Here is a 70,652-nt window from a genome sequence, read left to right as displayed (position 1 = left end):
AACTTGACCAAGGCCAATGCGGCGAAGGTCAAGAGGCTCAGGTGGAGTGTTCAGGAGGAGGACTGGTTCCCCGTGACCCATGACAGCAGGGTCGACCGTAGGTTCTGGACGCTTCTTCAGGCCAGTTTCTACGAGACCTACCAGAGGCGGGGCCACAGGATCTTCCCACACAAAGTGCTTGACTGGGTGTCAATGAGGACAGCCGCAGGGGGAGCAGACGTCAGAGAGCACTTCGCTCACTTCAGGGGCCTACCCAGGTTACTCCAGATAGAGCAGAACAGATATATCGAGGACTGGGTCAGAGTTTTCTATGCCACTGCCTGGATAGCTCCCGAGCATAGATCCGTACACTTTGTTTTTGGAGGCCAGGTCTTTGGTCTGTCGAGGGCGACGATTGCAGGGATACTTGGAGTTGACTTGGTTGACGTCTCCCTGCACGAGATGGTTTACGGAGACGCAGATCCTTCGCGCAGAGCGATGATTGGCGGGATTGCGCCTTCTCACGAGGCGATCTCTCAGTGCTTCCGCCAGCCGTTTCCAGCTTCGTATGCCAGAGTGCCCAGCTTGCTGACCCCGGAGGCGTACGTAGTTCACATGGCCCTCCGGAGGACATTGTTGCCGAGGAGTGGCTACCCAGAGGGGTTTACAGGCTTGCAGCAGCTGCTACTACTTCACATCCTCACTCACGAGCCGTTCGATATTGTTGACTTTATTCTGGCTGAGATAGAGGATGTGATCACAGACGGGATGGGTGTGGTGCGACAGTTTCCCTATGCACACTAGATCAGCTATATATGTTCTATGATTGTGCCAGCAGAGTCACCCATCAGCGCTCCCTACCGTCACGACGAGGCTCCCCGATTCCCAGTTTATCGACCGACAGCACCACAAGACCGAAGGAGGGGCAGACAGGCAGAGAGAGCTGCCATGGCACAGTTGTCACCAGAGGCACAGGCCTGTGTGGCACAGGAGGATGAGGCACTGCTAGCTGTCGAGGCCCAGCTTCCCAGAGGAGATGATGAGATACACTAGTCTGAGCTTGAGTCAGACTCCTCCGAGGACGTCGAGTACTTCCCTGCAGCAGCCCCAGCTAGTCACGACCACGAGGCAGGGGGGTCCAGAGAGCCAGCCCCAGAGTCAGCCGCTGCTGCTACAGTCGCTGAGTCCCAAGTGTCTCAGCCGTCCGAGCTCACCGCACTTCTACAGCAGCTCGTGACTCAGCAGAGAGAGGACCGGCTTGCACAGGAGGAGGCCAGGAGAGCCCATGAGGCTCAGCTTGCTGCTATACAGAGGGAGGCCGCCCGAGAGCGGGCTGCGACCGAGGAGCATTTTGTCGGGCTTATTGATAGAGTCTCTCAGAGGACAGACGCTCAGTTCCAGCAGATGCAGCAGGGTATGATGGCGATGTTCGGGATGATCTCACAGCTTTACTCTCATACCGGACTCGCCCCGCAGCAGCCACGACTTCAGGGTGTTGCAGCACCTCAGCTTGCGGTCACACCAGCTCCTCCTCCAGTTACTACTGCAGCTCCTGCTCTCTCGACGACACCGGAGACCACGTTCTTGATGTCCGCACTACTTGGGTCTGCCGGTCGTCCACTCTTCGGCAGTCCAGTCAGTCGCCCTCCCCGTTGTACCACAGACACTACCTTCAGGGGGAGGAGGAGAGGGTTCTTTGCTTCAGCAGTCGACACAGCCGGCAGCCTCAGCACTTACTTCAGATGTTGACACATCTTCTGCTGAGCCGGTTACCACTTCTACGGACCCTCTTCCAGGCAGTGCCAGCACGAGAGCCTCGACGACAGCTACACCCCCAGTCAGTTCAGATCCAGCAGGCAGTTCTGACCAGCAGCTCCCGTCTGTCACCGAGGGTACACCGTCCGACGACGACGACGACGATGACCCGGACCGCTTCCTCGCCGTGCCGCGACAGCCGGATCAGTAGCTCGCCTTTTTGGTGCTTTGTCGCCAAAGGGGGAGAGAGTCAGGGGGAGTTGGAGTCAGGGGGAGGGTAGAGTTAGAGAGAGCTCGTAGTTTCAGGACTTTGATGCTTTGTATCACATTTGGTGTTAGTTCATGGATATGTACTTTTGTCGCTTGTGTATGCTGTGGTTTGAGACATATCTTTGGATTTCGTTTGAGCCGTTGAGCTCTTTGGTACTTTTTCGAGTTTGCTTGTGTTTATCTTGTTTTATCTTTCTCGCTCTCTCGTTTTTTTATGTTTGTGTTGTCATCAATCACCAAAAAGGGGGAGATTGTAAGCATCTAGGCCCTCAAGGTATGTTTCGGTGATTAATGACAACCATTATTGTGACTAATGAGTTTGTGCAGCTTAATAGATCATTATCGCTCATTTGGTCATATGTCAAAAGAGGCCCCTCAATTTCATTATTCAAAAAGGCGATCTTGGTTTTCAACTCAATTATATGTCAAGACTAAGGATCTTTCTAGTCCTAAGTGTCACAAGGTTGAGAAGGACACTTAGGTTAGTATAGGTTTTATAGTTTTGTAGTGATCGCACTATTAAGAGGGGTTAAGGCCAAGTAACTTGAGCATGGACATGGTCAATCAAAAATGGATGCACACTATGGTCATTCAGGTTTCAAGAAGTTCAAATAAGTGGTTTTCAACTTATATCTCAAGAATATTTGGATTTCAATCAAGACTCAAATCAGAAAAGGCAAAAACAGGAAAAAGTCTATACACCGGTTTAACCGACGCTTTCATTTTTCTATACGTCGGTTAAACGAAGTCAGCAGAGTCTGGACAAGTCAATACACCGGTTAAACCGATGTGTTTGAATTTAACGTCGGTGCATTAGTCCAGAGTTGGTTTTTCCAGGGTGTTCCAAGGTTCTATACACCGGTTAAACCGACGATGTTTGAATTGGGACGTCGGTGCAATTGGCCAGTGAGATGGTTTTTCCAGGGATTTCTAAAGTTGTTCTCACCGGTTAAACCGACGATGGTTTTGAGTTAACGTCGGTGCAGTTGTCCAGAGACTTGGTTTTTCAGTTGATCAGTGGACAACTACACTCACCGGTTAAACCGATGATACGTCGGTTAATCTGCCCAAGTTGTAACGGCTAGTTTTCAGAATGGGCAGTTTACATTCATCGGTTAAACCGACGATGACTATTGGAGGTACGTCGGATTAACCGGCGCTACGCAGTTTTCTGGCAGCTTTTTCTCCAATGGCTCTATCCGTGTGAGCTGCCTATATATACCCCTCCAATGGGTCATTTTGCTACTCTTGACACCAGGCAACATCCATACACTCATACTATAGTCAAGAGCCACCTTGAGCTTCATCTTCCATTTAAGTGATTATTCAATCAATCAAGAAGCAAGACTAAGGACTTGAGTAGAGAGAAGCTTGTGTGCATCCGTTCTTGGTGATCGGTTCTTGCTCAAGTGAAGGCCCTAGCTTGTTACTCTTGGTGATTGGCATCACCTAGGCGATCTTGGTGATCGAGGTGTTTCTCGCGGAGCTTGCCAAGGATTGTGGGAGCCCGGAGAAGAAGATTGTACGTGGCTTGATCTCAACCACGCCGGGATGGTGAACGGAGACTCTTAGTGAGCGCCCTCGTCTCGGTGACTTGGGAGGTGACAAGACACTTTGTGAGTGTCACAATGTGGATTAGGGGTGTGTGCCAACACATCGATACCACGGGAAAAAATCCGGTCGTCTCTTGTCCACTCTCTTTATTCAAGCATTTTCTTTCATGCAATTTGTTCATGTGCTTGACTTAGAGATCATAACTTAGCTCTACCTTGCTAGGCTTTACTCTTCTTTATATCTCTCTTATCTTGTGTAGGTAGCTTAGTTATCCGGTTGGTGAATTGGTGCCTTACTAGCTTTGCATAGGTTAAGGTTGCTTTATTTTGTTTTAGGAATTGAAAAAGGCCCAATTCACCCCCCCTCTTGGTCCATCGATCCTTTCACATGTAGAAACCGAAATATGAAACATAAACTAATCTGTGTAGTCCGGTATCTGTGGCCCCGGTACCATCTCTGGATACGGTCCACCAACTGGTGGTGTCCCTCTAAACATTCCATTATGGCCGAACGCAGTAGCTGGAACGTATCCTGTTTGTGATATTAGTAAATATATAGCAACACTTGATATAATTTTAAAGAGATATCTACGTTACCTGTAGTTGTGTAGTACTGAAGCGTCGGCTGGTGCGCGGTCGCCGGACACGGGAATGACGACGAGGCCCGGGACGACCCGTGGCTGTCTTCATACTGCACACGGCTTCCCAAGTTGTGCAGTACTGAATGAAACTGGTTACGCTGCCTCGACCATACCTCTATCTGCTCAAACTGGGTCATTGGGGATCCGGCACGTACCCTCGTTAGGTAAGTCGAGCAGTCAGTCTCCATCATGTTCCAAAGACGAAACTGCATCCATTGAGTAAAGGAACAGCTAGTAACACATGAATTATCTTATGTATATTAATATATATGCAAATATGATCAAGAGACTCACCGCGCCAACTAGTGCCTCCACGTGGTGCCGGGCATAGCCATCCTGAGGCCTCGTCTGGTGTGCCTGCGGGTGAGTGTCAACATAAACCAGACGAGCCCGAGTCCGAGGTAAGTACCACGTGAGGTAAGCCCTAAAGTAGCTGTCTGTGTGTGGTCCTGTTGGATGGACCAAGTGCTCGTCTGCCTGTTCCCATTGGTCCACCCACGACTGAATCTTGGTGAGCCAATCAGCTGAACACGGCAAGCCACTCCTTGACAACCTACAAAAGTGGACGACGAAGAATCGTTAGATTCGACACGAATGTATGAGCCAAGTTCATTCATAATTACCTGTGGTCCTGGCGACTGACACGCTCCAACGCGGTGGGCACCGGAAACTCCTAGCGCTGCCCAAACAGTCTCATGACTCTCCAGGGGCAATATGCCTCAACCGCGATGTCGTAAACCAGGACGGCTGTAGTAAGCCACAGGTTCGCATTCGCGGAGCAGTGCGAAGATAGGAATGCTGGTGCACGGGTAGCCACAGCCTCTGGGCTGTAAGGCTCATAGACAACGTTCTCGAGCGTCAGCATGTCGAGCTCCGAAACAAACTCAGGATATGCGCGTCTAACCTGCGCATGCGCCCAGGACCTCAGCAGTCCGAATAAGTAAAATTAAAAGTGCGCTAATGCATCGTGTAAGAATGAATAACAAAATTAGATTTGTTGCGAATGTACCTGACGCTAGTTCCAGAGAGTTCCCATAGTGGGCCAGATGTCCTCCTCGTCGCCGTACATGGCCTCGTGGTAAGGCTTGTGGCTGACGATGGTCCGACCAACGGCTAGCCTCTCGTACGACCAAAGTTGCAACAGTAGTGGGCACCCCGCCAGGATAGCATTCCCATGTGTCTTCGTGCAGCCGTCGCAGAGTCCACGGTAAGTGACTGCAAGTACCGCCTCACCCCAGCTGTAGAGAGGTACGTCCTCGTCCCCATCCGCAATCTCCTGTGCATACGGAAGGAGAATCCTATCGACCGAATTGCCATGAGTGTTGTTGAACATGATGTAACTAAACAACCAAAGCAGGTACGTCTCCAGCGATCTAGTCACACTGTACTCGTCGGCATCCGCAGGCAACAGGGTAGGCTGCATAAACAATTAAGATTAATGATTTCAACTGACAATGCAACATGTGAATTGTAACAATTAAACTTAAATATGCAATGAATACGTACTGTAAACTATAGGAACCAGGTCTTCGAAGGACGTGCTGCTCGCGGGTGCGGGTTGATCGGACCTGCTTCTTCCACACGGTGAACCAGGGCAAAACGGGCCTCCAGGTCATCCTTCCATGAGGCCGCCACCACACGCGGACCTACAGCCTCCCGACGATAGGGAGGCCGAGGAGGTAGACCACGTCCTGCAGGTAGGAGTCATCTCCCCACACGGGAGGTGGAACGTGTGTGTCTCCAGCCTCCATCTGTCAACGAGCACCGTCAGGAGAGATCGGTTGAGCTGAACAAGCCCAGAGTCAGTAGACCGGACTCACGTAACCTGCAATAAACAAAATTGTCAAAACAAAGGAATACCAATGAATACATAAGTGATAAACAATAATATTTCATTACATACATGTCAACCCAATCGGGTGTATAGAGATATGCTCCCCAGGTGGACGAGGACGTAGCACCTCTAGGGCTCGGTGCTCAACTGCTGCAAAGAAAATAAGGTGAAACAAATACTCATGTCTGCAACCCAGACTCTGCACATGCCGCAATGAGATGCGAGCATGGCAAATGCAATAACTTAGGCTTCATGCAGGAGCAGAAGGCTTTGCCATCTACTATAATCAAACTCTCCTGTACCACCCTATCTCTACGGATATCATGACCAGTTCTATCCTTGCATAGAACCTCAAATCTATGTTCCATTGTACCTGTCGATATGACGCGATCTAAGTTCTCATTCTCAACAAATGCAAATGCAAGCGGAACTATTTGGTTGTTGCAATCTACCCCGATTGCGGTGAGTATCTGACAGTTATACCTTCCAGTCAGAAATATGCCATCAATTCAGATCACCGGAAGACAACACTGAAATGCCCTAACACAGACACCTAGGCAAAAGAAAGCTCGTTGCAGAATGCTTTGCCCCCTAGTCACGGCCGGTACGAGGTATGTGTCATAAAAACTTCCAGGATTTCTAGCAGCAACCTGGGATAACATACGAGGTAGGTTATCATATGATGTCTCGTATGTGCCGAACCGCATCTCGAACACTTTTTGTTTAGCCCGCCATGCCTTCAAATAACTAATGGTGTACTGGTAAGTCTGCTCAATGTGTCGAACAATCATTTTTGGCTCATAATTTAGGTTGTTCATAATCTACCCATATATTTGCTTTGCAACAAAGTCGCATGATATATTGCGATGCGAGGGCTGAACTTCTGACAGCAAACAAATGTGTTCTGTCACAATGGAACATTTCCAGTTCGACTTCCATTTTCCCTTGAATGCATGTACTCGTCATTGACATCCATCATTCACACACTTCACCTCATATTCTTTACTGCCAGACTTCACAACTCTAAATTCTCGCTTCAATGATATTGCCCATACTCTCACAGCATCTTTTACGGCTTCAATGTTTGGATATGTTGCACCTTGCACTACCTCATTTCCTCTGTACTCCCACTCCTGATTTCGTACGTCTTCTATGACATGATTGCCAAAACCATGCTCCTTCCACTCTTTTGGCAATGAGTACTGCTTGTCATCAGATGAGCCCTCATATTCTTCCATCTCCATTGCGGCTTGGTCTTCTGCCTCCATCTCGTCCACGATGCTATGTATCCTCTCTCCCTCATCAGCAAGGCCCTGTGGTCCGATGTTTTGGTTCTCTATCTCTTCTGACTCATCTTGCTCAATATAGTTGGTCTCTCTTCGAATACTCGGAGTTGCTTGATCTGCACCATGTTGGATTTCATTTTGTGTCTTCTCCCGAGTTTGAACAAGAATGGCCAGATGCCACCCACGCTCTAGAGCTACTTGCATGTACTTCTTCCAGTCATCAGTGCTGTGTATCATCATCAATTCCCATAAATCACTTTCTACTTCCCAATTAACAAGAGAATGGATGGTCATCACATGTGTCTCCGGATCAACACGGAATCCCCGCTACAGCCATTTACATATGGAACTAAAACTCCTCTCTAGAGGTTTATCTATGGCGCTAGATGTGCACTTAAAGACAGAAATGTCTACTCCATTTGGTCTATACAAAACATTGTAGTCACAAAAAAATACTTGAAACTGCATCTTGCTCGACATATCTGTATATCACAGAATACTTATCGAGTTATACTCTTTACTTCACTACCTTATTCAATAATCCGTAAAAACTAAGTATGGATTTCAACTACAATATTTAAGTATTCATAACTACGTGATGACACTCAAATTCTATACTGCATATGCGAAATTCTATTCTAAATCGTAATTAATTTATAAACACGTCTCTAATAGTACTGCAATTGTAATAATAAACCTGTAGTCCTAATTTACTAAACTAATAATAAACACATATCCTTAAACTCCTACTTAAATTGGTTCTACTATAGCACTAATTAAATTTAATTACTCTACAATATCAATGGAAAAATACATAAGTTAAATATAAATACCTGCAGATCACAAGTGCGGAATCCGGTAGGGTTTCGCCGCTTCCCTTGTCCTCACCCTTTTTTTTAGATTTTTGGTGGAATTTTTGGGCTCAAATGAGGAGGAAATAGGGGTGGAGGGCTTATATAGGGGGGACCCTGTCGCCCGTTGGGGTGGCGACCCCCCGAGCCCCCGCGCCGCGCTGATCGAGGACCAGTTTGTAAATTTTTTTTTATAAAAAAGGCCTGTCGCCCCCTGACTGTGCGACAGGGGCCTGTCGCCCTCCCCATGTGCGACAGGGGCCTATTTTTAAAATTTCTTGGAACGGCCATATATTTTTAAAATTTTAATTTTTTTAAATATAAAAATGAAAAAAGGCTAGCCGTTGCCCCCTGTTGGCGGTTGCCCTGTTGATGTGTATGACACGAATTCGCGAGGCCCAAGATATACTGAGCTTCACTCTTGGGCCTGAACATGGGCCTTGTGAAGCGGCACGGGCCACTACGTGCACTGCCAGCCCAATATACGACTCCTTTCGGCTTCTTCACGAGGCCCGGTCACGCACGCGACCTCCATTTTGCGGGCCATTTCCCACTTGTGTGCAGGGTCCAGCCCATTACGGGCTGCCATGAAGCCCAGAAATGCCAGAACACTGGCCCAAATCTAGTTCTCTGGTCCTGTCTCCGTACCGCAAGCCCATCACCATTTGTTTCCTCCGCTCTTCGCTCTGAGCAAGCAGACAGAGAGAGAGAGAGAGAGAGCGAACGGGTGATTTTGGCATGCCACGCTGAAAATGGGAGCCATGCATATCTTTGTCCCACACGGATGGGGATTTGCTAATAATCCCTCCCATCAAAACTATTGAGCATCTCTTTTTCTCGTTAGTGCCTACTATTTTTTGTTCATTATTTATCTAAAAAACGAAAAGGGATTGGTGTATTAATTATGACATCTTACTATTACTAATCAAGCCTCATTCATCCACATGAGAAGATCTAGAAAATAGATAGAAAATAAAATGTTCTCACAAAAATCAGAAACATCTGACATCAATCTGGTATACTCTCATCATCGTAGCCATTGAATATATCTTATTTTTTAAGCAAATACCAAACTCTGTCATTATAGGAATAGTGTTCGGGTTGAATGTGTATGGCACAGGAGGGATCACAATGTACACCCAACAGCACATAACTCAATTGGGCATGAAGAATTAGCCGGTCGTCAGTTAGAAATTTGACCTCCAGTATTGCACTCCTCATCGTAATACGTTCCTCAGTGAAGTGTAAAAAAGGAAGACTCATCGTACCTTGATTTAAATTCGCTCTAAATATATGCATGTGAGATTGTGAGTTCTGGTAGACTCTGGAGATAACGTTATGTGAATGTTCCATCTGCGTCCTATCTTACAACAAAATCCCTATATCTGCCGTTTGCAATGAGGTAAGAAACAAACTGAAGAAACAAATCACCTTGGAAAATCTTTACCAACACAAATGTGAGGCCGTTCAAACAATACATTCACAAAGATTCCCCCATCCCAGCCCAATTTTTAGCAGGGCTGTACCGGCAAATTCGAGGGCCCTGTGCGAAACAATGGACTGGGCCCTAGTGGCCTAGTGCAGGATCGTGAATACCAAGTGATAGCAGTCGGCAAGCGCGATAAGCGCGATGTGCTGTGTGAAAGCACAAATGTTAGAAGTCACACGTGTGACTGACAGTTAAATCATCACAAAAGGTCTAATAACTATTTTTTTTTCTGGAATAATTTCTTTTATTGCTGTAACAATTGTTATTGCTTGAGCAAAAAAAAAATTTCCAAAAAAAGTTTGTTTTAGCAACAAAGCATTGAGGGGCCTAGTTTATTAGGCCGATTTTAAGTTCAAAATATGGAATCCTGGAGAGGTTGTGGTGCTGTGATAGGTCCACTCGAGATCACACACCTGACCCCGAGTAGCACCCATGTAAAAGGAAGTGATAAGTGATACGCCTATAATGATTTATCTTTTAGGAGCAATTTGGGCTATATTTTGCTACAAATTGAATCAATAATTAACTAAATTAAAGTATTTACATGACTATATCTAATATATATATATAATATTTTTGGGGCCCTTCAAATTCGGGGGCCCTGTGCGGTCGCACGGTCCGCACGTGCTTAGATACGGGCCTGATTTTTAGCTAGGATAAGCAAATTACATCACATACAAATCAAGAAGTAACAAACAAACCCAACATATCAGACTGCACAGATTTTTGAACTACTAACAGGTGTGTCTTTCCACATGATGAACTGCCCCCCAAAAAAACCAGCACAATGCAAGTTGGCACGTGTTGCACCGATCGACGATCACCTCCGCTATCGGATGGCAGCGCCCTCGCACGCGAGCAGCTCTTGCCTGGCCTGAATCGAGGCGGCAGTAGCGATGTCGGCGCCTCCGGTGGTGGCCTTGATCTGCTGCTGCTGGAACAGTTGGCGTAGCCGCTCGATCTCCTTCTTCAGTGCCTCTTGATGAGCTGCATTGCATATTGCATATTTGGTATCAGTTCAAATCTAGTCGAACTAGCATGTTGGAAACCAAATAAATTCTAGCTAAACTGAACGGAAGGATCTGATACCATCTTTGAAGATCTTGTCTTGGGCGAGCGCCGCAATTCTTTGCCTGAGATGGCTGTTGCCGACGGTGAGAAGCGACCGCTGGTGATCGAGGAAGGCCACGCGTGGGGACAGTGCTGACACCTCCATCTGCGGCAATGATGAATCGATCAAACACATGGATCTCAAAATGGCTCAACTAATAGGGAATACTGGCTTTTTTATGCAAGAATAGGGAGTACTACTTTAGCTGAATCATGGTAGCAGAGTTGAATTAGCAAAACAGAGAACCACTGTATTTGGCAATTTCTATAGCTAAGCGAGGATCGAGTAGTGTTCAAAGTGGTCACCTGGAGACTGGTTACACTGCGTTCAAGCTCGGAGATGTACTGCAGCTTCCTAACTCGTGACCTCTGAGCTGACTGCCTGTTTGCCAATATCCTGAAACAAAATCACCCAAGGACTAACATATTTTAGTAAACAAAGATTGACAACGAAGCAAACAAATATGTTTGTCCCTTCTTGAAACTTGAAAGAGCTAGTGTGGTAGAATTTTCTTAAGAAAATTAAAATGCATATTGTCGTGGGAAGATTTTTTAAGTGCCAGAATTTTGTAGTTTCTCTCTTTTCTGTGGAGCTTCAAGGTTGACTGAGTTATTACTGCTCTATGCGTTGGTAATTTGCAATTCGAAAAGTTAGTCTAAATGTCTAACGGATGGACAGCAGCATGATGAAGGCACGGACGGTGAGACTGTTGGATTTGTTAGTTTGACCTCGGTCAACCCTTAACCAACGCAATCAGAGGGGATATCTATTCCCCAAATCTCGGACTCGGGAAACAAATCCCGAGTCCGGTTTTGCCGTGATCGGGAGGCAAAACCCTAAGCCCATTGGGCCCCGAGCCTACAGCGTGACTATAAATAGAGGGTTAACCCCATAGGGTTTGATTTATCCCAAAACTCTCGTGATTCACACGTAATCCACCCTAACCGATCGCTAAGCACGCTGGAAGGCTCGGAAGCACGAGCGCCACGTCCGGGGCAGTGCCAGTGGCGCCCTTAAGGACGCCGCTACCCCGAGAGATCCCTCAAGGAACGACTACGCTACGTCCCTGACTCCGCTCTCGTCGTCAACGACATCACCCCTGCACCGATGACCTTGGACGCCACGGCCGCCGGTACAAGACCGAATACTCATGTTAATCCGCATTAGTGAAGTCAATGAGATCTACTGTGTAGACTAGATGATCCTGTTAAGTTCTAAGTTAATGTTTCACTATCAGAGACCACAATCACAAATTAACCTTGGAACAAAGAAACTACTGTTTTACTACGGTGGCACGGTAGATTTGGTAGGTGAAAGGAAAACTATTCAAAATTTACTAGCACAGACAATTTACCAGACTATATGCAAGTTGCAACTAACCTCTTGACCCGCTTGGGGTCAGCGACGCCGTCCGCGGCCGCGCGCGCGCCGGCCGGCGACGAGGCCGCCATTCCGTCCTCCGCGTCCCCCATGTCCATCAGATGCGCGTCCCCGGCCCTCTCCCCGCCTGCGCCGCCGGCGCCGTCGGAGACGGCCGGCGCGTCGACGTCGGAGAACATGGACATGAACTGCTCGTCGTCGAGGCGGTCGAAGTCGTCGCCGCCGCCGCCGCCGCCGATGACGTCGTCCATGGGCACGGCCTCGAGGAACGCGGCCGAGTCGCTGGCCGAGCGGCGGTGCGCGCCGCGCCTGGCCGCGGCGAACCCGAGGAAATCGCCCGCCGCCGACCAGGGGTCCTGCGCCGCGGCGCTCGGCGCCCTCGGTGGCAGCTGCGCCATTTTCCCCCGAGCTCTTCTTCCTGGCACTGGCACCCCCTGGTTAGCTAGAGCTAGAGAGCCGCCCCTAGTCTCCTAGACTGCTGCGTTGCTATTGCTAATGCTAGCTGTGTGCTGAGAGACGTATAGTGTGTATGTATATGGTTACTGGTTGCAAGTGTAGGTGGAGGCATATATGCTGTGTGTATATATTGTGGCGTGTGAGTGCACATGCATGGGTGATGGTGGGGGCACATCGCACTGCATTTGCAGTTGCATTAGTGTGTGCATGCTACAAGCCGGTAGCCTTTAGAGCCGTCTCTTGCAGCATCATGCATGTGTTTAGGGGGCTATGCATATCAAGATCCAAGAGATATGGTAGGTTAGGTGGTTATGGGTAGGGGTAGGGGTAGGGGCAGTCTACTGCCCACGGCAATAATCTCATCTTCTTTGCCAATGCAAAAAAAAGAAGAGAAAAATTGCTAGCTAACCTTTTATATAGCAAGGTTTTGATTTAATTTACAGTACTTGCTTAAGCAAGATGTATATTGATTAATGTTGTTGGTACTGTATAGTGAGCTGTGTTGGTGGTTTTGTACAGAGAGGTTGAGATTTATCAGAGCTTATGCAATGGTTGAGCTGGTCTAGCTAGCCTGTGGTTAGTTATCCAGAGGTACAGTAATTGTCTAGGTAGGGCAAAGTTAGTTAGGATCTATTTGCCTCTTTGATAGGAAGAAGGAGAAAGGGTGCAGTGGCAAGTAGCAAGGATGGATGGAGGTCACATGATGGGGTAAGGAGACAGCTAGCAACAGCTAAGTGAGAGACTCTGGAGGAAGGAAGATGCATGGCAATGGCATGCATACACGGGTAGAATATAGATTATAGATAGGCAGACTTAGCAGCAGTGGAGTTCTACTTTCTAATATTTTTTTCCAAGGAGTTTATTAATCATGCACGGAGCTGCAGGGACTGGCTTCTCTGGTTCCGGGTTTCACAGACTTGAGAGCTAGCCCGTCAGCTGAGCTGGCTGGGCAGTGGCAGCTGCCTGCCGAGCAGCTCGACCACGTGCTGGACCAGAGTTGTGGTCACTGGTCATCACTTGCTAGTTGCTGCTGCTGCTGGCTCTCCCCTGCTCACCTGCCAAGCGAGCAGTTCAAATTCGGTATGGATTTTCATCCCAGATCCAGAGATTCTAGCGCGGTAGATACGGATGGAAATGGGGCCTAGATGGTGTGGTTATGCTTAACAGTTACTTGGATTATATCACTTAATTCTACTCCATTCATCCCAAATTATTAGTCATTTTGGCATTTCTAGCTATACATATTTGTTTTGAAAAGATGGCGGGAGCACCGCTTTATTATACATGGAGATACATGTGATGTCTAGGTACAATGCACAATTTATATATCTAAAAAGTTAAAATTATTAATCTGGAACAGAGGAAGTAGTATATAGTATGTATGACTAATGACTGCTATGGAGCAGCAGATCGGCATGATGATCGGTGCATGCTTTACATTCTTCTCCCCTGTCATGCGCTGTCTGTTACGGCCAGGATCCGAGCACGAAGCATGTGTGTAAGCCGGGGCGGCACATGAGATGATGAGAGTATTGCCCAACGTGGCTGAAAGGGCAGCGCCGTGTAGCTTACTAGTTGCCTGCTCGTGGAGTTGTTAGTTATCAATTATCATGAGCAAAAAAAATGTTATTCTGACTCCATCAAAGTCAGCCGTGTCCTCGTCAAATTCCGCCATTTAGGGTCTGTTTGGAAACACGAGAATTCTACTGGCTCCTATTTATTGAACCACTTACGAAATCCTCGCGCTCATAAAAATGTTGCCTGTTCATAATTTGTTTTTAAAAAAAGAAGTTTTTTTTAAAAAAAGATGTTACCGGCGGTACGGTGGTCCATATAGAAAATTTAAAAAGATGTTACTGGCGGTGCTTAGTGTGGGAGAGGATAGCAATAAACAGGGGTGAAGGCAGCAGTGGGTCTAGGGGGGCTGGAGCCCCCTAGACCCAAAAACACCATGGAGCCCCCCTTAGCCCCCCCTTTATTTTGAAGAAGAAAAAATGAGGAAGAAGGAGAGGAAGGAAGAAATCAGCTCTCCTTTTAAATATTTCTGGATTCGCCACTGGCAATAAGGCGTCCGGAGCAAGTTGCGCGCGCGGGCTCAAAGCAGCAGCAGCAGGGCTCAAATAATGCGGTGCCGGTGTCCCCATGGGCATGTGCCCGCTGGCCGTAGGACATTCCCACGAACAGGGCCGATCCCTCCCACATGCGCGCCACATGCACCGGCCTCCGCTTTGCTTTGCCTCCTGCTGCCAACGTGCTGCTGTGTTCGATCACCAGCTACCTCGCCCTCTCTATCCACTCGCATCGCATCCCTGCCTCGCTTCTCCCCTTTGTGCTCTTCGCATATGTGCATATGCACACGGTGCCTTCCTTGCGCTGCACACACACACGCACGCATATATGTTACCATATAAAGAAATCATATACATCCTTCTACCATTTCCTGTCGTCTATCCCTAGCTTGTGCTCGGCTCGCCACTGCCGTGTTCGCCGGCCAATGCGCGTCGATCTCCTTGCTTGACGCTGTCCTACGGCTGTCCCTGCAGGGTTTTCTTTTTCAATGCAAGTAGTAGTAGATCAGTGGTAAGAGAGTACCTGTACCACCCGTGAGCTTCTCTCTCTTTCTGCCAGCAGCCAGCCAGCCAGCCAACCGGCGGCACATGCACGCCGCGGCCCCCAGCTCGGGCCTTCCCCTCCTCTCTCGTGATGTTTAATCGCCCGTCGCCTCGCGGATTATGCTGAGGGTTAGAGGTGAGCATGGCATGGACCAGTTCCTTTCTTTTATCTACCGGTGGCTCCTGCCGTCCCCCTTTTTTTATTATTATTTATGGACGACAGAGGGGGGGGTTTTTTTCATCCTGGTGGTGCTGTGTCCCTTGAAATGACATAAAGAAATTGCAAGGTATTTTGTATGTGATGAGTGCTGGGGTACATTAGGAGATGGACAAAGTAATATCATATTACTTGGGTCCATCACTGGGGAATTATCGACACAGATCGCAAACTCGGCTAGTTGATCTGCTCCTGAATCCGTTTGGGGCCACCTCCGGCAATTCTGTAATTAACTGTGCGACATGGGCATTGGGCAATGTATGCTGCGTATTGCAATGCTTGGGCCATTCAATTGTGAAAGGGCACACACACCCGCTGAACTTGTTCTTCTGTTCAGAAGCGTGTCCACCGGAATGTTTTCCGATCAAGAAGAGTCAGGCAGTAGTGCAAGCGCACGAATTCTTTGTCAAGCTCCTATTGTAAAGTGCGCGACGGATCTGTTGGCAGCAACATATTATCCGAGAAAAACACTAACGTGTCACCATAACAACGTAACAGCAAATAAGAATATAAGATCATCATGCGCCAAGACTACTCTTCAGGTGATATGCCCCATCTGGTCTGGAACAAACTTGCTCACAGGCCACACCGCCACAGCTCAGGAGAACATGCACGAAAAGGAATAGGAAAACAATGAGAATGACTAGCTAATAGATTCCAGGAACAAACTATTTTTTTTAATCTCAAGGAACCTTATTCATTTTTCATAGGTACAATGTGGCGTATGATTGGTACTGGCCACACCACCACACATTAAGGACAAGCAGGATGAGTAGTATTATTTCACATGCATACTAACCTCTGTTCTAAATAATGATATTTAGGATAAACTAATTACCTCAAAATAAACTAATTTACTTGTCCTAAACATCGTACATTTAAAAGAAAACAGGGTCAGTGGTACCTTTATAACTGTATTATTCAAGACCCATCTAAGAACAATGGTGTAGCTGTTTCTTGTTACAGAAATGGTATGAAAAGTTACAGTATAATAGAAACCGAAACCAAGCTGTTACTATGTTAGATCCGTCAAAGGCGTGGACCAAAGAATGATGGATCACACCGCATAATATTTACACTACTACATTACAACAAACTTATTGCCCCGAGGACCAACCAATCGATCATATTCACACCCCCATTGTGCATCCGTATGAAGCTATCACTACGCTATCTCCTTTTAGTTTTGCCTACAATAAAAGGTTGGATCTGTAGTTGCCGGGAAAATGCTCTGTTGAAAAGAACCCGAGTTTGGATGGCAGAGATAACAGGCATCCATGCGAGCACAGCAATTGGGGAGAAGAGCAGAGATCCCATTCCATAGTCGTAAGCGTGAGCTATGACCTGAATAGGCTCCCATATCGCATAGTACTCTATTTTTGGTCGCAGAACTTGAACAATCTGCAAGACATGTGGGGAGTTAGGGCGGGCTACAGTAAAAAGGAAATTGTCTTAACATCAACAGTGAGCTGCCACTTGATACTTACAAGGAGAAGACCCCAACCAGTTGGTATGAATGCGAGACAACAGATGATCAAATCCAGGATGGATAATTGGCAGAGACAATAGAGAAGAATTAAGGAAGTAACCACCGTCAGGAATATCAAAAGTTTTATGACCCTGAAGATGAGTTGGTGATTCGTGCTCAGCCGACGGCTAGCACAATTTACAAGCTGCAGCAGATTCAAATAAACATGAGAATATTATAGTTGGAAAGGGAAATCAGCATAAGAATAATGAATCTCGGTAGCATGAAACGAGAGAGAAATTTTTGGAGATGAAGTTGGTACCTTAACCAATCCAATAATGGCAATTATGACAACCCACGAAAGCAAATAGACAAGGAAATTCTTGTTGTCTTGAGATATATTCAGGTGATAGACAAGTCCGTACTGATATATAAAGAAGCGTAGCGAGAGCAGCACTTCAAGAATTCTAGAACTCAACACTGAGTGCCGTATATGTGCATTCTCAGCGTTCCACCATGACTCCCAACTCTTTTCTGGTTGCACTCCTATGCCCCCTTGATTCCTCATCCACCTGTTCCAGTCAGCCCAGTCCTCAACAATTTTTTGCCAAGCAAAACCAGCTGGGTTAAAGAGAAAAGGAGTAAACAGCCAAGTCACTGCCATAAACCACGTTGAGTATGTGATCATCACGTGCACCACACTGCTCACATAAGATCTCCTAAAGATGTGGTAGACTATCAAAAGGAAGACCAACTCAAATCCTTTGACAAAGTGACTCCTGGAATACAACTGATAGTTTTCCGTAAAGCTTGCATGGAAAACTACAAATTTACGCCCTGTGGGCCGGTATTTAGCACCCCCATGGAGAATAGTACGGCCATAATAGTGTGCTTTTGTTCCAAGAGAGAACGTGAAGAAAACTGAAGCCAACTGCAATTGCATGAGGATAAAATCACTCAGAGCTGTACGGAAACCCTTTTCCAGACCTAGTTCCATCACCATAGGCAATCCTGTAAGAAGTCCCAGCTGGAGAAAAGACTGAGATGCAAGGGCTGTTTCCAAGGATTTTATATTCTGAGTCTGGGCATCATGTAACAGAGCCCTCTGCAGGCCGCTGAGAACCAAGTATAATTGCCCATAGAGGAAAACATAAACCCCAACAACTGATATCTGTGCAACATATGGATCAACTGAAATAATTAGACTGATAGGTAATGCTAAGGTCTATTACTGTAACTGTTATAACAGGGAACTTTAACATTATTCACATTATTTTTGATTTTTTTTTACTTTAGAGAAAGAGGGAGGGAGATGAGAGGGAGGGGGATTGAGAGAGTATACTAGGCTGTTGAAGTAAACGTTTAAAATAAGCCTTAAACTAAAAAAATGACTTATTAACATTTTCACATCGTTGATTTTTTTTTTTTACTTTAGAGAGAGAGAGAGAGAGAGAGAGAGAGAGAGAGAGAGAGAGAGAGAGAGAGAGAGAGAGAGCATACTAGGCTGTTGAAGTAAAATCCCACTGTCGTAAAATAGCATGAAAGCATCCTGAAGAAATCAAATCGCCGACCGAGCCGGTGAATATCACGACTTATTGTTTGTTCACTGTTGCCATTTGCCACTTTAGCTTCAAATTTTGAAATCTGATTTAGACCAACATCACGCCCTTTGCCAACTTGAATGTACTCGTTGTAAGTTATATTTCCATGACGCAATATGGAATTATACCCTGTAAAAATAATTCCAAAGCAGCAATTATTTTAGAAAATGGTATGATGATTTCAGTTTCAACAGAAGGAAAACTTAAACTTACCAGCAAATACATCCTCACTTAAGTTTATAGTTTTAGATGCTTTACTTACACCACCTCTTGTTAAATGAAATATCCGATCAAAAATGTCTGGATGGCCATAGTGAAATCGTACCCTACAGTCAGGAAAATATCCATTTGAGTTATATAGTTAACTTCCGAATGGGCTTCTTGCATACGCATATCATATGTAGAAATTTATGAATACTGGAGTATAATACAAGATGGGACTCTTGACCTTGATACTAAGTTTCCAACACTATCAATCTGTAAGAAATCAATTTATATAGATATTAACAAAAGGTAAAAAGATACTGTCATCTATGCACTCTAAACTGCTGAAATGCCATTTATAACCTGGAAATGGAATCTATCACGTCCATTTCAAAGCTTTCTTCTCAAAATGCCACAATATGTCAATATCCAATTAATTTCTTTTCTGCAACTACAGATTGCTCCTACCGCCTTCATCTCCTCTTCTGTAGTACTCCCTTCTCGCAGCCACCATATAGCCTTAGTACCATCCACCAATATTTGTGCCATGCCACACGTATGTTACTACTGCTGCCTCACTTGAGGCCACTGCTGAACCATGCATACAGGAACTTGCAGAAACAAATCATATCTTGCTAGTTGGTACTTTGTGGCCAAGCCCATGCAGAAACAACCAGAGAAATCAAATAAAAAGGGACACAGAAATCTAGAGAAGGATTGATTCCATTACAGAAGGGGACCATAGTCATGTTTGAACAATTGGCATAACTACTACATTTAACTCAACAGAACAAGGGAATGTGTGTGTGTGTGTGGGGGGGGGGGGATTATTAGAGTATATTTGATAGTTGTAGATATACATATCGTAGACTGTCATATGTATCCCGGGGAGCCTTGCCCCCCAAGTCTTGTACTCTTATATATACCTGCCGAGGCCTCAATGCAATATAATCATCCATTACACCAATCCTATTATTCTACATGGTATCACGAGTTTGAGTTCTCACCTAGGCCTCAAACCCTAGCCTTCCGCTGCTCGCGCCACCGGCGCCCCTCCTCTCCCGTCGCCGGCGCTCCTGACTTCGAGGACGCGTCCCCAGCGCGCCCCCACGCCAGTCCCCTAGCGCCCCCCCGGCGGGATGTCGATCTATGCCGGAGGGCGCACCCTCCACCTCCTCCCGGCGGATCCCTCGATATGCCGTTCTTCTAGGTGTTGCGGCAGATCGAACTGATCCGCTGCCGTCGTCGTCTCCTCGCGTCTAGCAGCAGGTCAGATGAAGAACTCACTGGGGGAGCGCCTTCCTCTTCTTCCCGGCGTCGGCACCACAAGCGCCTTGCACCTCCAGGTCCGGCCATGTACCGTGCCTTGGTGGTGGCGGCTCCATGACCAACGCTCCTTCACTCCCCTCCACCGCACGTTGTGGCGGCCCTTCTCCGAGCTGTGGCTGTGAGTTCCCTTCTCCGTCGTCCCTGCTCCGCCCGTCGCTGCGGGTCCGGCGCCAGGCGGACCGCCCCTCTTCTTCGCCCCGTCCCTGCTTCCGCCCGTGCGCTGGGTGCCCGCCGCTGCGGGTACGGCGACCAGGCGGACGGCCCCTTCTCCGCTTTCCTTGCGCCGCCTGGTGCTGGTGCGAGGCGGCATCCTCACCCCTCCCGTCCCTCTCTCTCTCTGAATCGTGGTCTTCTTGACCGTGACTTGGGGAGATAAGTGAGCGGCAGGGGGGTTTCTGCTCTGCGCACCCAAGAGTTCTACACAGGTCTGCTGCTGTTGTATCCTTTTCAGTTTTGCCTGATCTCTGATCGGGATTGCGTCGCCCGTCGCCCGCCGCCCGTCGACTCTGCACGCCTCCACATCGACATCGTCACCGGCTCCTGCTGTCCATGTGGCCCATCCTGGTGTGCGGTGAAGGTTGGGGCGCCCCTCCCGCGGCGCCGCCAGGCTCCTTCGCCACATGGTCCTCCCGCCGGTCGTCCCCGACATCTTTTGTTGCCATGGTTGCACCGTCGGACTGATCACCCGAACTGTGCACTGTCGTGGCGCATCCGCTTTTGGGACGGTTGTCCTGAGAGTGCGTGCTTCACCGAGCACGGAGGGCTGCCGCCGCATCGCCTCTTCGGGCAGTAGTGGTGTCACCCCGTGGTCTTCTCCGCCATTGCTTCCTCACCGCCGCCGACCACGTCGACGACCTCATCGTCGACTCGTCGCTGCGCGCTTCGCGCATGGTCTTCGTCAAGCTGTACGAGTTCTTCGCCATCTCCTTCGAGCACCGCCGCCGTGCCATCCGGATCATTCGGCCTTGTGCTGGAAAGTCCGGGTTCCCCTCCTTGCTTCGTCTAGCACAACTACGTCGCCAGCGTCGCCATCTCGTCCCCGACTACTTCGTCTACTCCAGCAACAGCAGGCGTTGGCACCTTCTACCCCGCCTTCTTCTGCGCCTGCGACCACCATGGAGGCCTTCTCTGTTGTTCCCCCCGGCGACGGCGTCTGGTTTTGCATTCTCCCTTACACGTCCGGTATTGGCAACACCGGTGCGTGCCCATCGTCCCCAATGCGTTCCCGAGCCTGGCAAACTCGGGCATGTGTCACCTGATGGCCTGACTGCATCGACTTCGGCATCGCTCCCTCTACGACTGCCTCGACACGTCGCAATCTTCGTCTCCGGCGTCTTCTCCATTACGCCACCACCATGGCGCCTCCTCGTGCGCTCGCGGCTTCATGTGCGGCTACCTCGTCTTCGGCAACCTCGACAGCTCTACGTCGACCACGGCTATCCTATGCACGGCACCTTCGACCATGGCTCCTCGCCCTCCGGCTCGGCTACCTCGACATCGGCACAAAGGGCTACCATCCGCATGAGTTACTCGCTGGTTTTCTCTCTAGTCACAGCATCCGCACCACATAGACGTTATGACTGCGGGGGGATGATAGTCCGTTGGCTCCTGCTTTCGGCTTCTTCTCCAGTCTCACCGTTTGCAGTGCTCCCGCTGTGACTGCGGGAGAGTATTAGAGTATATTTGGTAGTTGTAGATATACGTATCGTAGACTGCCATATGTATCCCGGGGAGCCTTACCCCCCAAGTCTTGTACTCTTATATATACCGACTGAGGCCTCAATGCAATATAATCATCCATTACACCAATCCTATTATTGTACAGGGATGCATTGGTAGTTCATGAACCATTCATCAAACCACTTGACAAAGTTAAAATAAAAGTAACATTCTGCAAAGGAAAAAAAACCTAGGAGAAACTAAGTGGAACTGTACAAGAGGACTCGAAACTAGGTAACCTAGGCTCAGTTCTAAAATGTAACGTTCTGAACACGCCCCATTCAACTTTGTCAAAGTGCCGTTCTGTGAAGATTGAAAACAAGAGGCATAATGTCATCAGCCATTTTTAAATGACATTACGTGTATCTGGGGTTCCGCAATAATGTATTTGTAAGAAAGGTAGGATGCGTATAATGTGTGGGATATATTGCTTGAGCCCCTTGGGCGGTATATATAGGAATACATGGCTTGGAGGGCAAGTAGCCTCTCCTAGAGATAAGGAAGGTTATTCCGGGATTACAATCAATCCTAAACTAACCATATCCGGAGTTGCATAATATACTCTAACATCCCCCCGCAGTCGTAGCGGTAGCAACACGAACGGTCAGACTGGAGAACAATGGAGACGTATCCCCCCTGCAGTCGGAACGCCGGTGCGAAAGCTTTGACTGGAGACTCATGCAGATGATAGCCCTTTAGTGCCGTAGTAGCCGAAGTCGAGGTGGACGTAGTCGAAGCCGTGGAGGGGGCGCGGGTCGAAGCGTCGTTGAGGTGCTCGAGTACACAAACTCAGCAGCTTCTAGCCGAAGACAGCAGCAGGACGGTGCGGCGGATGACGATGGTAGACGGCGCGTTCTGCGACTTAGGTCACGCTCAGGACAGGGGTGGCGACGGGGCAGGTTGCAGCAAGTGTCGCGCTCAGATCAGGGGTGGCGACGACGTCTTCCTTCAGGAACATCGGTGGCGATGTCCGCGCGAGAACAGCTGGAGGCGCGGAGGCGGTTTGAGCGCCTGCTTGACGAAGACCGGCGGTGAGTGGCGCCACGGCCTAAAAAGGCAATGACACCGGTAGGGTGACTTGATCACGAACGTCGTCGCTGCAGCCTGGAAGGGCGCAGCAACAACCTCGTCCTTCGGGAGTGTCGACGAAGACCAGTGACGAACGGCAGGGCGATGCAAACCGATCTTAGATTGGAAAAGAAAAACAGCAGCAACATCAAGACGAACCTGCGGGTGCAATCTCGGGTGCACGTAGCGTTGCCCCCCAACCTTATCCTCACACCCATCGGTAGAGACAGGACCAGAGGCAAATCGGTGAAGGGGGCAAGAACCCACTGGCGAGGGAGCTCGACGGGAGAGGTGCAACCCGAGCGGCTCCTCTGCTCCGGCCGTGCAACAGCCCGACGACCCCCAGAGGCCGCCCTGCAGCCACGACCTTGCGGACAGCAGCGCGGCGCCGAGGGAGGAGGGGAAGCAGGCCCGCGGCGGCGCGTTGGAGAGGACCGGTAGTGGAGGGCGGCGGCAGTGCTGCAGCTCGGCGTTGACGTCGATTGGCGGTGCGGCGGCCCGCCGGCCCCGATGGCGCAGTGGCCTGGCATCCCGCGGCGGTCCTCCGCAGCCGCGCAGGGCACGCGCGCTTGGGGAAGCGGTGCGGCGGCGCTGGTAAGAGGCGGGCCGCCTGGCCTGATGTGCGGTTGGGGCAGGCAGATCCGGATGCGGGGCCGAGGGCGACAACGACGCGGAGGCATGCAGGCCTAGTGGCGCCCCCATGGCGATGTGGTTCCTGACGGGGACGTCGAGCACCACCACCATGGGGCGGCCAGGGAAGAGGTAGGTCCTTCTGCTGCTGGTTGACGACGGCGGCGGCGCGGATCAGAGGGATCCGCGGCGCATCCTACGAGGGCGCTGCCCCCGGCGGAGATTGATCTCCCTGGGGGCGGCGCGGGTTGCAGCGGAAGCGGCAGCGGCTAGGTCAGGATCTAAAACCTAGGCGTCTGATGTCATGTAAGAAAGGTAGGATGCGTATAATGTATAGGATATATTGCTTGAGCCCTTTGGGCAGTATATATAGGAGTACATGGCTTGGAGGGCAAGTAGCCTCTCCTAGAGATAAGAAAGGTTATCCCGGGATTACAATCAATCCTAAACTAACTATATCCGGAGTTGCCTAATATACTCTAACAGTATTCAGATTTTCATCTAATGTAGAACATAATTCCATCAGAAGTTAGAACTTAAAGCAAAAGAATTTAGTTTGCATCGTTTTTGCCTACATTATAAGATAAAATAAGAGGCGTGTTTTCACCTAAGGGGATCAGCAAGAAATCTCTGTCCAATTGTGACAAAGCTTGTCTCTTGATATGACATGAAGCCAGCAAGAGATGAAACACTGCACAAACAATAATAGCATAATTATCCTACTATAGACAAAACACATTTCAAAGAAATATGTCGTAACATTACAGACCTTCCAGTGAAGATATGCTCTCTAAGCCCAAGTATGGTTGGAGCTTGGTCCCTAGGATGTATTACAAACTCTTGAAGGACATTCCTCATTTTGTAAGCTTCTTCCAGATAGTTGTCCTGATATCAAGTTGCATACATGAACATAAAATCTTTAAAGAAAAGAGTGAACATGATTATATAAGCATGTGCAATTCATTACTTGATTCATATCAATTGTTTGTAGAGCTTCTCCACGAGTGAAGATAATGGCATGGTTCTGATTTTCAGGCTTCCCTTCTCCAATGATGGGCGGACCAGGCAGCTTTATACGGTAAATCTCCTATGGACAGAACCAACAAAATCAGCAAACGCCATGGGATTAGAGTGAAAGAATCATATGTTTTACAAGAAAGGCTGTTAATTGGGGATGATAATCATGCTTAATGACTAATGAAGATAGTCATTATGACAAAATAGGAGAGAGGTACTTTTAAGAAATCTTAGGTGTACTCAATACAAGTTTCCTACTTTTTTAGTCTTAACCTGAGATCATTACCTGGTCCAAATTATTTTCTGCTTTTATTAACACAGAGGAATAAACCTTGTGAGGAACGTTATTTTCTATGACTTCCTTCTCTTCAATATAAGCGACCCGTAGAGCAGAGTACCTTTATTGGGCACAAGTGAAAAAGGTCAGTAAAACTCTAGTGACCATCATTTTCTACAATTATATATGTTCCAATGCATACCTGGTCATCAGATCTATAATGTCTTGAGCATGGGGATCACCTTTGATTTTCTGTTCCCCAAACTTCTGACATGAAATGATATATGAAAATTTCATATCTGCAAGTGCTTCAATTTCAGCTGATAATGATTGGTGGATGTTTCTTTTATTTTTTCCTTGCTCAGTTGCCAAAAGTCCTTTGTATGATTCTGCATAAGTTTTGTAAAATTGAATTAGTGGAAAAACAACAGTTTCCAAAGAAACTCAGAGATGAAGATTACACAAGAACTTCTACCATAATTTTACATGTCTAACAGTCCTAGGTTATAAATTTCCACCCTTGAATTTCATTAGGACAAGATTTTTATACGCACCTTGATCACTTGTCCTGTCTAAGAAAGCCTGTAGTCTCAATGCCTTTTTGTAGTACATCATTCCCCGAACTAGGAAGTTTACCATAAAAATAGGAGTGAGATGGGGGATCCATGGTCTTAAATCATAATACAACAAATGAGAACGATACACTGGATTACCAGTTCGGCTCAGTGTTTGGCCACGGTAGGAAGCCCAGTATCTAATTTCATCATTTGTAGCCTTTGGACCAATGCGTTCCGAAAAGTTTTTCCATTCATCTAAAATCATAAGAATACCTCAGTACCTCAGTACCTAAGAATACCCAGTACCTAAAGTCTCATCTTGATATATCTTAGTAACATATGGTAATCCAGTATGTTTTCATATAAACCATTGCAAGCAGTTGCGGTAGCAGTCAAAAGAAAGTTTTGCTATAGTACCTGGATATATCTTTTGCATGTAGGAAAGGATGGACGATTCATCTTGATTCGAATAAAGTTCTTCATCAGAAAACTTCACTTCTTCCATGAAATATGGAGTTATTATGCTGGATAAAGTATGTAATGTCAGGATGCACTGTAACACACGGATCGCAGTTGTTTTCCATTGAGATGGATGCAGATATCAGAATTACTCCCTCCGTTTTTTCTTTAGGTGTCGTATAAGGTTTTTGAAAAAAAGTCAGAATTAGATGTCGCATGACGGTCTGACCGCCTCGTTCCTAGAGTCACAAGTAAAAGAAAGGCCTCGTTTTTTCTCCCGCAGCAATTAATCTTGCAATTAAACGTGCATGCAACCACTAGCAAGTACCCGACAGACGTTGGGGAGGGCTGTTTTGCATGGAGCCATGCAGGAAAGGCTGCGGATGCACTAATTACAAAGAGAAAAGGAGAACGATTACTCAGAGTTAAAGCTTTCCTTGGTCTATGCACCAGAGGCTTATATGACATCTAAAAAAACTGGAGGGAGTAGCAAACAAAGAACTACAATTAACTGAACAGCTTGCTTATATTTATAGCAATTCTCATTGGTTATCATCTTATTGAGTTGATTACCAGGAAATCAGTAAGGCCAAGATCACAAAAAACTGTTTTCTTATGGTTGCATATGTGGGTTCTGGTTATCAATGTTACTGAAGGGACTCGTATAAGGTTATAAATGAACCCTATGATGGATTTATCAGGAGACATAACGTTATGAACAAATAGCTACTCCAAATAATGAAAAGCGAAAGAATATATTAAATGGAGATTGCTCAAGGATATAGTCTGAATTATAATTAGACTTTTAGCATCATCAGATAGTCTGGATTTGGTTCATCTCTGAGAAAGATCCTCAGCGCAAATTATGCTACTTTTATGGGAAAAGTCCGAATTACACCCTCGAACTATTACAGAAGTCCGATTTTCAACCTTCAACTGCAAAACTGGATAGCATAGGCCATCCAACTGTCGAAACCGGGCAAATTTGGCCCTTGGGGTGGTTTCCAAGGTGGTTTTGTTTTTTTTTTAAACAAAAATTCTAATTAGATCTAAAAAATCAAATCTAATTCATTTAAAATCAGAAAATTATGAAACTAGTACCAATATTTTTATAAAAATGTAACCTATCTCTTATTGTTCTGTTTGAAGCTTACTTATTCAAAAATAATAGACATAACTACAAGCAATCAATTATTATGAAAATAAAAAATTTGATCTAAATAATTGAAAAGTATCATGCCAATAGATAGGTTACATTTTTAGAAAACTTTTGATACCCTTTCGGATTTTTTGATCTAAAATGAATTGCTTATGAATTTTTGTAGTTAAAATTTGAATATTTTAATTCTCACAAAATGGAAAACCACCTTTGAAACCACCTAAGGGGCCAAATTTGCCCGGTTTCAACAGTTGGATGGCCTTTGTTATCTGGTTTTGTAGTTGAAGGTTGAAAATCGGGCTTTTGTGATAGTTTGAGGGTGTAAACCAGACTTTTTTCTACTTTTATTTGGCGTTGTATGTCATCAATGTTCAGATAATCCGAGTTGTTTCTGGCAGCAAATTGACAATGATCACTTTTGCAAGCAGATTTATTACCTGAACGATAACATACTGCGAACTTTGGGAGCAGCAGGCATATCCATAAACAGAGATGTGGCGAAGAATGAAATGCGTCGCCTAGCCTCTAAATTTGATGGTATTTCTGCAACCTGTTCTTTTGTATTAAGCAAAAGGTAGAGGCGTTTAACCTGAATATGAAAGGGAATTTCATTATCCAAAGAGTTATAATCTGTTCCAGTGTCCTTGGGTAATCAAAGGTTAGCTCAGACCTGTTCCTTTTGCTGACTTAGCTGACCATCAAGAAACGGATATCGGATGTTTGTTATTGAGCTGACTGATGCAAAGAGCTCTGGTTCATAGTATCCGAACGCGCCATCATCATCAGAGATCAGTCTCTCGGGAGAATTAACCACATCCAATATACTGTACAAATTGGATATTATTATACTTGTACACATAAAAAAAAGTTCATTTACATTGAGAAATTCTTACCTTTGAGCATCCACAATCATATCTTGGATTAGAATATCAACAATATCTTGAAGCAGAATTGTCACCTCATATCGATGTTCTTGTTTGTTTAGATACTATGTAACACATGCAAGCAAATGTCATTATATTTGTTGGCACATACACAGGATTCAAAATAGAAGGAAACATTTGTCTGCACTATCTTAATAGAGTTCAATATGAGAAAAAATGTATCAGCTGTCCATCAATATATAGAGCTCAAGAGGAAATAATATATCCTCTCTTTGAAGTTCTCCAAATGTGATGCCACATTCAAATTACATCTGACAAAAATAAATACAAGGTGGCACCTACTTCAAAAAAGAAAGAAAAAGTCTTCCATGTTTGACCTATTTAAATAGTAAATATAGCTTCATTACTTAGTCATCCTCAATAATTCAACTATAGCTTTCACTTCCAGAATACACTCTATTGCACATTTTTTGTCTTAGTCCTGGCCAGTGACTGGCATTACATGTGAGAGTACATAGTACTCCCTCCATCCAACTATGATAGATATATTTCCATATGGCACAATGACCAAGGGGCACCAAGTGTGCTTATCAATCTCATAAATGCAACATAGACTTTTTGTTGGTTCTCCAATGTTTTAACTGGGAACTCCTCATTTCTAGTGCTATTTATTGCAACAACCCATGTCAATAGCAAATATAGCTATCATTTTTGAACATTTGAAGTTTTGAAATATAGCTATCAAAAGTGGATGGAGGGAGTAATAAGCAACAACCCTTGTCATGGTTTGAGTTTTTGCAACACCCAACTCCAAAAATCTACTTATGGCCCAGCTCCTCACATCGAATGGATCCACGTATGTGTAGCACCTCTCTTACATTTTTATCCTCAATTCCTCACTTCTTGTAAAAGGGTTAGCCTGGAAATGTGTTTGGAACAACAAGGATTATAAGTTGGCCCTCACCCCTCCTAAACCTCCAAGGTGGCACTAACAACCACAACTGGGTAACATGGGCCAACTCTCTACTATGAGATTTTGGGCTCAGCTTAAGGGCTGACACCCTCGGCAGCTCACAAAATACGCAGCAGACTCACAGAACCACCACTTGGTACACATGTACTCAGGTCATGCCGCGGGTCAGTCCACATGTACACGCGCACATAGTCACATATAACGAGGGTTCATGCTCTGCTAATATTTTAAGACCCCACTCCAAAATTTTCTTACTACCCAGCTCCTCATGTGGAACAGGCCCGCATACGATTAATGCCTCTATTACACTTTCGTCCCCGCTTCATGTAAAAGGGTAAACCAGGAGGTGCTACATTTGAAGCGACAAGGATTATAAGCTGGCTATCACCCCCTAAACTTTCAAGGTGGTACACTAAGCCACCACAACCACAGCTGGACCACATAGGCCTACTACTACTATGAGATATTGGGCTGGGGTATTACAATATCGGTGGGAAGATGTGCTTCTCGGTGACAAAGTGGCCATTCATGGATGCACCTTTAGTAAAGGGAGAAGGATGTGGGTTGGGCACCAGGTAGTTTGAAGATGATTATCTTCAAGTCTCTTAACTTTCCTCAACAACTCAGCTTCTTAGGGCTGGCTAACATGAGCAGTTGTTGTGGATAATGGAGGCATAGACTCACCTTAACACATACCAATTGTGAAACAAGGAAAGAAGGATATAAAAAGATTGCAGTAAAAAAGATAAACACTTGAGCAGGTAGATTTTCAAAGCAGAGCCAAGAATTGCTCTGAAGTAGAATCTAGAATCACCATGCATATGCAAGGACACAGTGACAAAACAGCAAAATAGACCACGATAATAGAAGTGGGGTTGTTGATAGTTCCAGTGTAGTAATTACCAGAAGTTCAGTCAACCGATCAAATTTGCTGAACAATGAAGGCAAATGATCCATCTTAAAATCAGTCAGCAGGCTTGAGTTCTGAATACTCTCTTCTATTTTACCAAATATTGCAGCTACCACCCTGAACACAATCTGTAAACATCATAATAATATTCACAGGAATATATACTAACAAAACTGCAAGCTTGAGCAAAAAAAACCAGTGATTGGGGTGACGAATAAAGTGGATTACCCCTTCTCTGTTTCGCCAATAATGAGAAATCTAAAAATAGTTTTTGTCAATTCGTAGAAATCATTGATAGAGCAAAACATGTAGCTATCCTTCTTAATTTTCAAGAACAGTTGAGCACTTTGTCCAGTAAAATTTGCTGCCATGTCCACTGCTTCTGAAAACTAGAATGTAATAGAAACAAATATGAGACTACAGATAAATATTTGCTGGCAAAAATAGAAAGGGTACCGATATATGCCAGACTGCAGAAAGTCACAGAAAATCAATTAATGAAGTACAACTCAAAACAATGTCTTGGAAAAGTGGAAGATAGTGTTAAGGCCCATATGTTATCTAGGCCCATAGTGGCCCATACCCTGGCTACATATATGTCCACCTAGGACTAATGGAGATCATCACTTGTCTAATTATCCAAAGGTAACATGGAATCAGAGCATGGTTTAGGGTTAGGGTTAGGACTAATCTAATCCACCCCGATCCAATTTTTTTTCCGCCGGCGGCTCCTCTGCTCTGCCGCCGGCTCCTCTGTTCCGCCCCGTCGCGCCACCGTCCCCATCCAGCGCCGCCGTAGCCGCCCATCCAGCGCCGCCGTCGCGGCCCGTCTACTGCCGCCGTCGCGGCCCGTCTTCCGCCGCTCGTCGCGGCCCGTCTTCGCCGCCCGTCGTGGCTCGCCCAGCACCGCTGTAGCGGCCCGCCTTCAGCCGCCCGTCGCGGCTCCTCGCGACCCGTCGTCGCGGATCGTCTATTGCCGCACGTCGCGGCTCGTCTCCTGCCGCCTGTCGCGGCCGGTCCAGTGCCGCCGTCGCGACACGTCTCCCTCTGCCTGTCGCGGCCTCCTCTTCGACGCCGCCATCGCGGCCTCCTCTCCGACGCCGGCCTTCCTGGTCTCCACCATCGTCGCTGCTGCAGACTGTTGTGTACTCTGTCAGCAGGTTTTCAATTTCTTGTTACTCGTTCTGGTCTTTGTTATTGGTGGACATATACCAGCATGTCGCATCCTACGGCTATCACCATACCTATGCAGCTTGATGGCTACAATTATAGAGAATGGGCTTTTTGTGTTGAGACAGTGCTTGGTGGATATGGTCTTGTCTCACATCTTACTGGTGCGAAACCAGCTGCTGCGACTGATGGTTCTAATGCTAGTACAGTCACTACTTGGGTTAATGATGATGGCAGGGTCAAGACTGCAATAGTCACAAGTGTTAAACCATCATTGATGATGAGTCTTCAGCCCTTTGCAACAGCTAAGGAGATGTGGGATTATCTAAAGAATAGGTTTGTTCATGTTAGTGGTGCTCATCTGCATACTCTGATGCAAGGTCTTCGTGGACTTCAGCAAGATGACATGACATCTTGATTCATGGGACCAGTCATCTTGATTCATGGGACCAGTGTTATCTATGGTTCCTTCATCTACTGCAGGATGTGATGGGTGCTCCAAGAAGAACACATTCATTGAGCAGTTCATGATGTATCAGTTTGTTATGGGACTCAGGTCTGAATATGAGCCTGTTCGTGCGCAGCTTCTCAATAGATCTCCCACTCCATCCTTATCAGAGGTTCTATCATCATTGACTGCTGAAGAGGCTCGACTTCGTTCATTGTCATCTGCTCCTTCGGTGTTGGCACCTCAGAGTGTTCTTGCTGCTGCTCACAGGTCTCGTGTGTCTGATGCTTCTACACCTTGTGAACATTGTAAGAAGACTACTCACCGTTCAGAGCACTGTTTCGCTAAGTATCCAGAGAAGCTTGCTGAGTTCCGTGCTCGTCGTGCGGCTCGTGGTCGTGGTACATCTACTGCTCCTCAAGGCTCTGTGTCTGTTGCTGCTGCTTCACCTGTTCATGCCCCTCAGTCCTCTTGGGTCCTTGATTCAGGCGCTTCTTTCCACGTGGCTTCTGATCACTCTCAGTTGTTTAATTGCCAAGCAGTCCATAATGGTGCTTCTGTTCAGACAGCAGATGATACATCTTGTCCTATTACTTCTCATGGTTCACTTTCTACACCACATTTTTCTATACCCAATGACCACATTTTTCTGTACCCAATGTTTCCTTTGTACCTCAGTTGTCCATGAATCTTCTTTCAGTAGGACAGATTAATGATCAAAATTGTTTTATTGGATTTGATGACTCATCTTGTTTTGTTCAGGGGATTGTCGAATCGGGAGAGTGATTGGGACTGGCCATCGCCGTAGAGGTTCCTCCATTTTGGACACATTGAGTCTTCCTGCTTCCGCTACCTCTACAGCTCATGTGTCATCCGTTGCATCTTCATCTGCCCCTTTTGCCATGTGGCATCATCGCCTCGGTCATCGATGTGGGTCTCGTTTGTCGACCTTAATAAGTAGTGGTTGTCTAGACAATACTTCTGTCGAGTCTAGTTTTTAGTGCAAGGGATGTAAACTTGGAAAACAAATACAACTTCCATATTCGTCTAGTACATCTCATTCAGCTCGACCTTTTGATCTTATTCATTCTGATGTATGGGGTAAAGCACCTTTTCCCACCAAGGGTGGTCATGAGTACTATGTTATTTTTATTGATGATTACTCTCGATATACTTGGATTTACTTTATGAAACATCGCTCCCAGTTGTGTTCAATTTACCAGAATTTTGCTCGTATGGTGCATACTCAGTTTTCCACTTCTATTAAAGTGTTCCGTTCTGACTCTGGTGGCGAGTATATATCCGATGCTCTTCGCCAATTTTTGGCATCTGAGGGTACTCTTCCTCAGCTTTCATGTTCTAGTGCTCATGCTCAGAATGGGGTTGCTGAGCGTAAGCATCGACATCTCATTGAGACTGCTCGTACCCTTTTGATTTCCTCATTTGTTCCTTCTCATTTTTGGGGTAATATGTCTCTACAGCTGCTTATCTCATAAATAGACAACCGTCTTCCACACTGTCTGGAAAATGTCTTGGTGAAGTTCTTTTTGGTACTCCACCTCGCTATGATCATCTTCGAGTTTTTTGTTGCACTTGTTATGTCTTGCTTGCACTTTGTGAGCGGACTAAGTTGACTGCTCAGTCAGTTGAGTGCGTGTTTCTGGGGTATAGTCTTGAACATAAGGGTTATCATTGTTACGATCCTTCCTCTCGTTGTATGCGTATTTCTCGTGATGTGACATTTGATGAGAATCGCCCTTTCTTTTATAATTCTTCCACTCCATCCTCATCTTCCCCCACAGAGTCCACTAGCTTCCTGTGTCTTCCTCCACCTATTCCATCGTCTTCATGTCCACCACAGCCTTCATGTCCACCACAGCCTCCACCACCTCCACCCGCTAAACCTCCCGTCACACAAGTCTACACCCGTCGTCCCAAAGCTCCCACAGTCCTTCCGTCTGATTTTCCTTCGGCCAGTCCTGATACTCCTGTTTTAGATGCATCTAACACTACTGATGAGTCTCATTCTATTTCTAATGAGTCACAGGTTGGTCCGCGATACAATCTACGGGATCGTGGTGCTATTGCTCCTCCTGATAAATTGGGTTTTCCTCATGTAAGTGTTGTCATTGTTGTTGCTGAACCATCCACTTACAAGGAAGCATCTAGTATTCCAGAATGGCAGAATGCTATGTCAGAAGAGCTTGCTGCACTTGATCGGACAGGTACTTGGGAAATTGTTCCTTTGCCATCACATGCTATACCTATTACATGTAAATGGGTGTTCAAAATCAAGACCAAATCAGATGGATCCCTTGAGAGGTATAAAGCTCGTCTTGTTGCTCGCGGTTTTCAGCATACTCAGGGGCGGGATTATGAGGAGACTTTTGCACCCGTTGCGCATATGACTACCGTCCGTACTATGATTGTAGTAGCTGCCAGTCGTTCTTGGACTATCTCTCAGATGGATGTCAAGAATGCTTTTCTTCATGGTGAGTTACATGAGGAAGTTTATATGCACCCACCTCCAGGTGTTGATGCCCCTTCAGGACAAGTTTGTCGTCTTCGTCGTGCTCTTTATGGCCTCAAACAAGCTCCCCGTGCTTGGTATGAGCGTTTTGTTTCCGTGATAATAGAAGCTGGTTTTTCACCAAGTCCTCATGACCTGGCTCTATTTATTCATACTTCTTCACGTGGTCGTACTCTGCTCCTTCTCTATGTTGATGATATGTTGATCACGGGTGATGATACCGAGCATATTTCCTTGGTCAAGAGGCACCTTAGTCAATAATTTCAGATGACTGATTTGGGTCCCCTCAGTTATTTTTTGGGCATTGAGGTTTCACGATCTGACAAGGGGTATTACATTTCTCAATCTAAATATATTCAAGATCTGATTGTTCGATCTGGTATTACTGATAGTCGGACAGCTGCCACCCCTATGAATATTCACTTACAGCTTCGTCCTACGGATGGTACCCCTCTCGAAGATCTTGCTGATACCGCCATATTGTTGGTAGTCTAGTATATCTCACAGTCACAAGGCCTGATATTGCTCATGCTGTTTGTCGGTACCCTGTAGCAGGGGTACCCACTCTTACCGCAGCAAGACAGGACCCTCGTAGTTATCCGTAACTACGCGTAAGGACGGAGTAGCCAGGCTCCACCGGACAGGCTCTTCCCTCACCAGGCCAACGGCCCCGGACCCGTTCCCCGCCTGGGGATGGGTCCGGAGACGCCACGTGTCTCTAAGGGATGGAAGCTCCGAGCTGACAGCCAGGCCACGGACCCCCATAGGGGTCCGGGGCCTCCTGCGCCGTTCGGACCCCCCTTACCGTGCGGAGGTCCGGAGACGCCACGTGTCCCGGGGGCACGGGCGCGGGCTCATGCGCGAGTCCTCCGCAAGGGGGACTCGCCCACCCACCACATTTAATGCGGATGGTTGACGCATGCTCTGCCGCCGCAGCACGCGGGACAGCCTTTGACAGGCCCCGCTGTGCACCGCGTATTACCAAGGTGCACAGTGCAGCCGCCTGTGCCGCGCCCGCGCAGAGCCCGTCAGCCGCATTAAATGGATACGACGGCACGGTACTTTTCCATCATACCGCCTACGCCGCTCCCTACACAGCCGTTCAGCTACGTGGCAGGCGACGCCGCTGGCTACGACGGGCGCCGTTTCGACAATACAGCGCCTAGACATGCTGAACGGGAGACTCCAAGAGCAGGCAAAGATATCCAGAGAAAGATCTCCTTTGCCTGCAACGCTATAATGATGAACAGTACTATATTTTATACCGCATCGCTGGGCCCACTTGTCGGGGTCCCGGCAGCCATGTACGCGCCTCCCTTGAGATATAAAAGGGAGGCACTCGCTGTGTACAGGACAGCTCCAGACAGACTCAAGCTCTTGCAACCTTCTCACTCTCGTGGGAAGGCAATACAACACACAGTGGACGTAGGGTATTACGCTCCGGCGGCCCGAACCATTCTAAATCCTGCTGTGTTCATCGTGTTCTTGAGTGAGATCGATTTAAGACCAGCTAACCCCCGAGTACACACCCTTAGGGCTAGGGCGGGTGCCATCCGCCACCCGGCTGTGGTTTGCAGCACCACGACATTTGGCGCGCCAGGTAGGGGCACTTTAGCTGGTCGCAGTTCATCTCTTCTTCGTCCCCATGGTTCGCGTGGACGACGTGGAGATGACGGAGGGTGTGGCGTCATCCACGCCACATGCCTCTCGTGTTCTTGCTCCAGGGGTAACTGTGCCTGCGGAGCAGCCACCGTCGGCGGCAGCGCGCGCTGCTCGCCGGCAAGAGTCAGGGCGCCCATCAAGGGCCCCCTCACAAGCTGCGAGCGGCGGAGCGCTGGCAGCGGCTAGGGAGTTGCTTCGCAACCCCCCGGCTGAGGCAGCCTCGCCAGACGCCCTGAAGCAGTGGCGGGACGACGTTGACCGTCTCCTCCACCTGGTTCAGGCCTCCCCCAGTTCTGCAAGGAATAGGCAACGACCTCCGCCCGGCAACGCGGTGGTACCTTACCACCAGTGTCAGGGCGGTGCGTCGGCGTCCGTGCGCTCCCCTACTGTGAGGGGTGCACGAACAGAAGACCTGCGGGCGGAGCTCAACCGCCGGCGCGCGGGAGAGGATGCCCGCGTCTCCGTTGAGAGGGCGCGAGAGCGCCGTCTTAACATTGAGGGCCGTAACCTCAACGCCGACTTGGACGTAGTAGCACCCAAGCCCCCGGTGAACGCCCGGATACAGCCAGGCGCACCAGTTGCTGGGGTGGGCTGCGCTGCGCTGGCGGACCACCTTCGAGCAGTGGCATGGCCATCCAAGTTCCGCCCCCACCTGCCGGAAAAGTACGACGGTACCAATAACCCGTCGGAGTTCCTGCAGGTGTACGTTACTGCCATCACAGCGGCTGGTAGTAACGCAGCCGTCATGGCAAGCTACTTTCATGTAGCCTTGTCTGGGCCAGCCCGGACCTGGCTCATGAACCTCACACCTGGGACGATCCAGTCCTGGGAAGAGCTCTGTGCGAGGTTCACAGCGAACTTCGCCAGTGCGTACCAGTAGCATGGTGTGGCGGCACACCTCCACGCCGTGAGGCAAAACCCCGGAGAAACGCTCCGGGCCTTCATCTCGCGCTTCACCAAGGTACGGGGTACCATTCCTCGTATCTCAGATGCATCTATTATCACTGCTTTCCGCCAGGGGGTACGTGACGAGAAGATGCTCGAGAAGCTGGCGACGCACGAGGTGGAAAGCGTCACTACGCTTTTCTCCCTGGCAGACAAGTGTGCCAGGGCCGCTGAGGGTCGTGCATGGCACTCAGCCCCCCAAAGCGGAGACGCCAAGGCTGGCGGCTCCAGTGCTACCGCTCAGGGCGGTGGCAAGAAGAAGAACAAGAACCGAAATCGCGGAGAACTGCAATCTGGTGGACCAGTCGTTGCAGCGGCGGCACCAGCGGCGGCGCCGGTTGCGGCAGCAGCGGCTGGGGGCCAAAATGCACATGGCAAACGCCCTCGCCCGCAAGGTGGGAGCGGAGGTTCATGCCCAGTGCATCCCACCGCACGCCACAGCGCCGCTGACTGCCGCGAGATCCAGAAGCTCGCGAAGCGGGTCAGTGGGCGGCGGGAGCAGTCCTCTAAAGACGGCTCACCTCCTCCTCGCCAGCGCGCCGGCAAGGAGAAGGCCTCCGACAGCGGGGCCGCCGCCGGGGAGAAGGAGCTGGGGTACCAATCCCCCGCTCGAGAGCTGAAGGGCGTCTACCACGGCGACGACTCCGATTCCGACAACGGCGACCGCCGCAAGAAGCTGTACGTAATGTACGGCGGAAGCTGGGAGCTTGTCTCCCGACGGGACGTGAAGACCCTTCGCCGGGAGGTCCTCTCGGTGAAGCCGGGGGTCCCGAAGGCGGCGCCGCACCAGAGGTGGATGAACACCACCATCTCTTTCGGGCCATCCGACTGCCCAGAGAATATGGCCGGAGCTGGTGTACTACCTCTAGTCACCGCTCCCGTCATATCCAACGTAAGGCTCTATCACGTGCTGATTGACGGTGGGGCAGGCCTCAATGTCATCAGCTATGCAGCGTTCAAGCAGCTGCAGAACCCGGAGTCCAAGCTGACTCCCTCTCGCCCATTCTCTGGGGTGGGCCCACACCCGGTGTTCCCTCTGGGGAGCATCACATTGCCGGTCACGTTCGGGACCGAGGAGAACTTCCGCACAGAGAGCGTTCTGTTCGATGTGGCGGAAGTAAACCTCCCGTTCAACGCCATCATTGGCCGGCCGGCGCTCTACCGCTTCATGGCCATTGCTCATTATGGGTATTTGGTCTTGAAGATGCCTTCCCCTGCCGGAGTCCTCACCGTGCAGGGCGACCGCACCGCTGCCGTCGCTGCAGTTGAGAGACTGCATGCTCTGGCGGCAGAGGCTGCACGTTCCGAGGAGGATCCGTCCACCTCGCAACCTAACGCGCCTGCAAAGGTTCCCAAGGTCCAACCGTCCGATCCGGACCATGTTCCCGTGAAGACGGTGCAGATTGGAGCGGACTCCACCAGGACCACCCGCATCGCGGGGAACCTGGAGGAGAAATAGGAAGACGCGCTCATCGCTTTCCTCCGGGCAAATGTCGACGTGTTCGCCTGGGAACCGTCACAGATGCCCGGGATCCCCAGGGAAGTGATCGAGCACAATCTGAGGATCTACCCCGACGCCACGCCGGTGCGCCAGAAGTCTCGGAAGCAGTCCGTGGAGCGACAAAACTTCATCCGCGAAGAAGTTCGCAAGCTCCTACATGCCGGCTTCATCGAGGAGGTCCACCACCCCGAGTGGTTGGCCAATCCGGTCGTCGTCCCAAAGGCCAACGGGAAGCTTCGGATGTGCATCGACTACACCAGCCTCAACAAGGCATGTCCTAGAGACCCCTACCCTCTTCCGCGTATCGATCAGATCGTGGACTCCACCTCCGGGTGTGACCTTTTGTCTTTCCTAGATGCATACTCTGGTTTCCACCAGATTCAGATGTCTAGAGAGGATAGGAAGCATACTGCCTTTGTAACAGTAGATAGACTTTATTGCTACATTGTCATGCCGTATGGTCTAAGGAATGCCTTACCCACGTTTGTACGAGCCATGAACAAAACCTTCTGTAATCTAATTAGAGATGTTGTTGAGGTTTATGTCGATGACATTGTGGTCAAGACTAAGGTATGGTCAACGCTAGTGGAGGACCTGTCCCTCGTCTTCGACCGGCTCCGCGGCACGCGCACGAAGCTGAATCCCGAGAAGTGCATCTTCGGCGTCTCAGCAGGGAAGCTGCTGGGTTTCTTGGTCTCACATCGAGGCATCGAGGCAAACCCAGCCAAGATCAAGGCGATCGAAGCGATGAGGCCTCCTGGCCGCATCAAGGATGTCCAGAAGCTCACTGGATCACTCGCAGCTCTTAGTCGCTTCATATCGAGGCTAGCTGAGAGGGCCCTCCCCTTCTTCAAACTATTGAGGAGGTCCGGTCCATTTTCTTGGACCGAAGAGGCTGAACAGGCCTTCCAGGAGTTGAAGCAGCACCTCACCTCGCTGCCAGTATTGGTGGCTCCAGAGCCCGGTGAGCCGTTGTTTCTGTATCTTGCTGCATCTGCGGAGGCAGTCAGCATGGTGCTGGTCGCTGAAAGGACGGAACAAGCTCGCCAGGGGGACACCAGGGTCTCCCCGGCCAAAGATGGTGAGCCGGACCCCGGACACGGGGGCCCGTCAGCCTCACCTCAGCCTGAAGCCCCGGACCCCGCACAAAGGGGTCCGGACGAGCCTTGTGCTAGTGGGAACCCATAGTCACTGGGGGCCCAAGGATCTGATGTGGTGAATAAGGGCGACCCGGACCTGGTAACCAGGGTCCGGACCGTCCAAAAACCAGTTTACTACGTCAGTGAAGTCCTCCACGAGGCGAAGGCCAGGTATCTTGAGACGCATAAGCTTATCTATGCGATACTTATTGCGTCCAGGAAACTGCGCCATTACTTTCAGGCACACCGAGTTGTCGTAGTGACCTCTTACCCGTTAAGAGCGATCCTGCACAACTCCAACGCCACAGGCAATATCGCCAAGTGGGCGGCAGAGCTGGCCGAGTTCCAACTGGAATTCCAGCCACGCCATGCAGTCAAGAGCCAGATCCTGGCTGATTTCATAGCAGAGTGGACTCCTTCCCCAAGCAATCCTGGGGGTCCGGTCGTCAACGCTGGACCCCCGGAGCCGGAAATCAGGGCACCAGTCTTCACCGAACCCCACTGGACACTCTTCTTCGACGGGTCCGCCCGCGAAAAGTGGGCCGGAGCTGGTGTGGTCCTCATCGACCCAAACGGAGATCAGCTGAAGTACATGTTGCACCTTGAGTTCAAGGCCACCAATAACATGGCGGAGTACGAAGCTTTGATCTTTGGCCTGACACAAGCCCTCTCATTGGGGGTCCGGCAGCTCCTGGTGAAGGGGGACTCCCAGCTAATCATCAAGCAGGTCCGAGGGGATTGCAACTGCAACAATCCCCAGCTCGCGGCATACCTCATACACGTGAGGAAGCTCGAGAAGGACTTCGACGCCTTGGAACTACAACATGTTCCCCGCGAGCACAACTCAACAGCAGATGATCTCTCTGCGAGAGCATCTACCTGGGCACCCGTGCCCGAGGGTGTCTTCGAAAGACGGCTGCTGAGACCTACCGCCCAGCCTGCCGACCTGGGTGAAGGGGATCAAGCTAGCACCTCAAAGCCAGCGGTCCCGGCAACACTCCTCCTGTGGTGCCCAACCTGGGCTGTGTGCCCTGTTGAGGATCCTGGTGACCTCGCAGGGCCACACCCACCTACTCAGGGAGCTCCCGATGCATGGATCTCCGAGATCCGGAACTACCTGAAGGATAACATCCTCCCTGATGACGATGTGTCCGCTGAGCGCATAGTCCGATTGGCTAAACGCTACGCGGTGGTAGAAGGGGATCTCTACCGCCGTGGCGCCAACGGTGTCCTCATGCGGTGCATTTCCCAGAAAGAGGGCCGCGAGTTGCTCGCGGAGATCCATGGAGGTGAGTGCGGAAGTCATTCCTCCTCTCGCACGCTTGTTGGCAAGGCCTTTCGACATGGTTTCTACTGGCCGACAGCACTCCAGGATGCGGCTGAGCTAGTGAGGTCCTGCAAAGCATGCCAATTCCATGCAAAGCAAATACACACCCCGGCTCAAGCTCTGCAGATGATTCCGCCCTCATGGCCATTCGCTGTGTGGGGTGTGGATATCCTGGGACCATTCCCCCGGACTGTTGGCGGGTACCGGTTCCTCTATGTCGCCATCGACAAGTTCACCAAGTGGCCGGAAGTTACTCCTGTGGTGAATATCACTAAGAAATCGGCAGTCGCATTCCTCAGGTCCATTGTGTGCAGATTTGGCGTCCCAAACCGCATTATCGCGGACAACGGGACCCAATTCAAAAGCAGGCTCTTCCAAGAGTACTGTGAGGACATTGGCATCCAGCTATGCTTCGCGTCCGTAGCACATCCTCGCAGCAATGGACAAGTTGAGAGAGCGAATGCAGAGATCCTCAGGGGACTCAAGACCCGCACCTACAACTGCTTGAAGAAGCATGGTGCCAAATGGGTTGACGAGCTTCCATGCGTGCTATGGGGCAACCGGACCACACCCAGCCGAGCCACCGGGGAGACTCCGTTCTTCCTGGTCTACGGGGCTGAAGCATGCCTTCCCCCAGAAATTCACCTGGGCTCACCACGAGTCCAGGCCTTTGACGAATCCATGCAGGAGCAGCTGCGGTGCGACGACGTGGACCTCGTTGACGAGCGAAGGTGGCGAGCAGCAATCCGAAACGCACGCTACAACCAGGCGCTCCGGCACTATCATCAACGGTTCGTGCACAGCAGGGAGCTCCGGGCTGGCGACCTCGTCCTCAGATGGATCCTGAGCCGAGCAGGGCTCCACAAACTCTCCCCCAGCTGGGAGGGGCCCTTCAGGGTTACAGAGGTATGCCGGCCCGGATGCGTTCGCCTCGCCACAGAAGATGGAGTGCCGCTGCCCAACCCATGAAATATAGAGCATCTGCGTAAGTTTTACACCTAGGCATAGCAGGGAAATAAACCTTTCCTTTGTAATAAGATAGAGTTAGCGTGCGGCCCAGAGCGGTTGGGGGCCACCCTCGTAAACCCGACCTCTGGCATCCATCGCACCACCGGCTAACGCGCGGCTCAGAGCGGTAGAGGTCCGACCTCGTAAACCCGGCCTCTGGCATCCATCGCGCAAACCATGTACATCAAGATTGCAAAGGAAAGATTTTCTCCTAGTTCTGTCTTTGTGTCAAAGTTAAATTACGCATTTCGATTCTCGGAGTTCTCACCTTTCTAACCCCCGCGGGAACCTCTACTCTTGTTGCTACAACTAAGATCTGCATTGAGCTGCTGGACTGCCGTACAGATCTGGACCCTCTTGCTGCTGGAGGGGGGTCCGGACCCCTAGGGACCTACTCTTGGGAGCGGGTACTTGTTTCCAGGGGTGGTCCGGAGCCTGTGTAGCCGCTTAGCTGGTTCCGTACCCAAAAGCCTACACACTCCACCACCCTGTAACGAGCGCTCTAGTACCTGGAGCCGGGTAATTGGGGGCCCGGACCTCATTCCAGCTCAAGAGTTGGCTTCCTAAATCCAACACGGCATGTCCAGCTCTATATCTCAAAGGATCGAGTACAACAAAGCGACCTCACCCACTGCTGCGGAGGGTCTGGGACGCTGAAGCCAGGTCCGGAAGGATCGTGCTGTTTACTGGAGTGGTCCGGAGCCCTGTGTAGTGCCTTAGCCTGATTCCGTACCATAAGCCTACGCACTCCACCACTCTGAAGCAAGCACTGAACTACCTGGGCCTGTGCATCTAGAGCCCTGGACCTGGTACCAGCCTGGGACTGGTCAGGAATGAGCCCCGCGGGTCTGCTACTAAGCTATAACTTTGAAGTGGTACACAGGTTAGCGGTAGCCAGTCTCAAACCATTGAGCCTATCTGCCAGGGGGTCTGGGTATCCGCTTCAAAGCTTTCATGCAGGATAAGAGCCAGTCTCGATGGTAGACAGACTCGTAGCAACTGAGTCTCTCTCCCAGGGGGCCCGGGGCATCCGCTTTGACCCAGACATCATGGATGAATTCTGCATGTGTCAAATAGCTAAGATGCAGTATCGTTGCTACTATCTAAGCGAACTTGATTCTTCTATCTGTACTCCTGTATACTACACAGGGAACAAGGCGCTTGCTCGTCTTACAGGCTATGCAGCCCTATGCCAAGGAGGTCCGGAGTATCTTCTACGACTCAGTTGGCAGACAGGTCCAAGCAACTGAACCTATCTGCCAGGGGGCCAGGGCACCGGGGTGCTACCAGGGAGCTGTATACTGCAAATCAACAACTGACAAACAGCTAAGTTGAAGTTTTTTCTACTTCAAAAAATTTCAGCTAGTACAAAGTTTGTTACATAATGCAATAGGAAAAAGATACAATGCCCAGCTCAAGGGTCTGCAGGCTCTCGCTTGAAGTAGGAGGCGACGAAGTCAACGACCTCCTGCACGCTGTCCCGAGCGACGGCCTCTGTCTCCGCTACAGGGCCATCGACCACGGGCGCCAACGAGATGGTCGGGTCGTGGCTCCGGAGGCAGGTCAGGATGTGCTCCGCCACCATCCGGATCAGCTCGCGGCCCTCGGTTTCAAGCTGACCAGCAAGGGCTGGCTCCAGACGACGGAGCCTATCCGAAGCAGAGCTCAGCACTGGGAGAGCGTCAGCTATCGAAGCTGGCGGCTCCGCCACCTGGATCGGGCTCATCCCCAATGGCACCAGTGCGAGGCTCGCTTCGGCCGCCCAGTCAGCGATCCGCTGGGCTCCCGCGCGCTGGTCCTCCTGGTGCTTCCGGACCGCCTCCTGGACCGCCTCTTGCACCCGGGTGTCCAGGGCCGCCTTGGCCACCTCCACCTCGCGAGACCTTTCCTCGAGCCCGCGGGACCTTTCCTCGAGCCCGCGGGACCTTTCCTCGAGCTCGGCCTCCCTCTCCTCCGCCCGGTCCCTCAACTTCTTGAGCGACTCACGCTGGCGCCCAAGTTCTTTCTCTATGCCGGTGGCGTGAGCCTCCCGCTTGGCGAGGGACTTCCGGCCCTCCTCCAAATCCGCCTCGTCGGCGGTTAGCTGGCGGGCTCTCTCCTGCAGTTGTTCACGCCATCCCTGCAGAGTCGCAGAGAAGACGTCGAGCTCCTGCCTCCGGACCTCGAGGTCCCCGCTGCGAGCCTCCAGCTCGGACTGTTGAGCTGCGATGTGAGCCTCGAGGTCGGACCGCTGAGCTGCGAAGCCAACAACCTCCAGGGTGAAGTCCTGCTCCCGCTGCGCCAAGGATTTCTCTCGGTTTGACACTGCGAACTCTCGGTCAAACACCTTCTTAAGGTTGGCTCGGTAGGCCTCTTGGTCCGCCTTGAATTTTGACCGAGTTTCCGCAGCGAGGGAGGCTTCAGCCTTCGTGCGCGCTTCCAGGCGGGTGTGCCAGTCGGAGAGGCGCTGGCGCTCGCTCTCCAGGGCAGACCACTCCCGCCAGAAGGCCACCTCAGCGGAAGAGGTTGCCTCCTCGATCGACCGCCGAACCTGCAACAGCACCTGGGGAAGGGGAGTCGCATCCTCCTCCGGGAGTTGGAGCTGCAGGAGCCGCCGGCCAAAGACCACCTCCAACTCCTCCTCTGCAACCGGACCGGAGCTGGAAGTGGGGGCTTCCGCTGCGGCACTTGTCTCCGGCGCCCCCGCTGCCGTCGTGTCGGGCGCGGCTGTGCCCAGCTCCGGCGCCCCCCGCTGCCGCCGTGTCGGGCGCGGCCGGGCTCAAACGTCCGGTGCCTCCGCCGCCGCCGCGTCGGGTCGGGCCGTGCCCAGCTCCGGTGCCCTCAGCCGCCGCCGCGTCGGGTGCGGCCCTGCGGCCCAGCTCCGGTTGCCCTCCGCCGCCGCCGCGTCGGGTGCGGCTGCGCCCAGCTCCGGCGCCTCCGCCGCCGCCGCGTCGGAGTGCGGCTGCGCCCAGCTCCGGCGCCTCCGCCGCCGCCGCGTCGGGTGCGGCTGCGCCAGCCACCGGCATCTCCACACCGCGTCGGAATGGGCTGCGCCCAGCACTGGCGCCTCCGCCGCCGCAGCGCCGGGGGCCGCCGCGCCCAGAGCCGGCATTTCGCCGCCGCGGCATCGGGGTGCGGCAGCACCCGGCACCGGCGTCCTCCACTGGTCGCGTGTCGGGCGCAGCCGCGCCCAGCACCGGCGCCCCCGTCGCCGCCGCCGCGTTGTGCGCTGCGGAGTCTAAAAATGACACGCCAGTCAGCATCATGTCATACGCCACGAAGCTAGCAGCAGGTCGCCGTACCTGTGGGTACCGCATTTGCTGTCGCCGTCGCTGTCGACGCCGAGGCCGCCGACGCCTGGGCACCTGCCGATGTGCCGGCGAGGGTAGAAGAGCCGCTGGGGCGAGGAGCCCTGGTAACAAAGCAGAAAAGTCTTCAAAAAACAAAACAGAGCACCGGCGCAAGGGAAGAGAGCAGGATGACACTAACCCAGAAGTACCGGGTACCCAGCGTCCCCGGAGCCCGGGCCTCTTCTCTTGCGGCTGCTGCTGCTGTTGCTGCTGCTGCCCTTGCAGCTGCGATGCAGGCGCAACCCGGGCTTGCTCCCGCTGCTGCTGTCCCTGTGGCTGCGGCATGGACGCAACCCGGGGTCGCACCTGTTGCTGCTGTTGCCGCCCACGTGCCTGCTGCCGCTGCTCTTGCGGCTGCTGCTTCTGCTCTTGCTGCCGGCGGGAGGAATTCCTCGGCGGCGATGGTGTTGGTCAGTCGCCCCAGAGGGCCCGTGGGGGCCGGCAGCCCGGGAGCTACCCTGGCCTGCGCCCTCAGAAGACCTCTGGCGCTTCGCGGCGGGCTCCGAGACCAGGGTCCCGTCGCCCCGGAGTAGCCTGCGCCGGCCCGCGTCGCCCGACGATGCACTGGAGCTGCCCTGTGCCCGGCTGGAGCCGGCTGCGGCCGCGCTGCTAGCCGCGGCCTGCTTCCCCTTCGTGGTGGCACCGGGTCCCGCAGCGCTCAGCGTGGCCTGATCCCCGGATGCACCAGGGATCCGGAGCCCGCGGTTCGTGTCGCCTCCGGTCTGGCGTGGGGCCAGTCCCCCGTCGTCCAGAGTCGGCAAGGTTGCCAGCACCGCCACCCTCGCGGAGTCCTCGCAGAGGGGGACTACGCTCTGCGGGAGGATCAGGTTCTCCGGGATGAAGGTGTCCCCAGTCACGTTCCGCACCAGAACCTCCAAGGCCTCCTGAGTCAGGTCACTCCCCTCACCGCGTTGGGTCCTGCTGCAGTCGTTGAGGCCGGTGAAGTTCCACGCAGGACGCGGCCGCTGTTTCATGGGAGCGATCCGGCGCTTCACGAAGTCTCCGAGCACGTGCCACGAGGTGAGGCCGCTCTCCGCCAGTGACCTAATCTTGTCCAGCACGGAGTCGAACTCCGGCTACAGCGACGGCTTGGCCCTCCAGGATGCCTTGTCGGAGGCGGGCCCCTCGGTCGGCAGGGCGAGGCGCTCGTTGGCTTCAGTGGTGGCGATCACCCAGTCCCTGCGCCACTCCTCCAACTTTCCGCCAGCAAGGCCGGGAATGTAAGGAGTCGCCAGGTCACTCCTCACCTGGAAGTAGTACCCCCCCCACCTCGTCCTTGCTCCTTCCGGACCTCACCAGAATGAAGAAATAGCGGAAGAGGATGACACAGGGCCGAACTCCCACGAACATCTCGCATAAATGCATGAAGATGGACGTCAGGAGGAGGGAGTGCGGCGTCAGATGCTGAAGTTGGAGGCCGAAGTCTTCCAGCAGCAGCAGCAGGAACGAAGAAATCGGCAATCCCACGCCGGTGGAGATGTGCGAGATAAATAGCACAAACTCCCCGGCGCGGAGGTTGCCAAGGGGAACCGAGCCTGCTCGCACCCCCCAGCCGGTCTCCTGAGCACTCCATCCCAGCAGACGGCGCACTGTGTTCAACTCTCCCTCGGTCTGGTAGCGGCGGGGATGAACAAGGGACGCCATCTCTCGGTGGAGTAAGAAGCGACCTGTGTGGGGGAGAAAGGGGCGAGGAAAGCTCGAAGGCAAGGGGCGCAAAGGTTGGAAGGAAGAAGACGAATGCGGGAAAGTAACCGCGGAATGCGGATTCATCCCATTATAAGCCCGATTCAACCGGCGCACTCCGGAACCGTCGCCAGAACCCAAGCGACGCCCGCGCCTGGAGTTAACCACCCAGTCCATGACATGGGGGCCCAGGCCCACCTGGCGGGGTGAGCGGGTAACGAACAAGGGTGCGAAAAGACGGGATCTGAACCGTTGCCCACGCGCGCGCGGAGCGAGACGGAAGCCGAGCTGACGTGCGCGCATTAAGCGCTGGCGTGGCCGAGCTTTTCGGGAACTGCGCCGGTGGTAAATGATCCGTTTACTCTGGCCGCAAGAATGCCGAGCGTCGCGCGCATGACTAGGTGTACCACTGTGCGTGGGGGCCACGAGTCAATAAGCCGTTGCGATGTGATGAGGCAGCGAACAATCCGATGGATGGTCAAGGCCGGTCAAGACCTCTACAGCAAGAAACTTCAAGCTATGCAGAGCCAAATCGCAGTAGTGGCCCCACCTGCGGGTTCGTACCTCCCCCAAGGTGGGCCCGGGGGCCACTGTCGGTACCCTGTAGCAGGGGTACCCACTCTTACCGCAGCAAAACAGGACCCTCGTAGTTATCCGTAACTACGCGTAAGGACGGAGTAGCCAGGCTCCACCGGACAGGCTCTTCCCTCACCAGGCCAACGGCCCCGGACCCGTTCCCCGCCTGGGGATGGGTCCGGAGACGCCACGTGTCTCTAAGGGATGGAAGCTCCGAGCTGACAGCCAGGCCGCGGACCCCCCATAGGGGTCCGGGGCCTCCTGCGCCGTCCGGACCCCCCTTACCGTGCGGAGGTCCGGAGACGCCACGTGTCCCGGGGGCACGGGCGCGGGCTCATGCGCGAGTCCTCCGCAAGGGGGACTCGCCCACCCACCACATTTAATGCGGATGGTTGACGCATGCTCTGCCGCCGCAGCACGCGGGACAGCCTTTGACAGGCCCCGCTGTGCACCGCGTATTACCAAGGTGCACAGTGCAGCCGCCTGTGCCGCGCCCGCGCAGAGCCCGTCAGCCGCATTAAATGGATACGACGGCACGGCACTTTTCCATCATACCGCCTACGCCGCTCCCTACACAGCCGTTCAGCTACGTGGCAGGCGACGCCGCTGGCTACGACGGGCGCCGTTCCGACAAGACAGCGCCTAGACATGCTGAACGGGAGACTCCAAGAGCAGGCAAAGATATCCAGAGAAAGATCTCCTTTGCCTGCAACGCCATAATGTGAAAAGTACTATATTTTATACCGCATCGCTGGGCCCACTTGTCGGGGTCCCGGCAGCCATGTACGCGCCTCCCTTGAGATATAAAAGGGAGGCACTCGCTGTACAGGACAGCTCCAGACAGACTCAAGCTCTTGCAACCTTCTCACTCTCGTGGGAAGGCAATACAACACACAGTGGACGTAGGGTATTACGCTCCGGCGGCCCGAACCACTCTAAATCCTGCTGTGTTCATCATGTTCTTGAGTGAGATCGATCTAAGACCAGCTAACCCCCGAGTACACACCCTCAGGGCTAGGGCGGGTGCCATCCGCCACCCGGCTGTGGTTTGCAGCACCACGACACTATTCATATTTTGAGTCAGTTTGTGAGTGCTCCAACTTCAATTCATTTTGGGCATTTGCTTCGTGTACTGCGATACTTACGTGGGACATCCTCTCGGGGTTTATTCTATGCTCATGACAATTCACTTCAGTTTCATGCTTATTCAGACTCCACTTAGGCCAGTGATCCAACATATCGTCGTTCTGTCTCTGGTTATTGCATTCTTCTTGGTTCTTCTCCTCTTGCCTGGAAGTCCAAGAAGCAAGCTGATGTCTCCTGTTCTAGTACAGAGGCAGAACTGAGAGCTCTTGCCACTACTACTGCTGAGATTGTGTGGATTCGATGGCTATTAGCTGATTTTGGAGTTTCTTGTGATACCCCCACACCTCTTCTTTGTGATAACACTGGAGCCATTCAGATTGCTAATAATCCTGTGAAGCATGAACTCACGAAGCACATTGGTGTTGATGCCTCCTTTACACGGTCTCATTGTCATCAGAAAAATATTGCTCTTGAGTATGTTTCATCAGAGCAGCAACTTGCTGATTTTTTTACTAAAGCCCAAACTCGAGAGCATCATCGTCTTCATTTGCTCAAACTCAACGCTTCAGATCCGCCTTGAGTTTGAGGGGGGGGGGGGTTAAGGCCCATATGTTATCTAGGCCCATAGTGGCCCATACCCTGGCTACATATATGTCCACCTAGGACTAATGGAGATCATCACTTGTCTAATTATCCAAAGGTAACAGATAGAACATACTATTCAAGGACTCAAAAAGAATAGGTCACTTTTCAAAGAATATTTTTTTGCCCTTAACTTTTTTTGTGTTTATAACTTGAAACTGTGAAGATTTGTTCAATGGTCCGTAGACCATTTCCTTTTTTTGTGTGCGCGCGCAAATGACAGTTTGCAACAGACATATCCCCTAATAAGTTTATTTTTCAATGACGCTTTTTACAAGTTACAAGTATGAAGCTAGCATTATTGAAAGCTGTGCCCTCATAAAGTAATGTCTTCTAAAGTTAAAATTAAGAAATTTTTAATGAAAAAAGTCTATTACCACCAGGCTTTAATCTGCATAACTTGAAATAATATTATATTTAGAAAAGGTGCATTTGCATATTAATGTGCTAACTGTTAGAAATGCCTTATATTCTGTCAAAGGTCTGTGGAGACAAGAAACATAATCTATCAAAATAAATAGATTATGTCAACTTCGACATTATAAAGGTGTTGCAGAAAACAGTGTGTACCATAGAATAGGTCAACTTACCTTTTTAGCAAGTAAAAACAATGGCCAACGAATGGAACCAGAACTATGCTCTAGTGACATGGGCATCGTCATCAATTCCATCTCTCTGGAAAACAACAATTTTTCTTTACAGGTCCGGTGAAACTTAAGTTGCAACAGGGTCATCGATGTTTACCTATTGCTTATTATGTCCTCTGAACGGAAGCTATTTATTATCTGGTTCCAAACCAAAGCAAACTTCGTCGGGTCGATTCTTTCAGCTTTACCTAATTTCTGAAAACAAGGAATCATTTAAAAAAACAGAATGCACATAACGGGGAAAAAAACATCTTCAGGTAGCTCAAAATGGAATGAACATTTTTCACCTTGAATATTTTCTTCTCCAAAAAACTAGGAAACATTCTTTTTTTCTCTTTTGGCATTGCTGGAGGAACAAGAGACATATTGAAGGCTTCAGGTAAGGTACAAAACCGACTTCTCACCATTCCCATTGTGCGAATCTAGATGAGTATAGGAGGTAAGAATCTAGTATGGTATAGACATCTAAAATGAGTTCCCATGTTAAGTGTGCCCAATCTCACCTCCCCAAGATGATGGATAATACCACACATACCACCGAAAATAGTACAGAATACAGAATACCATATCTGTGTGTCCATGAAATAGACCTGTTGAGGATGAAAAGAAAAAATATTAGATAATCCCAGTTCCAGAGGCATATGCAGTTATGCACAATTATAACTGCAATTACTGTAAGTATATGGAATCCTCACAAGAATTATAGGGGCCCATACAGCAAGAATAGCGCCAGCATTACTCTTGACTGGTGCAAAATCAAACATATAGAATCATTATTTTTGTTTGGCTGTAATTTGACAGCACAAATATAATATTACAAAAAGTAAGGAAAAACACAAAAAGCAAGATTGCATATGGAGGACCTTGTGGGAAGAACTCATGCCACTCATATTTGTTCACGTTGATCTTCATAATTTCTTTCGTAGGTCCTACAAGAGGCTTAATCTGTATGTATTTTGGTCAAAAAACAATGTATCACAAAGTAGTGCAAGAACAAACAAAATTTTTCCAGCCGTAACTATGATCATGTCCAGTGCATGCTTGAGAGAGAATCTTACCTCAAAGTAGTAGCTGAATAAAAATTTACTTGACAAGAGAATCATCCAAAAAGTTGTGTACCTGTGAGTTATAGAAACAATGATTTAGCACATATTAAATGTCCAAAACAAAGTTACTAATTGTATACAAATATATTACTTCAGTAAAGGTACTAGTCCTTCTTGCATTCCTCGTCCAACATACAATTGTGGCTGCACAAGTAATTGTCATTAGGGCATAATAACAAGATATGCAAGCCATCAGGCAAAGTGAGGTAGTACCTATGTTAAAAAAAATAGTAGATTATTTTAAAACTTTAAAGGTGCTGAAGTTATTTGATATAAAATGTCATGACAACACATCCAAATTAGTTTTATGACAATATAATTTGTTATATTTTACAAGCTTAAGAAAATGTTAAGAGAAAACACATACCTGAGACCACCATGACAACATACTGCAAATTCGCCAAGTAGATGTCTCTATGTAGTTGGTGACAGCTGGGACAAAAAATAACGCCATCCCGATCACATTGCTTGTAAGGTACAATGCAACAACCACCATATATTTTGACAAGCAGAACATTCCCAGAAAGGCTTTAGATCGTTTAGCTGAACAAGCCCTATAATTTTGAGAACTGGCATAAAATATAGGAAGAATGATTGCCCATGCCACCGCAAGAGAAAGTTTTAAAGTAAATCGTAGGATCTGATCGGATCTCATTGTTTGCTTGGTTCTCCATGAGAAAGCAATGTCAAGGATAACTGCAAGAAAAAGTAGGTATGTCAACCATGCATCAGATATTAAAAAGGGAAACAAAAGTAGGTATTTCAATTGATTACACATTATTTTCTCATAACATAATAAGCTAATAACTGATATAATCATAAGATACAAAGATTCACATCAACCTTGGATAACTCGAAGTACTGCATTGGTAATGAAAATACTCAGAATATCCTCAAAAATTATTGGATCAAGTAACTGAGTAGGACTCCCTAAGCCTTGCCATGCCATAATTATCAGAACCTGAAAATAAAATGAAAAAGGAAATGTATTGAAAGGTCTGACAGAATTGTGAAAGTAATCCTAAATGCATCCACTCAATCATTAATGATAGAAAACTAAACCTGAAGCCCAAGCACAAGAACTGTCCACATCCTATCAAAGCTTCTGAAGAGATGCCAAAAGGAACGGACCTCAACAAAATTCGTCTTTCCCAACCACCTTTGTTGAGATCTGGAACTTGTAGTTTGCTATATGCAGTACCACCAAAAAAAATGAAAACAGGTAAACAAAAAAAAATCAAACAAATGTACCCAAATCCAAGCATCCTGAGTCGCGCATGTACATGAAGAACCATGCAGCATAGAGATTACAAAACAGTAAGTTATGAAAGCACATAAGAAACAAGTTCATACTCCTTGAACCTTGAGGGTTCTGGTAACTGTTGTATACAGTGTGATAAATGCAAGCAATACAGTGTACGTGTGAATAAATCAGCATCACAGAGTATCGGTATATACATAACTATTAATCCTTTTTTCAACTTCCGTAAATAAATTGGAATGTGCATAAATAAGTAATAAACCTGGTTATATGAGTCAAAATTACATATTTTTTAGGATGATCATTTTGAAATAACTGTTACCTGTTGTCTTTGTTCGGCTCCTGAATTAAGATAGTTTTCTGTGGATGATGACTCATGAGGCAGTTGGGAATTTTGCTGCTCATTTTGGTGTGATGTGTCTACAGACACTAGTGGAATACAGCTAGCACAACTTTCAATGCCTTGTGGCACCCTTGATAATCTTGATGCACAAAGAATCTAAACAATATGAGAATTTAACAATTGTAAGGATAAGAGAAAGAACTCCATCAAGAAGGGAAATGTTGAATATCGCTATATAGCTATATATCCGAATTGCAAGTTTCAATCAGTTCATGTTGTAGATAATGCCCAGCTTGCTACAGCCTGTCTCTGCATTAAAGAAACTACACACCGATAGCATTCAAGCTTTAAATCCAAGCTTCATTCCAAAGGTTTAAACAGAAGTTGCTACTTGACTCCCTTAGTTTTATATACTACTCAGCCTTAACTTAAATCTCAATATGGACTAGAAGCACAAATGAGCCACTCAAGCGTCCACAACATGACAAAAGTTTAAAGGCGTGTGTGTGTAAACACGTCGACCCCGCCCCCGCATCGTCTTCTCTGGGAGGGCGACACGGGCGGCCCCCTGCCCAGCGCCGCCGCACCACCCCTCCAGGCTTCCTATTCTCCTCGCCGCTGCCGGAGCCGTGCACTGGAAGTCCGTGTGCCGGCTAGGAAGACGGCAGCGGGGCTCCTTTCTTTCACAGGCCTGGGCGTCGGTCACGGAGGTGGCCATGGTGATGCCGTCCATGGTGGCGGCGGTGGCCGAGGCTGCCGGATCCGGAGTCCCGGAGGCCGGATCCGGTGCCCCCAGGGGCAGATCTGCATGGCCAGGGCGAGGATGTGGCAACTCCTCGCGCCGGTAGGCTGGAGCACTGGCAGCGGCGGCCCTCCCAGTAGCGCGACGTGGGGATGCGCGGCCTGCTTGGGATGCGTGGCGCTGGCGGCCGCGTCCGGATCCGGCGGCCTTGGTGGCGGATCTGCGGCGGCGGCTCTAGCGCCGGGTCCTCACCCTGGGCTGCGTTGCAGCCGTGCGGCGCTGGCAGAGGCCGCGTGGAGGCCACGCGCGGCAGTGGCCTGCGCGGTGGTGACGACGTCTTCCGGCGATGGCGACCGGGCGTGGGGGCGGCACGTAGGCGTGGGCAGCGGCTGGACGGCTTGTTTCCGACGCGGCATCTTAGGTAGCACGGCGGCGGCGCCGCCCTCGGTGGTCCGCCATAGCTGGATTTCCCGGTGGGTTCTGGGCTGAACGTGTGCAGTGGTCTGGGTTCGGTTGCCTCGGACGAAAGTCCTTGCCGCCAGGTTCCTGACGGCGATGGCGGCGGCGCCTTCGGGTGTCCTTCTCCCCGTTGGGGGCGTCATCTTCGAGCTCCACCCACCATTGCCTGGGCTGTTCTCTCTGCGAAAGCCCTGTCCGATCCTGGACGAGCGACGGCGGCGCCACTGGCGTCGTGACCTCCTGGGAGGCGTCGTTTCTTGAGACCTAACTCAGCCTAGAACTCAGCGGCCGAGGGGGTGACAACTACGTGCAGGAGGATGAGCTTCAAGGGGGTTGACAAGCTCATGCATTGTCGTTTCGTAGTTTGGTGACGACGAGAAGTTGCTGCATGTTGGTTGGTTTTGGCTGCTTGCAGCGTGCCGTGGCGACTGGCACTGCTCGGCGGCTGTCAGTTTGGTGTGGCACAGCGTCTGAGGGCGGCGCTTGCGGCAACAACAACGTGGGTCAACTAGGCTTGCAGCGGATTGCGGCGGGTGGCTCAGCTATGCTGCAGTTACTCCGGCATGGTTCATCGTCGAAAGATGGCGCAAGCGACAACTCTGGTTTGCTGCCATGACGACGGAATCTACGTGCATGTGTTGTGCAACGAGTTGCTGTCGGCCGTCGGGCGCGGTTTGGTTGGTTGATGAAGATCTTGTAAACAGGGCATCATTGTTCATCTTCCTGACAGCAATACAATATACGGATCTGTGGCATGGAGTACTGAGGCGGATGTGGCGAGGCCCCCGCGTGCGGTGTCTTCAGCGTGGCGACGAGAGTGAGGAGGTGTCCGACGGCGGGCGAGGTGAAACCCCCGGGCGTTGTGTTCCGTAGCAGCGTCTGCGAGGCAGCCAGCGAGAAGTCCGGATCCGGTGGTTCCACTCTGTTGGATGGTGGGTACTGTTGCAGCAGCACTACGGCATTGGGTCCCGCATGGTGGTGGCCTGCTCGGTGCAGGGCTGTCTATTTTCTTGCCCTTCCTTTATCGGCTTGGATTGCGTCTTGCGATGACTTCAAGAGTAGAAGGTGGTTTGTCGCACCGACTCAGCTTTGTTCGGCGGTGCAGCCTAGCGGAGTGGTTTTGATCGTGTTGACGGCCCAATCCAACCGGTCAGGGCCTCTCCAGGTTGTTTTCGAGTTCTCCCTGTATTGACGCCCCAATCCAACCGGGTGAGTTTGAGTTGTAAAGTTCCCGTTGTTGACGTCCCAATCCAACCGAGCGGATCCTGTTTTACTTTAGTTTCTTTTTATTTTTCTGGCTATAGCCTCCCAGGGCCATAGTCTTGTATTCTTTTCTTCTACTATATCAATGAAACTCACACTATCTTGTGTGGTTCATTCAAAAAAAAAACATGACAAAAGTTTCAAGAAGCCGTTTAGAAATATAATCTATGCACTAATGATTTTAGTTGAATAGCCAACTAACTTGCGGATCAGTTATCTCAAACAAACTTCCATTTTCCATTTGACTAAATATTTGCGGTTCTTGCTTGTGATTTAATTAGCTGTGGATTTTTTGACACCTTGATTGAAGCTGAAAAACGTGCTTACATTTTCAGTAGTTGTGGATTGATGTTAGGGACAAGGTAGCAAGGGTAGGAAGGGAATCAGGGGAGCGGCAGCGGATGGTATCAAAGGAAGAGAAAAGGAGGCTTTGCAGAGAGAAACAGAGTGAGGCATGACGGTAGAGAACATAGAGGCAGACGTGAGATTTCATGGGTATTTGGGTTTATTCTTGCTTGATTCCAAAAGACCTGATCAAAAGGCTATATTAGCACCACTTTCAAACTTCATTTCTTAGCCCAAGACAGAATACCTATTTATCATTTGAACAAATGAAAGTAACACTTCAACAAAGAAGTAGAAGTGTAGAACTGGCAGTAAAAAGATAAAATAGAAAGAGTTAAATACACCAGCGGCCCTCGAACTTGTCCTCAGGTGCCACTTAGGTCCACGAACTTGCAAAATCAAAATCTGACACCCTGAACTTGTTAAGTTGTGCCACTTAGGTCCATAACCCCTAAAGGGGTATGAATATATGCAAAGAAGCCCTTCTTTTCTTTCCCCTCCCCTCACCACGCCCCCTCCCCCATCGGCCACACGCGCGCCTTCCTCGCCCCTTCCGCCACACCGCCGGCAAGGTCGGCGCGCCCCCACCGCCGGCGAGCGGCTGGCGCGAACCCCTCCTCCCCGCCTCGCCACGCCGTCCCTCCTCGCTCCCTCTCCTCCACGGCGCACTCCTCCTCCCTCCCTTGCTCGGTCCCCTGCGCGGAGTGGCGGCGGGGCCTCGCTCCCTCCTCCTCCTCTCTCTCACGACGGCGGCGACCAGATCTGGCTCTGCTCTGCCACTCGCTGCTATCCACCACCCCCGCACCCAGCCCCAACATGCCGAATCCGCGCGGGTGGCGGGAGCGGCGTCCGACGCGAGCGGCCTGTGCGGGAGCGGTGGCTGGGCGGGCGCGGCAAACGCAGGGCGCAGGGGACCGAGCAAGGGAGGGAGGAGGAGTTCGTGGGCCGTGGGAGCGGCGGCTGGGCGGGCGTGGCGGGGCCTCGCTCCCTCCTCCTCCTCTCTCTCTCTCACGACGGTGACCGAATCTGGCTCTGCTCCGCCGCTCGCTGCCATCCGCCGCCCCCGCACCCAGCCCCACCACGCCGGATGCCGCCGCGGTGCATGTGGGGGCCGCGACCTCCTCCGCCAGCGCCCGCGATGCTCAAGGACGCCGAGGCGGGTCGGGCGGAGCAGGAGGCCGCCCTGTGCGCGCGTGACGGCGAGGTCGCGCGGCTCATGGAGCAGGACCCCGCTAGTGCCGAGCCAGGGCGGGCGCGGCGGCAGCCCGAAGAGGGGCTGTGTTGGCGTGGAGCTAGTCGCGAGGGGAGGGGGCGGAGGAGGGAGGCCTGGCGCTCGCTCATGGCAGCTGAGACGGGCGGGCGGGCGAGGTGGAAGGCTAGAGTGTGGGGAAGCTTGGCGACCTCCTCCGCAGCCGTGCGGGCGAGACCCGCGAGCTCTGTCGCCGCACGCACGTGGCCTGCGAACTCCAGGGGAGGCGGCGAGTGCGGGGTCCGTGAGCTCCAGGGGTGGCGGCCACGAGCTCCGGGGGGCAGTGGCGTCCGCGGCGGCCGCGAGCTCCAGTGGAATGCGAGGAGGCAGGGGGGCGGCGAGCTCCGAAGAAGCAGGGGAGGCGTGGGGAGAGAGAGAAAGAGAGAGAATGGGAGGGAGAGGGTGAAGGTAGAAGATAGCAATTTTAGAGGGTTTATTTTGCAAAAATTCATGCCACGTGGCGCCATGTCAAGAGGTATGGACCTAAGTGGCACAACTTAACAAGTTTAGGGTGCTAGATTTCGATTTTACAAGTTTGTGGACCTAATTGGCACCTGAGGATAAGTTCAAGGGCCGCTGGTGTATTTAACTCAAATAGAAAACAAGAGCATGCATGAGGGCACAGTAACTGTTTGTCAAAGGAAACCTGAGAGTTCTTAGTCTCATCTGATATAAAAAAGAAATCATTGTCAGGGCGCATGGGCCAACCAAGCTTAAAGCAATCAGTAGACCTGCATCATAAAAATATTTAGTACATTTTTTAATTAAAAGCTATACAACAAGAAAGCATGGTATCTAACCAAAAGAATTCATTGAGGTCATCATAGTTTCGCCATGTTGAGTGATCAGATGCTCCATTCTTGTTCTTTTGTGCTTCCTTCATTAAAAAGGGAAAGGGAATCATTTGTAAATACAAACTTCAAAGCTCTATCTCTGTGTATTAAGGTTCAAAAGAAGATATTTTAAACCTGAAATATAACATCGTATATTGGTTTCACTACATTTTTAAGAAATGATTCGTCCTCTCCTCCATAGGCAGGTCGGACTTTTTCCCCAGTAATTAAGCTTACAGCTCCAGAGAGCACTCCATATAGCTCATATGACATCTGAAACAAAAAGTAGCCGTACTTCCACTGAGGGCTAAAGTATTTAGCAATAAAAAAATGTAATACCCAGATATACTATTTGGAGAATCATATAAACAAGTTAATCAACTTCATGTTTTGATAATATCACTGAGAAAGGCAAACATTGATAATTTACTAGAAAAAAAGTGAAGAAATCCTGCCTGTCGTCATCTGCCAACCTTGAATCAAAATTTTAATTGTTAAAGCACAACCCATTCCAGTACTGTTCATAATTTAGTCTTCTACGAAAATCTGTCCATTCTGTAGGGGAATTTTAGGCACTGAGTTACCATCTTCCTTCCACTATTTCAAGATAATGTGATGCTATACTTTTTTACTCAATAAAATGAATTCTGAGGTTACTATTGATGGAGAAAATAATGGCTTGTATTCCTCCAAACCCTAGAAGAGTGGGATAAATAGATCCTATACATGGGTCTCTATACATGGGCTCACATATACACCAACACCCCCCCCCGCCCCCCCAGTCCGAACTACCAGCACAGCGGTGTTCAAGACTGGACAAGAAGAGAGTACAAATAGAGTACAAAGGGCAAATACCCCCCGCAGCCACAACTAGCCACCGGCTACGTTGAGGCTGGAGCGAAACTCCGAGAAGGTCGAGGAGGGCAATCCCTTGGTGAAGATGTCAGCAAACTGGGAGGTAGTCGGGACATGGCGTACTCGAACATCGCCGATGGCGACTCTGTCGCGCACGAAGTGTAGGTCGATCTCCACATGCTTCGTCCGCTGATGCTGGTCGGGGTTGGTGGAGAGATACACGGCGCTGACGTTGTCGCAGTAGACAAGCGTGCTCATGGCGAGCGGGCTGTGGAACTCCGCCAAGAGCTGTCGTAGCCAGGACACCTCCGCCACGCCGTTAGCGACAGCCCGGTACTCCGCCTTAGCACTGGAGCTGGAGACAACCGGCTGACGCTTGGACGACCAGGAGACCAGGTTGCCGCCCAAGAAGACGGCGTAGCCGGAAGTGGAGCGACAAGTGTCCGGGCAGCCAGCCCAGTCAGCGTCGATGTAGACCACCAGCTCTGCAGAGGACGAGCGGTGAAGCACCAGGCTGAGGTCCACAGTGCCACGGACGTAGCGGAGGAGACGCTTCAGCGCAATAAGGTGTGACTCCCGGGGATCATGCATATGGAGACAGACCTGCTGAATAGCGTAGGTGAGGTCCGGCCTGGTGAAGGTGAGGTACTGCAAAGCGCCAGCCAGAGTCCGGTAGGCAGTATGATCAGCCACCGGATCACCCAGATCAGTAGACAGCTTCGCCTGAGTGTCGACAGGAGTGGAGCAGGGTTTGCAATCAGTCATCCCAGTCCACTCCAAAATATCGAGTGCGTACTGCCGCTGGAGAAGGAGAAGACCAGACGGGCGAGGCTCAACAGTGACGCCCAAGAAGTGGTGGAGCTGACCCAGATCCTTCATGGCAAACTCCTGCTGCAGAGAGGAGATGACACTCTGAAGTAACTGCTGACTGGAAGCTGTGAGCACAATGTCATCGACATAGAGCAGTAGATATGCAGTCTCATCCCCACGGCGGTAGATGAAGAGAGACGTGTCAGACTTGGCCTCGGTGAACCCCAATGTCAGCAAGAACGTGGCGAACCGAGAGTACCAAGCCCGAGGAGCCTGCTTCAGACCATAGAGAGACTTGTTGAGTCAGCAGACCATATCCGGACGACTCGAGTCCACAAATCCCGCTGGCTGAGAGCAGTAGACAGTCTCTGACAGAGTGCCGTGAAGAAACGCATTCTTCACGTCCAGTTGGTGCACAGGCCAAGAGCGCGAGAGCGCAAGCGAGAGGACCATGCGCACAGTAGCAGGCTTCACCACTGGGCTGAAGGTCTCATCATAGTCCACACCAGTTCGCTAAGTGAACCCCCGGAGAACTCAGCGAGCCTTGTAGCGCTCCAGTGTGCCATCAGCCTGACGCTTATGCGTCCAGATCCACTTGCCAGTCACCACATTGCAACCAGACGGACGCGGCACGAGGTCCCACGTCTGGTTGGCTAGAAGAGCCGCGTACTCCTCTTCCATCGCGCGACGCCAGTGAGGATCCGCCAAGGTGTCGCGGATAGAGGAGGGTACCGGAGAGACCCACGGCTCTCTCTCGGTGGCGGAGAGAGTCGCGGCCTGAGACGCCATCCGCCGAGTCACCATAGGATGAATATGCCGAGGATCCCGATGGATGACTGGCGGGTGGTACACCTCCGGCTCGGCTCGAGAGGGAGCCGGAGGAGGCGGCGGCGGCGACGGCTCCGGTGTAAGCGACGCAGTAGCCTCCGGAGTAGGAGGCGGCGCCGGTGTCGACGCCGATACACCTGCACCGGCTCAGCGTACCGCTGCGGCGCTGGTGTCGGCGCCGAGCGACGCCGGGACACCTGCACCGGCTGAGCGTACCGCGCAGGTGCAGGGGAAGGCACCGGGGCCGTGCGTGGCGTAGCAGGAGACACCGGGTCCACGCGCGGCACGACCGGAGGTCCGGGGGCCGCGCGTGGCACGACCGCGGGCACCGGGGCCGCGCTCGGCGTAGCAGGGATCACCGGAAGCAGTGCCGGTGTGCCGGGAAAACCTGCAGGAAAATGACAGACAGGTAACGGTGGCTGAACCACTGGGTCAGTCGGAAACAGAGACTCCAGCTCGAGGTCAGGAGAAGGTGTGGAGGAGGTGGAGTAGGGGAAATCCGACTCGTCAAAGACGATGTGTCGGGAGATCAGAACGCAGCGAGAGGTGAGGTCAAAGCATCGGTACCCTTTGTGGTCAGGGGAGTACCCGAGGAACACACAATGAGTCAAGCAGGGCGCCAGCTTGTGAGAAGCGGTGGCGGAGGTGTTAGGGTAACACGCACACCCGAAGAGAGCGTGGTGTGGAGTGGGAGCAGAAAAAGCAGTGGACGGAAGGCGGTTGAGCAAGTAGGTGGCGGTGTGGAGGCTCTCAGCTCAGAAGCGCGGGGGCAGAGAGACCTAAATCAGAAGGGTGCGCACGACGTCGTTCGTCGTGCGAATCATCCGCTCAGCCTTGCCGTTCTGAGGAGAGGTATACGGACAAGATATACGCAGCTGAACACACCGAGAGAGGAAGAAGGAACGGGAGGTGGAGTTATCGAACTCACGCCCGTTGTCACACTGGACAGCCTTAACGGTGAGGCCGAATTGAGTGGACACCCAGGCAAAGAAGTGGAGGAGGGTGTGGAAGGTCTCAGACTTGGCGCGCAAAGGAGAAGTCCAAGAGTAATGAGAAAAATCATCAACAATGACCAGATAATATTTGTAGCCAGACATGCTGAGTACAAAAGATGTCCACAGGTCACAGTGAATAAGATTAAAAGCATGCGCAGTATGCGAAGAAGAAGAAGAAAACAGAAGTCTAACATGACAAACGCATGACAGAGGTGCTCAGCAGGATCCCTACATGGGCCTCTATACATGGGCTCACATATACACCAACAACTATGGATCAGTAAGAATTAACCAAGATGCAATTTAAAAACCTGTGACCTTAATGTGATGCTATGGACTAAAAGTCTGGCTAACTCCAGCGGCTTTCTTATCTGTGATTATATACATATATCCACTGATGACTTGCAGTATCTCCAATTGGCATATTATTTTGTCTTGGTTTAGACTTTATGTCAAATCACTTCAGAACATTTTCATTCCCTCCTAACTATGGGGAGTTAACATGAAATGAGATTGAGGATTACTTGCATCTGCATAGTTGTATCCAAATGAAGTATAATACTAGAGAACCTCCCATCTATTGCCGTTGAAACTACAATTGGGAATGGAAGGAATACTCTCTTTTGGACTGATCGTTGGCTGCATGGCTGCTGCCTGGGTGATTTAGCCCCAAACGTCGTCCAATGTGTTCCCACTAAACTCAGAAAAAAGAGAACAGTGAATGAGGCTTTGCAAGAGAATCTTTGGGTGGCTGATATTAGAAATGCACTCGGATGGCATGGTCGGGCAGAATATCTTGGACTTTGGGATCTAATATCAGGAGTCAACCTAACTAACACTGAAGACATTCATTGCTGGAAACTTGATGCCTCAGGTTCGCGATCAGCCTATTGAAGTTACTTTGTGGGATCCATCCCATTTGAACCATGGAAGCAGTTGTGGAAGTCATGAGTGCCTGGGAAGTACAAGACTTTCGTGTGGCTAGCCATTCGAAATCGCTGCTGGACAGCAGATCGCTTACAAAGAAGAGGATTGCCGCACCCGGAAAATTGCCTTCTCTGCGACCAGGAGGAAGAAACAATTCAACACCTGCTCCTGAAAAAAACTCGACTTGCGAGGGGCAAGCCGCCCCCCGGGCATTAATGTAAGAAGAAGGCCTTTCACGCAGGCCGAGAAAACCCCCGAACCCCTGCCCCACCCTTACACAGGGGCGCCGTAACCCATACCGTAACCCGTGTGAGAGCGGGCCGGGGTGCGCCGGGACCTATTTCCATGTGCTTTGGCGTGTAGACAGGCGAGGGGATTTTTTTTAACCTCAGCCTGAAATTCGCTCCCACCGGGAGTCGAACCCAGGACCTGAGGAGTGCTACTGAGGCCACCTAACCAATCCGGCTAGGCACCCTTTCGCCAACAGCTGCTCCTGACTTGTGTATTTGCAAGACAATTATGCTGCGCCATCCTGCAGCAGCTAGGCTTGTCGAGCTTAACACCCAATAGGAGATCCTCTTTTGCTGAGTGGTGGAAGAAGGCTGGAAGGAATCTGCAGAAACATCTTAGAAAAGGGTTCAATTCCTTCTGTATCCTAGGAGCATGGACCATTTGGAAACATAGAAACGCATGTATGTTTGATGGGGCTGCTCCAAACTTACAGCATGCAGTGCAAGCGTTTGAGGATGAGGCTCATGCTTGGCAATACGCTGGGGCTAAGGGGCTGACTACCTTTTACCTCGAGTAGGGTGCAGCCCCTGACTAGTTGGGTGTAGGCCCCTGACTATGGTGTTGCGTGGTTTAGTTGGTCCGGTGCTGCCTCTGTGTGTCTTGTAAATTTTTTTCTTTCTTAGGTTTCTGCGCTCCCTATTCTAGTCCAAGGTAAGGAGCGTTTACTTTGTAATTGGACTTCTTTCTCCCTTAATACAAAGATACGCAGCTCTCCTGCGTGTTCGAGAAAAAAAAAAAAGAACCTCCCATCTCATTTATCTCAAGGGGGGGGATGCACATGGAACATTGATTTTATTGCAGTAGTAGAAACAGATCAAGCACAAATTACAACTTATTATTTATTTATAGTAAGGATGCAAGCAAGAGTACATGATGTGCGTTAGAGCAAGACCGAGTACATGATGTGCGATTTCAGCGCGACTAGGCATGAGGGGGGAGACGTTAGTCTAGATGGGCAAGTGGTGGTCCAGAAGAATACTTTTCGGTATTTAGGATCGGTGCTACAAAAGGATGGCGACATTGATGAAGATGTTAGGCATAGAATTTCAACTGGCTGGTTGAAATGGCGGCAAGCTTCTGGCATCCTTTGTGACAAGAGGGTGCCACAAAAGCTAAAAGGCAAATTCTATAGGACAGCAATTCGTCCGGCGATGTTATACGGTGCTGAATGTTGGCCTACAAAAAGGCGACATGTCCAGCAACTGAGTGTAGCAGAGATGCGGATGTTGCGGTGGTTTTGCAGGCACACAAGGAGGGATAGAGTTCGGAACGAAGTTATTCGGGATAGGGTCGGGGTGGCACCAATTGAGGAGAAACTTACCCAGCATCGGCTGAGATGGTTTGGACATGTCCAACGAAGGCCTCCTGAGGCTCCGGTGCGTAATGGGGTTCTTGAGCGGGTCGATAATGTAAAGAGGGGTAGAGGTAGACCTAAACTGACGTGGGATGAGTCGGTTAAGAGAGACCTTAAGGATTGGAATATCTCTAAAGAGATAGCTTTGGATAGGAGCGCTTGGAGACTAGCTATCAATGTGCCTGAACCTTGAACTTATTTCTTTCGGGTTTCATCTCTAGCCTACCCCAACTTGCTTGGGAAAAAAGGCTATGTTGTTGTTGTTGTTGTTGTTGTTGTAAGGATGCAATCAAGAGAATAAACATTTTTGGTTGACCTAACTGAAAACCACTTGTAATGAAACGCATAGGTTTTATTCTTAAAAAGCAAACTAATTAACATGAAAGGATACTGTTAACAAAGGATAGATCATTCTGGTAGAAGCGTTTATAGGGTGCCTTTTATTTCCTGGCAATGGAAATTTATGTGACCAAAAAAACTACAGTAAAACAATAAAATTCCCGAAATGGTGCCAAGATAAATAGAGCGCCATAAATGGTTTAAATCATCAACACAGAAGAAGCACGACAAAAGTATCAGAGGCATAAATCTTTTTACTTACATGGTGAAAAATGTAGCATAAGCATTCTGGCATCAGTCTTAAATTTGATGCTTCTCCCCATATGAGGAGATAAAGGGCTATGTACAGAAGCTTATGTTGCTGAATTTCCTGCTTCACAGAGGGCAACCTGAAGGTGCAACACAAACAGTTGAGTGCAAGAAATGGTACTTACTTTCAATTGATGCAGTGCAACATTTTACCATATGTTGCTTTTTCGCCCCAAAAACTTGCACCAGGTCAGATAGTTCTCAAATGTTTTTGCCAACAATTCTTCTACTACCCTGTCATCAAGCTGAAAGAGGATATATGAAAATGGCATTCTCACTAAAGATAGATAAATAAAACTAAGCTGAAAGGACATAAATGAAAATGGCATTCTCATTAAAGGTAGATAAATAAAAACTAGTCATGTACGGGTACCATTTGAGCAGAGGATGGCTTGGGATTTAATCGAGCGTGCATATTTGCAAGCAATAGAATTAAATGCTCCCTTTGGTTGGCGACATTTCCTGTCTAACCAAAGAAAAAGCAAGCCAAATTATCTAGTCGTAGTACAAGAGAAAATACCGGCCCTACTAACTGAATAACTCATTACCTGGAATCCAAACCAACTTTGCAGCCATCTAAGAATATCTGTATGTGTTTTGTCATCTTTCATGTTCGCTGATGGAAGACTGCGAACATTAAATACCGCTGAGAAAGCAACTCTGACCTGTATAAGAGAATATTATAACAAACTATATGCATGCTGATTTATATCATATAACTAAAAATATAACTATTGCTTGCTATACAGAAGGCAATCTTATTCAGTAACAAAGTAATGGGAATTTATTCCAAAGGAAGCATTATTGTTGTATTCCAGTTTTTAAGGAAAACAACTTGAGCTGTTAGAATTACAGAAAACCCAACCGCCACTATAATTTTACAGCAAGCATATTCTGAAAAAACGTATTGGTCATTGTCGTTGCAAATACCAATCAGATCATGCCCTTCCCACTGTGTAAATGAATCACAGCAGGGAATCCCCTACTGCTTTTGCTCATAAAAAACTGTGTAAAGGAATCCAGGAGCATAGAGCCATTATGCCATACCCAAAAAGTGAAGATGTAAAGACATATTATCAGAAAAATACTATAATTGCACTATCACACATAGTAGGGTGCACGACAAAATTTGATTTTTGAGAATTTTGAGAAGAAAAACTGGCAAACCTCTGGGAGAAGCATAATTGGTCTTTGACTAAATTTAGGATGGAGTGGAAGAATGTTATATCGTAATAATCCTGATTTGTCTGTAAAATCTTCACCAGCAACAAGGTTCTGAAATTTTATGAAAGTGTTAAATAGGAAACAGTATAATAGACAATTATCTCATTTTGTCAAAAAATTCACAACCTCCAGGCCAGTCCCACTGAGAAGAGCCTTCAGCACTTCTGCCAGGACAGGCAAGAGCTCATGTGCATTGGCTTGCTTTTTCCTATAAAAATAATGCAGAAACAGAGTGGGAGTTAGATTTTTAGTATTGAGACTGGGATTTGACAATGCTGAATGAGAAAGTGCTCAAGTGATTATGCGTATTTGAGAAATAATCTTACTTCTCATAGAATAATTTCATCTCTCGGGCATCACTTCTTTGTGTCATCTTTGATTTGGTGCTTCTCTCATCCTGTTTTATAATCACACCCAATATTAGGGGCCTCCATAATCAACAAAGCTCTTTGACTAACAGCATATATCAGAGATTCTGAGTGCTCTAGAAATTTTCCTACATGAGATTTCGAAGATGTTATATGCATAAGTGATGCTATCAAAGTTGATCATCCAAATCTAATAGAACATAATTATTTATATTATAAAAATGTGATTCCTCCGCATAGTGTCTGCACCTGCTCAAGTCTCTGAAGAAGTGTGGTTTTAAATTGCCTAACACCCCTCCCTGTAGAAAGTCGATCCATCGTATGAGCCTTTTCAAACGCGTGGAAACGACCTGGCAAAAGAAAACCTGCATTAAAGATTCATACAACTACGAAATTAATTATTCTAAGCAACACTCCAGTTGGTTTGTGACATCCACTCGATCATTGTGTTTATGTGTTCCAACAGAGTGAAGAAAGGGGTGACTGGTAATTCATGAGCTAAGAGTTCCCAGTTATCTTTTCAAAGCTGTTGCACTATCCGATGGGGATAGCTGATCCACTGCAGCACAAACTGAGGTGATGTGGCTTGCATGCTGATTTAACAAACTCTACCTTCAAGGCCTCCAACAGACTGCTCTTGTTAAGCAAGTGAGATTACATGGAGCAGAGAGGCCAGAGGAATGTTCTCTTCAGGAATCACTTTGGTTGAGCCCCTGACAGTAGAGTAGACAATTGACCCATGATTCTCTTGAGAGAATACCCATCCTTCTGAATATAGCATTTAAAATCCAATTCCGCACCACAAAAGGGGGGAATCACGGAATATTCCAGGTGATGATGTGCTCTGAAACCTCCAAACACACGCTTTCCCCCTCGCAGAATCTTCAAGGACCAAGGCACTACTTGTAACTGAAATAGCATGTCTGTCGCTGTAAGCAAGGTGGACCATCAGGCACAAAGCAGCCATGGTTGTTGAGTTAAGCATGGAGAAATCATGGTCACCAAGTAGCATCTTCCAGCGTCAGAGACTCCAGGACAAGGCAGAATATTATGGAACGGAGCCAGGGAGTAGTATCGGTATGGCACCAAAACCACCAGAATCTTCTCTTAAAACTCGGCCGGGTGGGGAAAGACCGCCCCACCGGTATTAAGCTAAGAAGAAGCCTCGGCTTCCCCGACCGAGAAAATCCCCGAACCCCAGCCCCACCCTGACACTGGGAACCGTAACCCCTGGAAATTGCCTGGGCCATACACGGTCCTCAGGCCGACCTGGGCCGGCTCTTAACCAGTGCTTTGGCACACGGGACCGGCGAGAGGATTTTTTAACCACAGCCTAAAATTCGCTCCCATGGGGATTCGAACTCAGGACCTGTGGAGTGCCGCTGTCTTAACCGCTAGGCTAAGCATCCTTTGGCCCTATATCCGAAACAACAGCTCCAACCGAGGGATCAGAATCAGACAAGACGTGACACCAACGCAAGCATCCAAACCATCGCAGATACGTATGCAGGACCTGGACGTCCACCTCGCGCCAAGGTCAGGCCGCCAGCTACCTTCCTTTGCCGCGCATTTCCACGAACAGTTGGCGCGCGCGGAAGCTCTCGACTGTAAGAAACGGAAGAAGAAAAAGGTACGGGGAGCAGGCAGCGCGCGATCGCGCGGGCACTCACACAGGTAGGCAACGCGCGGGTTCTCGGCCTCGACCTGGTTGGCGGCGCGCAGGAAGGGGCGGATCTCGGAGACGAGCGTCTGCGGGAGCTTCTCGCTGTCGAACTGCTGCGCCACCGGCGCCGCGGGCTCCCCCGCGTCCCCGGCTCCCCCATGCTGCTGCTGCTGGTGGTGCGGCGGCGGCGGCGGAGGCGGAGGAGGGGGAGGAGGCGGCGCGTGCCACGGCTCCAGCCGGCGCGGGACGTAGCGCAGCGGGCGGCTGGACGGGCCCACCTCGACGATCTCGAGCTCCATCCTTCCGCGCGGCGGGGGAATGGAGGAGGGAGGGCACTGCGGCGGCGGCTAGCAGCGGCACCATCGCGTCGCGATCGCGCGGCTTTTATCGGGGGCCGCGGCTCTCCTCCCGCTCGCTTCGGCTTTCGCCTTCGCCGCTAAGCTTTTCCGCTTTTCCGCTGCAGATCGAGGCGGGCGGGCGGGCGGCTTTTGCTTTTGGGGGATCGGTCGATCGATCGCGGGTGCTGGCTGGGGATTGGTGGGGAGGAAGCAACGAAGCAAACGAAGTGGGGGAGGAGAGGAGGCGAGGCAAGCAAGGCGAGTGCGGGAAAAAGGAAGGGGGCGGCTTTTTGAACGTTCAGGGGGTGGGGGGGGGGGGGGGGGGGGGGGGGATTGGCAACGGCCGCCTGGCCTGGCCGGCCCGGCCCGGCCGCTTTGCTTGATCTACATCTACTGTAGCGTAGGTGTGGGCCCTGACCTGACTGGCAACTGGCAAGTGATTGAGATTAGAATTATTACTACTGGATTAGCCCTGCCTCTCTTCTCTCTCTTTAGCATGGCGCCATGGCCATCTTTTTCTACTTTCTTTATTATCTTGTGTGCTTGCTGGTGTGATGAGGCATGACTGTGTCTGTGTGTGTGCTTTAGGTGGGTAGAGTGCTTTACTTTAGGAGCACTAAGCAATGCTGCATTTGGCTTGCTGATCTACTTTTTCTCACAGCAAGGGTAGAAAGAATGGGTGATCATCGCTCTTGAGGAATGTAGGTGTAGATGGCGGTAATATTATGAACGGGGCGTGCACAATAATTCTACACAGTTCCTTTTTCAGCAGGAGTTTCTTAGAAATTTAATTCCAATAAATTGTGTGTCATCTCAGCTTATATGATGTACATGGCAAAGCATTTAAGAGAAGAGAGATGGGGACAATTTCATCAGTATGGAACTTTACTTGTTTCTCCTTAACTCAATTATCCTTATATTAGACCATATGGCACTTTTAATTAGGACTTAAACGGCATGGGATATATATTGATTGCTTTTCTACCCAAGACCAACACATAGGAATGCAAGTTGTATATATTTTGGATCATTTGGTCGATCTAAAAGGTTGGTAAAATAAACTAGAATGGCATTCTGCGTAAATAAATTGGGAGTAGAAATGAACTCGAGTGGCACGCCATCATAATTAATTAGCTAACATAAAATACTATTAGGTACTCACTTGCATCCTTGGCAACACAAATTTGAGATAAAAACACCACAAAAATATGAGAAATTTTACAATAATTGAAAAAAATAGGAGTCATCCATCTGATAAAATTCTACGGTGGTGAAGGTAGGAAGTACCTAGAAGTACCTAGGATAAAATACCTAGTACTTTTAAAATGTGGGACCAAGTACCAAAAAATAGGACCGGATACTAATTTAATTTTATAAATATTTTCCATAGATCAACGGCTAGAAAAAAAAATCAAGATAGAAGTACCTAAATGTACCCATTGGTACTTTACAATCACTATAAAAGAGCTCAAAAATATAACCAAAAGTTCCATGCGCCGCCACTGTGGGGCTATTTTTGCTCTTTCTGACGGCGTTTTTGCTTTCAGCTCTTACATGTGTACTTGACGATCGAGTTACTCGAGTGCGTGGATCATGGTGGAAAAAGGCACAGGAAGGAGCTCCATCTTTGTAAAGGCACTTACGCATACCATTCCAGACAAATGATTGAGATATCCTTCTAGTCCAGCACAACGTCAATCAAACATAGGCATACTGTTTGCAAAGCATGTAGCATGTGGGCAATCCTTAGCGCCCAAGTATTGCGTGTGCGTGCGCAGTCATACATATCCGAGGCCAAGGCGTCGTCGACCAACCTGCAACTTTCCTTTAAAAATTTTCTCCAATGAGTCGTGAACAAAGTGCTAGCTAGCGCAGATGAGTGCATGCAGCTTTCGATCATGATGTCAAACAGTTTCCAGACAAACATCAGATTAGCTAGCTGCAAATTGGATTCCGGCCAAATGGTCGCTTAGCTAGCTAGCTGATCATCTCGATCAGTTGGGTGGACACACCGGCCCGTGATCAGTTTTTTTTTGTTTTTTTTCCTAAAAGAAAGCCACACCCAAGGATGCAATGCAAGATTGTTTTTTTCCTTTATAAATTGTTTGTTTGTTTAGGAACTGAAGTTGCACATTGATGTTATGTAGCCTGAAAATGCGGATTGAAAATGTAATTGTCGTTGGTCTTACTTATGAGTTATGAATTCGTGACTTAATTCAGTCGAGATGATCACCTCCATTGTCTTCTCTCGCTCTTCGTATGCAGAGTGACTGCAATGTGTGTGCAGGTGCAGAGCGAGACAGCATCGGATTAGGCCTCCTCTAAAAGCTGACTTCTAGTTCACAGAGTTTTTTAATTGATGAACAGTGCAAAAGTGAAGAGCTATCTTTTGTTCAAGAGATAGTCTTATATACGAATTTCGATATTACAGGTTAATGATGTGTGGGATCATTCATGTTATGAGCTAGGTGCCAAGAGTAAGATCACTGGAAGAGTTGTCTCTTAATAAACTTGAAGCTACGTACTAGCCCATACCTTTGGAGGAGGCCCTACGATCGTCACGGATCAGCAACAAGGCGAGCGAGCAGTCTCTGCGTGCGTCTTCGTACACACCACCTCCGCACCTCGCTGCCTTGAATTCGAATAGATTTGAGTGGTGTTTGAAATAGGAAAGAGAAAGAAACCCAAAACCAAACCCAACCCAAGCAGCCCCATCCCTTTCTGAGCCCAGCCCGCGCTCCCTCTCTCCGCGCTCGGCCCACTCCAACCCAACCCAGCGGCCCAGCCGCGTCACCCCCTCCTTCCCTACTGGCCCAAACCTCAGCGCCAGCCCAGCCCGCCACTTCCTCTTCTTTCCTTCCCCGCGCGCCCAGCAACTCGCCCGGCCCAGCACCCCGTGGCCCAGCTTCACCCCCACTCAGCGCCCAGCCCAGCGCACGCCGCTCAGTCGCGCCCCGCGCAACGCGCTCCCCCGCGTTGCTGACGGCTTGGCCCCACCCGGCAGATCCTTCCCTTCCCTAGGTCCGCTTTCCCCGCTCGCGTCCTCTGCTCGCAGCTCCGCGTTGCCGCTCCGCGATCCGCTGCCCAGTGGGCCGCCCCAACCCCATAGCCCCACTTGCCAGCCCCCCGAGCGTCTCCCTCCTTCTAGGAGCTTCGCCACCAGAACCTGGGACCGCGCAAGGCCGTTGCGCGATCCGCCCCGCCCGGCCGAGAATCGCGGCCGCTATCCCCGCGCGGGATCACGCTGAGCACGCACGCCCAGGATCCTCCCTCCCCTCCTTTAAACACCGCCCGTGACCCTCTGCGCCGCACCATCCACTCCATTGCGCCCAGAGCTCCGAGATCCGAACGCCCCGCACCACTCCGCC

At 50.0% G+C, this 70,652-nt stretch overlaps 2 protein-coding genes across 4 annotated transcripts; both read right to left on the bottom strand.

The window, feature by feature from the left end:
- Positions 1-9,584: 9,584 nt before the first annotated feature.
- On the bottom strand, positions 9,585-12,792 carry LOC120655255 (basic leucine zipper 19-like). Its single transcript, XM_039933005.1, has 5 exons — positions 12,150-12,792; positions 11,075-11,165; positions 10,748-10,874; positions 10,304-10,645; positions 9,585-9,678 (listed from the first exon to the last, which is right to left on the bottom strand). The coding sequence occupies exons 1-4, from the start codon at positions 12,545-12,547 to the stop codon at positions 10,488-10,490; spliced, it is 774 nt and encodes a 257-aa protein (XP_039788939.1). The 5' UTR covers positions 12,548-12,792; the 3' UTR covers positions 9,585-9,678; positions 10,304-10,487.
- Positions 12,793-16,311: 3,519 nt separating this feature from the next.
- LOC120655254 (putative callose synthase 8) lies at positions 16,312-67,448 on the bottom strand. Of its 3 annotated transcripts, none has more exons than XM_039933002.1 (42): positions 66,954-67,448; positions 65,533-65,633; positions 65,242-65,312; positions 65,042-65,123; positions 64,859-64,966; positions 64,240-64,356; positions 64,065-64,157; positions 63,845-63,936; positions 63,645-63,771; positions 57,119-57,256; positions 56,951-57,027; positions 56,797-56,881; positions 52,072-52,248; positions 51,551-51,676; positions 51,332-51,449; positions 50,856-51,184; positions 50,580-50,632; positions 50,441-50,501; positions 50,246-50,327; positions 50,078-50,127; positions 49,886-49,972; positions 49,670-49,804; positions 49,480-49,577; positions 49,326-49,410; positions 29,918-30,078; positions 29,683-29,806; positions 27,816-27,910; positions 27,593-27,746; positions 27,360-27,511; positions 25,722-25,828; positions 25,461-25,559; positions 25,302-25,370; positions 24,950-25,136; positions 24,757-24,868; positions 24,421-24,540; positions 24,223-24,338; positions 24,061-24,144; positions 18,717-18,829; positions 18,403-18,632; positions 17,225-18,073; positions 16,922-17,107; positions 16,312-16,835 (listed from the first exon to the last, which is right to left on the bottom strand). In XM_039933002.1, the coding sequence occupies exons 1-42, from the start codon at positions 67,243-67,245 to the stop codon at positions 16,605-16,607; spliced, it is 5,973 nt and encodes a 1,990-aa protein (XP_039788936.1). In that variant the 5' UTR covers positions 67,246-67,448; the 3' UTR covers positions 16,312-16,604. The 3 variants fall into 3 exon arrangements, with proteins under 3 accessions (XP_039788936.1, XP_039788938.1, XP_039788937.1); XM_039933004.1 differs by having other exon boundaries at positions 64,065-64,153; positions 66,954-67,293; XM_039933003.1 differs by lacking the exon at positions 52,072-52,248.
- Between the last annotated feature and the right edge of the window lie 3,204 nt (positions 67,449-70,652).

Source organism: Panicum virgatum, chromosome 1N (genome assembly GCF_016808335.1).
Source record: "Panicum virgatum strain AP13 chromosome 1N, P.virgatum_v5, whole genome shotgun sequence".
In the NCBI taxonomy this organism is placed as follows: Eukaryota; Viridiplantae; Streptophyta; class Magnoliopsida; order Poales; family Poaceae; genus Panicum; species Panicum virgatum.
Note: the sequence above shows the minus strand (reverse complement) of the source record. Positions and strands in the feature narration are given on the sequence as shown.

What these genes read in the sequence shown, in the direction of transcription:
- LOC120655255 (XM_039933005.1), bottom strand. Translation starts at nt 12,547, where the DNA reads ATGGCGCAGCTGCCACCGAGGGCGCCGAGCGCCGCGGCGCAGGACCCC. An exon ending in GCAGTGTAACCAGTCTCCAG is followed by an intron (nt 10,875 to 11,074) that starts GTGACCACTTTG and finishes TCATTGCCGCAG; the next exon opens with ATGGAGGTGTCAGCACTGTC. An exon ending in AGACAAGATCTTCAAAGATG is followed by an intron (nt 10,646 to 10,747) that starts GTATCAGATCCT and finishes TATGCAATGCAG; the next exon opens with CTCATCAAGAGGCACTGAAG.
- LOC120655254 (XM_039933002.1), bottom strand. Translation starts at nt 67,245, where the DNA reads ATGGAGCTCGAGATCGTCGAGGTGGGCCCGTCCAGCCGCCCGCTGCGC. An exon ending in CAATTATGCTTCTCCCAGAG is followed by an intron (nt 64,357 to 64,858) that starts GTTTGCCAGTTT and finishes TCTCTTATACAG; the next exon opens with GTCAGAGTTGCTTTCTCAGC. An exon ending in AGACAGGACAAGTGATCAAG is followed by an intron (nt 25,137 to 25,301) that starts GTGCGTATAAAA and finishes AAACTTATGCAG; the next exon opens with AATCATACAAAGGACTTTTG.